At 38.2% G+C, this 60948-nt stretch overlaps 1 protein-coding gene and 2 pseudogenes across 1 annotated transcript; all 3 read left to right on the top strand.

The window, feature by feature from the left end:
• Nucleotides 1-272: 272 nt before the first annotated feature.
• On the top strand, nt 273-3558 carry LOC149829029 (glucan endo-1,3-beta-glucosidase 11 pseudogene; annotated as a pseudogene).
• A 59-nt stretch (nt 3559-3617) lies between these two features.
• On the top strand, nt 3618-4112 carry LOC149829028 (glucan endo-1,3-beta-glucosidase 14 pseudogene; annotated as a pseudogene).
• Nucleotides 4113-30909: 26797 nt separating this feature from the next.
• Nucleotides 30910-43520, top strand: LOC149829027 (AT-hook motif nuclear-localized protein 10-like). The gene is made up of 6 exons (XM_090017868.1): nt 30910-31032; nt 31164-32329; nt 33464-33516; nt 39052-39183; nt 42661-42822; nt 43009-43520. Exons 2-6 carry the CDS (start codon nt 31825-31827, stop codon nt 43234-43236), a joined length of 1080 nt encoding a protein of 359 aa, XP_089873994.1. The 5' UTR covers nt 30910-31032; nt 31164-31824; the 3' UTR covers nt 43237-43520.
• Nucleotides 43521-60948: the final 17428 nt, after the last annotated feature.

Genomic DNA, 60948 nt, shown 5'->3' with positions numbered 1-60948 from the left:
ACGTGTGTCTGTGTGTGCATGCACGTATCCTTTTGCGACCTTTACTCTTTCAAATGACCATGGTGCATATAGAGGCACGATTCAATTATAAATGGCTAGGCCTGCACAACCCAGAGATCAATAAATGATCCAATCAGCCCCAGATAAAGCGAGATGTTTTGGTCACTTGCTAGTGTCAAAAGAGCCACAGTCAAGTGCTTTCAAGTAGGTCACACTAGATAACCTCAGCCACGCAATCATTATTGCCCTAATCTTAGTAAGTGCAAGACAAGATGCCGAAGAAGGAAACAGAATTGGAAACTGATGCGGAAAGCAGCAGTGAGAAAGAAGGAGCTTATAAATACATGTAATGTGAGAAATGGAGGCAAGCAAACAAAATGTCAAAGTAGTTATAGTATATTATACTACTATTCATCTAAGATTTATTAACAATTTTTTTTTAAGCATAAAATATATGTTAACGTAATACCTATTGGACCTAAAAATAAGTTTCTTATTTTTTCATTATATGGTTATAAATAGGTTTGCTACATATATCAGATATGAAAAAAAAATCCGATTTGAACACATACAAGCAAAAAAAAATTTATTAACATTGGAAGTTTGTAACAACTGATAAGCAACAAACAATAGATGAAGATTAGGATAACACACTTGAAATATGTACAAGAGAGTACATAATATCATACATGTTCTTATAATGTAGAAGAAAGTTTTGAACATTTGTGCCTTGACCATTTTTTAAAAATAAATAACCTTAAAAAACTTTGAGCCTAATAAAAATAAAAAAATGTTTTTCATATTTTAAGAAACCATAGAAAATATTTTGACATTTATTGTTTATTAATCTACTTAAAATTGACCAACTATAGTGCTATTATTATAGGAATCACAATTTATTAATTATGCACAAATATTTTTCTGTATTCTCTCATGGTGAAACTTTAATGTCCTTGAAAGCACACCTCTCATGGTAAGGGAACCTAAATTAAGAAGCATTTAGCTTTCTAGGAAGCAAGCTTCCCAAGATGGGTAATGGATTTTGGTAGCCATGGTGGGAGCCACTCACATTGTCAAACAGTTCCCCTGCAGCGCCTATGCTGGTCTCATTGCTTCAGGATGTTCTGAAGTGCAAGAGTCCGCCAATATCTGCTCTGTCCAAATGGATATCGTCTAACTTTGGCTTAAAAGGATGCCATTATAACAAAGTTCTTTTGTTTAAGAATCTAGCGCCAGACTTGTTCAACACCCATGTCTAATTCCAATAGTGCATCCGAGAGAGAGAGAGAGAGTCATAACTCCCATATACCAATAAGAGCCAAAAGAATATACGAATAAGTTTCCCATGACAACATGCAGTTCCTCAACAATGCACCACCGGGGATACCACAAAACCAGAGACAATGTTCTAATAAAAATCCATATGATTTAACTCCCCGCAACTAAAATAGCACTCAGTTCTCATCTCTGAAGCAACAACGAAATCAATTTGCATCAAAACCAACACTACAGACCACATTCAGTTATGATAGGCACAAAATCCACCGCTTGATGCAAAAACTACTCAAAATTTCAGCATAAATGACCCCAGACAAGAGTTTGTTTACATACATTTCCGGCACCGGATTGTGGCATATCGCCCGCGATATCGGTTTATGATCCTTCCACAGCATCACACGTTGAGGGGTCGAAAGCACATCTAGCACCCAATTGTTCAAAACACAAATTCCTCCCCGTTATTACATTATGAAGATCAACCACCAACAATCCTCAACTTAGCCAACTAGAAACGCTAAAATATACAACTAGGAAACGACGAAAACAAGGCACCCAACAAAGCCAATATTGGAAAAAGCAATATACCTTCTTCTGGTGGCTCGTTTAGGTTTAAACTTCCCATTATGTTAACTGCAGAGAGCACCCAACATCAACTTCTAATACTGTCAACTTCACACATAAAAGCTGCACTAGAGAGACAGACAGACCCTCGCACCTACACACAGAGAGAGACCCTCGCACCGAGAGAGAGAGAGAGAGAGAGAGAGAGAGAGAGAGAGAGAGAGAGACCCTCGTACCTATAGAAGAAGCAGAGAGACTTGGGCTCCAAAAGAACCTACGAAGAAGAGGATGAGAGAAAGTAAGATACGGGTAAAAAACCGAAAAAACGTCCTATCTCTCCGTCGCTTTCCCCTTCGTGGGAACAAAAAAAAAAGAGAGAGAGACAACCCACGTCAAGGCTGAAAATGAGTGCGTATCAGGGCAGAGCAAGTACTGACGGGCTGATGCCGTCCATCCATGCGATGAACGGCGTCATTGAGGAACTATTTTCAATCGTTATTTTGAAACCCTTAAAAAAACGTGGGACCCATCTAGAAGGCATGGAATCCATCCATGGTATTTGGGATGCCGTTCATCGCATGGATGAACGGCATCAGAGCAAGACTGACCTGATACGCACTCTGTGAAAATAGTCCCTGCCTCTTGGTTTCCTATACGTTCGTTGAGTTATGCAAAATTGTATAAAAAGACAAAGGAGAAGAACTAAACAAGGAATCAAAGAACCTGATAGGGATGGTAGTGGACCGGGGCCCTGCCCCAGTACAAAAAAGGACAAAGGAGAAGAACTAAAAAAGGAAGCATAGGAACTCGTAGGGATGGACGGCAGTGGATCGGGGCTCCGCCCGCCTCACCCATTTGGACCGGAGATGGAGGACATGAAAGGGGGATGAAGGTTAAAATCAAAACCCGTGCCAGGATGGAGGTGGGGATGGACTTACTATTTTCTCTACCCTGCCCTGTTTCGATCCCTGCCTGCCTGTCCCATACCGTACCCAATCCTTCTTTAGGATATGTTTGATGGCTTGTCCAAGGTTGGATGAAATGAACAAAAAGAACGAAACATAGCATTGGTTATGTTCGTTCTGTAACAACTGTTTTAAGTCCAACGTTTGTTTGAACCGTACTCAAATGCTATGTTCCAATTATCCGTTGTTTGATGATGATGTACCCCCAGGTCGGATTGCTCAGTTTGGTTCTCTGCGTGCAGATGCCATTTTTCTAGCGAGCGCATCACCGACGGTGGGCATCGATTACAGGCAGGTGACGAACAACTTTCCATTGCCGGACCGAGTGGCGGGGCTGCTCCAATCCATCAACATTACGAAGGTGAAGCTCTACGACTCCGACCCGAGAGTCCTTTGTGCCTTCCACGGCACCGATGTCGAGTTCGTCGTCGCAATCCCGAACAAGTGCATCGGAAAGATGGCGGATCCGGCGACGGCCCTCGCCTGGGTCAAGGAGAACATCCAGCAGTACGTTTCGGTGAGCCGGATCAGTTACATAACCATCAGGAACGAGGTGCTCACCGAAAATGACTTGTCGTTGGCCGGGTGCCTCGTTCCGGCGATGCAGAACGTTTACGTCGCTCTGCAAACCCTAGGGTTGGGGGATAAGGTGGAGGTGACGACAGTGCACTCGCTCGCCGTCCTGGAATCGTCCTACCCGCGTCAAGCTGCCGATTCTGATGAGATCTCGCCGGACCGGTTAGGTCTCTGTTAGGGTTCCACGGATGGACAGGATCATCATTCCTGATCAACGCCTACCCGTTCTTTGCCTACATGTCGGACCCAAAGCACATCTCCCTCGACTACGTCCTTTCTGAGAGAACGCCGAAATCTTGGACTCCCGACATCGGGCTTCACTACGATAACATGTTGTTTACCCAAATCAACGTCGTATACGCCGCACTAGAGGCAGAGGGGAAGGGGAATCTAAGGGTAAAGGTGTCAGAGACGGGGTGGTCGTCGAAGGGGGACCCGCAGGACACCGGTGCTTCGTTGGAGAATGCCCGGACGTACAACGAGAACCTGATGAGGATCGTGGCAGAGCAAAGGGGGACGTCGAAGCGGCCGGACGTGGGACTGGAGGTGTATGTGTTCGCCTTGTTCAACGAGAACCTGAAGCCCAAGCCGACGTCAGAGAAGAACTACAGGCTCTTCACGTCCGACGGGACGCCGACGTATGCTGTCGGGTTTGACTCCGCCAGGCTCGGCCCGCCGTCGGGCGATGGAAGAGGAGGCGTAGATGGCGAAGGAGAACTTGGGATCCGATAGGAACCACAAGAGCTCGCGGGCGCGCCCATCGAGAAATTTTCATTCCTTTCGTTCCTATTATTTTGTAACAGGGGGGAGGGTGGAACGAAAATAACATACTTATAAGAACACGGTGGATGCGTGGAACGTCGTCTGCTGCGTCCAACGTTTATCGAAAATCGCCGTTCTTAGCATAATTTTCGTTCGAATCACGCTGAGAAGCGCATCAAACGTACCCTTAAGGATGACAGTGGACCGAGGGAAAAAAGGACCCCACCCCACCTCGCCCTGTGTGGAGCGGGGATGAAGGACATGATCAAAACTTGTGCGTGGATGGAGGCCAGGATTTTGAGAAGGAACAGCCGGTAGCGGTACTGACGAGTGAGAGAGAGGAGCGGTTACCGTAACCGATGCTCGAGTATGGTTTTTGAAATCTTATACCAGACTTGGGTCCGACTTGAATTTGCAAGATAAAAAATATTGATTTATCTGGTGTGAACCAGGGCATGGTTTTTCTTATGGTGTGTCAGATCAGACCTAGGTCAGAGCTGAGAACCGGTACCTCAAATCAAATCCAGGTTTGGACCCACTTGAGTCCAAACTAAGTCCGACGCATTGACACCCTTACACTTGATGGATGTCAATGCGTTGGGTTTGGGTCCAATATCCTACTGAACCCAAATTTAATCAGATCCGATAAAGCAGGTAGTGTCCGATTAGTAATCGGATTTGGATTCGATATGTGATTCTGCTTCGAATCTGAATATGAATTGGATGGATAATATGACTGGATTATCTATAACACATATCTAATTAGCTAATTGGATTCAAATTTGGTATTTGTCTTTATTCTTTGGGACTTATTGAGTCCGAACCTAGATCCGATTGGGCAAGATTTGATCGGGTTGGAAACTAGGGTTGGACATTAGGACAGGTTAATAAGCAAGTCGAGTGAGTTCCCAACGAACCGGCACATGATATCAATACAGCGCAACCCAACCCGTATCATTGACTAATCCCACCTAACGGCCATGACCTAGACCAAATCAACAAGTCCGAAGCTGAACTCAAACCCAAGAAGGTCAAGTCAGGATTTGGGCTGGTTAAGGCTTGGCTAGGTCATGTTGGTCCCTAACTGGCTCCTGGTCGGACCGAGCCTATCCGGCCTAAATGCCCACCCCTAATGAAATGTCTAGATCTTAATCAAGTTTGACCCATTTATACCCCTACTCACTCTTCGGGCAATCGCCATGTATAGTCCATTGGACCCAGACAAATATCCAAGTTCTTACCAGATCCGAACTTTGTTGGCTCTTGGATTTTTAATGAATTGAGCACTAGGTTCAATAAGGCAAACTCGAATTCGATGGAAGAAATGCATTTATTAATACCAGGATTCAACTACTGTTTCATGTTAATTTTATAATTATAGATGTTCACATTGATTTTGTGGGTATTGGGTTTGGATAAACCTATCTTGAACTTGATCCAGTTCACTTTCAATGGTTCATGATCCAACTTGTTTCTTATTTGGATAAAGCTTAGGGTTGTGCAAGGCTAGCCGATAGTGTGTTGGTGTTATGAAGATAAAGACGGTCCAATTGATAATTCATTTCGAGTCATGTAGCTGATGGCTGAGCAAAATTAAATTTACTGTGAAATAAATTTAGGTTTGCATTCACCAATAGAGCCTCATTTGGATGATGGGAGGCAAAACTTGGGATTTTGGGAAAACCAGTTTTTTCACAAACTTACTATTTCGATGACAAAAAAGCCTACAAAACTAGGTCTTTGGTTGCTAAAAACTCGATAAAATAAAGAAAAAAGTAAAGGCTGTTATTTCAACTTTCTAAAATCGCGATTCAATATCTTTATGAAGGTGTAGGGAATTCTTATTTTAGAAAAAATAGGTTTGTGATTCATAGTTTCTTGACCTTTAAGTAACCTTAGTTATTTTCTTTTTTTTTAGAAATAAGAAGAAGTTTTTGGTAAGAGAGTTTAAAGGTTTTGCTTAGAAGTTAAGAAATGACATCTATTAATATGAGATAAGAAAAGATGGGAGATATGCCTTTAGAGAGGCTTAAGCCACGTTTGATGCCCTACGAAAGTTTCCTCTCTCCTTGCGATTTTTTTTCCCTTGTATTTCAAGAGAAACTCCCATCAAAATTAGGGATGGCAATGGGTCGGGGTGGGAGGGGGCACAAGGTCTTCACCCTCGTCCCGTCTCAAAATCCTACCCTCAATCCTCGCACAGGTTTTGATTTTAACCTCCATCCATGTTTAATGTCTTTCATCTCCGATCCAAACGGGGCGAGGCGGGGCAGGGCCCCATTTCCTCTCAATCCACTGCCATTTCTAAAAAAGGGTCATGGATGAGGCGGGGCGGGGCAAGGCAGGGATCAAGGATGGGGACGGGAATCCCCGCACATGTTTTGATTTTAACCTCCATCCCCTTTTCTCTGGTCCAAAGGGGGCAAGGCAGGGCCCCAATTCCCCGTTCCAATGTCTTCCCTAACAAAAACAAACAGGGACTCTCGTGTTTCATGGGGAGTGTGGCCCCACTAAAAAAAAGAGGAAAAAGTACTTCAACGGAACTCCCCAGCCCCCTTCTTTTTTGTAAGCATATCAGGTCATGTTGAACATTTGCTGACATCGTGGCCATCCGATTTGCATTTTAAAAAGCTCAAAAGTCAACAAAACCACGTGGCATTCATCCAAAATGCAAGCAGAATCGTCATGAGCAAAAATGCTCATGTTCAGCGTTACCTGATCTGCTTCCCTCTTTTTCACACCCACCTTTAGAATATATATATATATATATATATATATATATATATATATATATATATATATATATATATATATATATAGAGAGAGAGAGAGAGAGTAATGGACAAGGTTGTTAAATGCGATGAGGCGAAGCGAGGCGTTGAGCCTGCGCTTCGCCTCTGAGGCGGGCGTACGCCTCTCACAACTGGACTGGAAGTGAAGCAGTGGGAGGGGAGGCAGTAGGAGAAGGACCACGCGCCCAGCTGGTACGGAAGCGAGGGGGGGGCGCGTCCGATGGTCGGAGAAGACTGAGCAGCCAACGGCGAAGTTCGCCACCGGGGAATTTGTAACCGGGGAACTGTGATGAGGGGCAATTTGCGCATCACAGCAACGTCTCAGTACCTTGAGCGTGTGCCTCGCCTCTGAGGCATACGCTTCATGTAATGAGGCGTACGCCTCTCACAACACTGGTAATGGATATGTGCAAAATAACAAGTGCTAAATGATATATATGTGTTAAATGAGCTTTTCGGGGTATTGTTCATTTCATTTTTAAATTTTGATCATATGTGAAATCAACCGTCCAAAATCTTTGTAAATTTTTTAAGCTCCAAATAACATTTTTTTCATAGAAAACGCACTATCCAAGCGTAGGTTTCTTGTAAATAGACCATGCCCATAACAAATAAATTTTTGAAAGGGCAGAAAAAACCCATTTAGCATTTATCAATTTTGCACATCTCTCTCTCTCTCTCTCTCTCTCTCTCTCTCTCTCTATATATATATATATATATATATATATATATATATATATATATATATATATTTTCTACGGGAGTACCTACTCCTGTATACTGGAAATCATGGTTATAGGTTGTATCTTCTCAACACAGTTTATTTGATATAAATCATGCTTTGGATCATGTTTTTTTATATAAAAATAAGATTTTTTAAGCCATGAAATTTTGATGATTTTTATGTGTTAAAAAACATGCATCCAAAACTTGTTTTCTATTAAATAATATTTATAGATTATATTTATAGGGTCTGGTCAACAAAAAATGATTTAAGAAATTTGAAAAACTAAAGCTTCTATTAGGTGAGAGTAAGTACTCTAAGAGCACCGTATCTCTATCAATATACTATCAATATATATATAGAATTAGGAGTAAAATCAGACATAATTTGTGTCCATGAATGGGCATGCATGTTTTTTTTTTAGCTTTGAGGCCTTTTAATCCAAACCATCGTTAAGAAGGGGTCCTAATTCATCAGGCTCGTGATGAGAAGGGATCCGACGATACCTTCTCATATATATATATATATATATATATATATATATATATATATATATATATATATATATATATATATAGAGAGAGAGAGAGAGAGAGAGAGAGAGAGAGAGAGAGAGAGAACTGCGTTCGATCGAACCCTCAGTTTGGATCGGTGTGAGCAGTCTACCGTGGACCACCCATCATATTGGATCGTCGGTGTACAGTCAACATTCGGCAAATAAAAAATCCCACCATTTCCTCCACTTACGAGGTACCCGGTACTCCACGGTTTATGAGGTCACTATCATCCTCTTCCCCCAGCCTGTTTCCCTTTTCTTGATCTTTCCCCAACCATTTTCGTCCGAAGCAGGTTATATGCCCCCCCCCCCAAGATGCACTGTAGCAAACATTCTGTGTTCGGGGTTCAAATGAGTGTCATGTATATAACGTGGGGCTCGTATCCTCATGTGTGTCGGCATCACTTAGCGTGAGAGTCCGATGCAGTTGCAAAGACTTAAGTACCCTTTCTCGCCATCTCAAAGTGGGACAACCAAACAAGGTGGTTGTCTCAAGGAATTCAGGGAAGTGCGAGGCAGAACAGGTATTGGGGTCATCCTGAGGTGGGGCAACCATGCACTGGGGCTGTTCCAAGTGACCTATTGTCTCAAGGAGAAGGGTCTACCTTGAAATGATAGGTTGGACAAGAGGAATGAGGTAGGATGGCCTGGACAGGTCCATCACAAGGTAGATAGGTGGGATGGGATGTGGCAGGCCCACCCTGGTCGTGGGGTCATCCCAAGATAGGATAGCCAAGACGGGGTGGGATGGCCAGGACAACTCTGTCCCAAGTTAGACAGGCTGGATGGGATGAGACAGGCTAAGGTGGGACAACCCAGCCTTGAGGTCATCCCAAGGTTGAACAGCCAGGACAACTAGCCGTCCCAAGGTGGACGGGCAAGACAGTTGGTCATCCCAAGATGGGATGACTAGAACAAGGTCATCCCAAGGTGGGATGGCCAAGACAGGGCCGTCCCAAGGTGGGACAAACATGGGGACATCTGGCAAAGGTGTTGTCCCAACTGGACCACCCTGGACGGGCAGGATAAAACCACAATGCGTCGTCCCAACCCGACCTAGGGAGAGACAGAGGTGTAAGGGAATGGATTGTGTCTTCGCAGTCCAAAACTAAGGACAAGAGCGGAACAGACGACAGCAACCCGTGCCATCCCATGGGCAGGATGAGTGGACTTCATCGGGTTTTTGGGCATTCTGCAAAATTTGAGTGTACAATAAAACGACATCCGTTCATTTTCTTTTGAAAATATGGCCGGACGTCCATGAAATAAAAAAACAATTCTTTTGGCCATTTCGGGACAGCCACCGGTTGGAAAATGGTTGTACAGGTCAGTCTAGTCATTTTCTGGCCGATAGCCTGGTGGGAGGGTTTGGAGGAGGTGGTGGAAGAGGGTGAAACCCCAGGCCAGGATAAGGTGTCATCATATGGCACACTTTGAAGCAGTGGCGGAGCCAGGGGTGGGCGGTCGCCCACCCCAGAATTAGAAACCGAGTCAAAATATGATACGACTCGGGTCTTATTTTTCATTCAGCACGATTTGGTGGTTGCATTCTTTCCTTGCGAATGCTTGTCGAAGAAGATCAGAACATGGTGGTGCAGGAGTGGAGATCAAGCCTCCCTGCGATACAGAGTATCCTATGGCACCCAGACGCAGGAGACGGTGGACATGGGATGGAGCCAGCCGAGGGAGTTGCTGCTGCTGGATCACCACCGAGAAGGAGGTGGCTCAACTACCGAAACAGGCTTTCGATCTCGATCTATGATCTTCACCACCACGGAGGCTTCGAGCCATTGCGCCACCGATAGAGGTCGATCATCACCACCCGAAGTCTGCCCACCCAACGAAAAACTTCTGGCTCCGCCACTGCACCTGATGCCCTCCATCTTTGGCTGATAGTATGTCAGTCAGCTGCCGAGGTGCATAGGCACACTCAAAGTGTGTCATGTGATGGCAATTGATCCTGTCTCGTGAAAACTTGAGAGGGAGGGTTTTTTTGTGTTTTGGTGTCATCAGAAGGGTACCATAGGTTTTTTTTATTTGCCAAATTTTGTGGCGGTTTGGCTTCAATTTTTTTTTTGAAATTTCATTCAAATACCAATCAAAACCTAGCTTTGTGGGTAAAGGCAGTTTTTTTTTATTTGCCAAATTTTGTGGTGGTTTGGCTTCAAAACATTTTTTTGAAATTTCATTCAAATACAAATCAAAACCTAGCTTTGTGGGTAAAGGCAGTTTTTTTTATTTGCCAAATTTTGTGGTGGTTTGGCTTCAAAACATTTTTTTGAAATTTCATTCAAATACCAATCAAAACCTAGCTTTGTGGGTAAAGGCAGTTTTTTTTATTTGCCAAATTTTGTGGTGGTTTGGCTTCAAAACATTTTTTTGAAATTTCATTCAAATACCAATCAAAACCTAGCTTTGTGGGTAAAGGCAATTTTTTTTATTTGCCAAAATTTGTGGTGGTTTGGCTTCAAAACATTTTTTTGAAATTTCATTCAAATACCAATCAAAACCTAGCTTTGTGGGTAAAGGCAGTTTTTTTTATTTGCCAAATTTTGTGGTGGTTTGGCTTCAAAACATTTTTTTGAAATTTCATTCAAATACCAATCAAAACCTAGCTTTGTGGGTAAAGGCAGTTTTTTTTATTTGCCAAATTTTGTGGTGGTTTGGCTTCAAAACATTTTTTTGAAATTTCATTCAAATACCAATCAAAACCTAGCTTTGTGGGTAAAGGCAGTTTTTTTTATTTGCCAAATTTTGTGGTGGTTTGGCTTCAAAACATTTTTTTGAAATTTCATTCAAATACCAATCAAAACCTAGCTTTGTGGGTAAAGGCAGTTTTTTTTATTTGCCAAATTTTGTGGTGGTTTGGCTTCAAAACATTTTTTTGAAATTTCATTCAAATACCAATCAAAACCTAGCTTTGTGGGTAAAGGCAGTTTTTTTTATTTGCCAAATTTTGTGGTGGTTTGGCTTCAAAACATTTTTTTGAAATTTCATTCAAATACCAATCAAAACCTAGCTTTGTGGGTAAAGGCATTTTTTTTTTATTTTCCAAATTTTGTGGTGGTTTGGCTTCAAAACATTTTTTTGAAATTTCATTCAAATACCAATCAAAACCTAGCTTTGTGGGTAAAGGCAGTTTTTTTTATTTGCCAAATTTTGTGGTGGTTTGGCTTCAAAACATTTTTTTGAAATTTCATTCAAATACAAATCAAAACCTAGCTTTGTGGGTAAAGGCAGTTTTTTTTATTTGCCAAATTTTGTGGTGGTTTGGCTTCAAAACATTTTTTTGAAATTTCATTCAAATACCAATCAAAACTTAGCTTTGTGGGTAAAGGCAAATTTTTTTATTTGCCAAATTTTGTGGTGGTTTGGCTTCAAAACATTTTTTTGAAATTTCATTCAAATACCAATCAAAACCTAGCTTTGTGGGTAAAGGCAGTTTTTTTTATTTGCCAAATTTTGTGGTGGTTTGGCTTCAAAACATTTTTTTGAAATTTCATTCAAATACCAATCAAAACCTAGCTTTGTGGGTAAAGGCAGTTTTTTTTATTTGCCAAATTTTGTGGTGGTTTGGCTTCAAAACATTTTTTTGAAATTTCATTCAAATACCAATCAAAACCTAGCTTTGTGGGTAAAGGCAGTTTTTTTTATTTGCCAAATTTTTTGGTGGTTTGGCTTCAAAACATTTTTTTGAAATTTCATTCAAATACCAATCAAAACCTAGCTTTGTGGGTAAAGGCAGTTTTTTTTATTTGCCAAATTTTGTGGTGGTTTGGCTTCAAAACATTTTTTTGAAATTTCATTCAAATACCAATCAAAACCTAGCTTTGTGGGTAAAGGCAGTTTTTTTTATTTGCCAAATTTTGTGGTGGTTTGGCTTCAAAACATTTTTTTGAAATTTCATTCAAATACAAATCAAAACCTAGCTTTGTGGGTAAAGGCAGTTTTTTTTATTTGCCAAATTTTGTGGTGGTTTGGCTTCAAAACATTTTTTTGAAATTTCATTCAAATACCAATCAAAACCTAGCTTTGTGGGAAAAGGCAAATTTTTTTATTTGCCAAATTTTGTGGTGGTTTGGCTTCAAAACATTTTTTTGAAATTTCATTCAAATACCAATCAAAACCTAGCTTTGTGGGTAAAGGCAGTTTTTTTTATTTGCCAAATTTTGTGGTGGTTTGGCTTCAAAACATTTTTTTGAAATTTCATTCAAATACCAATCAAAACCTAGCTTTGTGGGTAAAGGCAGTTTTTTTTATTTGCCAAATTTTGTGGTGGTTTGGCTTCAAAACATTTTTTTGAAATTTCATTCAAATACCAATCAAAACCTAGCTTTGTGGGTAAAGGCAGTTTTTTTTATTTGCCAAATTTTGTGGTGGTTTGGCTTCAAAACATTTTTTTGAAATTTCATTCAAATACCAATCAAAACCTAGCTTTGTGGGTAAAGGCAGTTTTTTTTATTTGCCAAATTTTGTGGTGGTTTGGCTTCAAAACATTTTTTTGAAATTTCATTCAAATACCAATCAAAACCTAGCTTTGTGGGTAAAGGCAGTTTTTTTTTATTTGCCAAATTTTGTGGTGGTTTGGCTTCAAAACATTTTTTTGAAATTTCATTCAAATACCAATCAAAACCTAGCTTTGTGGGTAAAGGCAGTTTTTTTTATTTGCCAAATTTTGTGGTGGTTTGGCTTCAAAACATTTTTTTGAAATTTCATTCAAATACAAATCAAAACCTAGCTTTGTGGGTAAAGGCAGTTTTTTTTATTTGCCAAATTTTGTGGTGGTTTGGCTTCAAAACATTTTTTTGAAATTTCATTCAAATACCAATCAAAACCTAGCTTTGTGGGTAAAGGCAATTTTTTTTATTTGCCAAATTTTGTGGTGGTTTGGCTTCAAAACATTTTTTTGAAATTTCATTCAAATACCAATCAAAACCTAGCTTTGTGGGTAAAGGCAGTTTTTTTTATTTGCCAAATTTTGTGGTGGTTTGGCTTCAAAACATTTTTTTGAAATTTCATTCAAATACCAATCAAAACCTAGCTTTGTGGGTAAAGGCAGTTTTTTTTATTTGCCAAATTTTGTGGTGGTTTGGCTTCAAAACATTTTTTTGAAATTTCATTCAAATACCAATCAAAACCTAGCTTTGTGGGTAAAGGCAGTTTTTTTTATTTGCCAAATTTTGTGGTATTTTGGCTTCAAAACATTTTTTTGAAATTTCATTCAAATACCAATCAAAACCTAGCTTTGTGGGTAAAGGCAGTTTTTTTTATTTGCCAAATTTTGTGGTGGTTTGGCTTCAAAACATTTTTTTGAAATTTCATTCAAATACCAATCAAAACCTAGCTTTGTGGGTAAAGGCAGTTTTTTTTATTTGCCAAATTTTGTGGTGGTTTGGCTTCAAAACATTTTTTTGAAATTTCATTCAAATACCAATCAAAACCTAGCTATGTGGGTAAATGCAGTTTTTTTTAAAGAAGAAAGCTGGGGTTGGTTAGACCCCACCAGTTATACAACGCATACCAATGTGTTTTGAACTTGCAATGTCCCAACACAAGGTGACGTGCACTGACTGCTCCTACCAAACAATTGGAACCCGCTTGGTGGGTAAAGCCAGTTTTACTCTGCTTTAATGTGAAAGGACTCAAGAAGCTTTTAAAAGGAAAGGCTGGGGTCCAAAGGAAAACAAAATGTGAAAAAAGACGAAGGATTTACACATTAAGATGTTGACGCCCATGTATTAGGACTGGAAAATTACTGGGCACCTTTACTCTTGAACTCAGAAGCGCTTTTAGGAGTGGGGAAGCGCGCTTTACAAAAAAAAATGCTTTCGAACTAGAAAGCTCCACACTTTCTCCAAAGAGAGGAACTAAGGGAAAACGTGGTTCTTGTGCAATGAGAGGCTAGGTAGCACCTTTAGGAGGGGGGAAGCGCGCTTTACCAAAAAATAAATGCTTTCGGGAAGCTCCACACTTCCCCCAAAGAGGGGCCTCTTCGTTACCCAATCGCTTCTCCCTCATTTCTCCCCTTAGTTTTTTGTGTTTTTTATGTTAATATTTTTTTCCCACTTTTTACTCGTTTTTCCCTTGATTCCCACTCGTTTATCCCTTATTTTCCCATCGTTTTTCTTCAAATTTTTTATTTCACATGCTTCCACAACTGCTTTCAAAACAAATCTTGCATTGTGCTTCATGCTACTTTTTAATATGCTTTCCCGCTTCACCCATCGCTTCCTGGTAAGTATGGTTTATATACCTAAATCGGATACAGTGTTTACGTATATTCTGATTCAGACTCAGTTGTGGTACTCTATACCAAATCTAGATCCAATTATTAATTGAACACTGGTTCTGCTACCTAATCCAGGATTCAGTTGGATACTCGACCTGAACCCAAACCATTGGCATTCCTATCCATGCCTTACCTCGGCTTGAGAGTGGGCCCAATTGCATGCAGAACTACTGCGGCCCATGAGGATCCGATGTTCTGTACCAAAATTCAAGAAGACCTGGCCCATTTTAGGTCCAGCTTGAGTCTCACGGCTACGAGATCATATCATGTAATATGCCGAATCACTAATCCTCAGTGCTGTGACTTTCTCATCGTCCATCCATATGATCAACGGCATCCAGCGGGGGCTAATGCTGATGACATCACATGGGCGATCAGTGTGGGCCCTACTATTTACATAATGCACTGTTGCCATGCATCTGGAGTGTAGGGAGAAAAGATCCTGTCATATGCAATGTCACCAAAAAAATAGTGATGCTAATTTTAAACCACACACGTGTCCATCATAGGAATCCCCTCACTCATGGATAGGATAGAGTACGAGACGTTTTACCCTTTAGTTAAGAGGGTGTTTGTTTTAACATCTTATGGAAGAGGCCCTCTTTGTCACATGTAATGATTACGAAAGCAAGGTCCCACCTAACCGTATACGGTCTCTGTCCATGTCAACCGTAAACTTCGAGGGCTTACTCCTCGACTCAAAGTCGCCGAGATTCGGCTTATGCAGGAGGGTGACGCCTATGGGATTTGAAACTAGACTGTCCGATTGGCCCACACTTATGTATGGTAGAATTCTGGTTGGGCACGGGATAGAGTTAGGGATGCAAATGAATCGGGTCTGGTTGGACCTTCAATCCGAATCCGACACATTATTTTCAGATCCAAAATATTAAAGAGATCAGAAAAGGTATTCCATTTAGGGTGGCAAAATCTGACACGACCCGCCAACCCGCTTCTTAGCCGGGTTCGGGTTTGGCCTAAACGGGTTCGTGTCGTAAACGGGTTGACCCACCTAACCCATTTATTAAACCGGTCGGGTTCGTGTTAGGGGTATGCCAACCCGGCTGACCCGTTTAATAAACTGGTTAGGCGGGCGGGTCAACCCGTTTACCTGAACCGACCCGTCAACCCGTTTACCCGACCCGACCCGTTTATTAAACGGGTTACTCGTGTCGTGTTGAGTTACCCGTTTAATAAACGGGTCAGGTTCATGTTGAGGTATGCTGACCCGCCAACCCAACCCGATTGCCACCCCTAATTCCATTTACACATTCGAATCATTTGGTATTAAGGGATTAATGTTTTATATATACTCCAATTGAATTCAATCTAATGTGATCAATTTGCACGTTTTACATGTAAAAACCTTAATTTCATTCTTTTACAATTGGATAAAGGGCGGAGGTGTGTTTATGGGACGGAGGGCACGTGCCCACCCTGACCCGTAAACTTTTCTTATGAGGGATACAAGTGCCCACTAAGGATGGCAGTGGACCGGGGCGAGGGTGGGGGACAAGGTCTCCACCCCGCCCCATTTCAAAATCCGAACCTCCATCCCCGTCTCCATCCCAGTTTCATGTCCTCCATCCCCGGTTCAAACGGGGGCGAGGCGGGGTGGGTTCCGTTTACCCTTAGTTTATAGTCATCCCTTAATGGATTGGGGATGGGACGGGGCGGGGCGGGGCTAGGCGGGGATTGGGATGGGGATGGGGCGGGAAAAGGCATAAGTCCATCCCCGCATGGGGATAGACTTTAACCTTCATCCCCGGTCCAAACAGGGCGAGGCGGAGCCCCATTGTCCCCCACTCCACCATCCCTAGTGCCCACACACCCTGACCGGCATTTCACAATGTGGATTGCCCACCCTGACTGGGTCAGGGTGGGCAGTGTAGGATACCATGTTAGCGTATGTATTTCGGATCTAGATCCAATCTTACATCATTGAATCTTGTTCGGATTCTAACTAGAATTTTGATTGTCTGCACAAAATTTGGATTCGGATCAGGCAGGCCAGATCTGACCTGTATCTGATCCTTTCAGCCCTAGTTGGGATCTGATCAGTTGATACCAACCCTATGTTTGGGTGTTTGATTCATCATAATGTCGTTTGTGTGTTTCTTGGAAATTGTATAATTTTATTTTGATAAATAAAAATATTTTTTGGGAACTTGTATAATTAAATATAGTGGTCGTTCAACATTTCATCTATTTTCTTTCCCTCTTTAAAACTTTAAAGTGATAACTACCTTTGTGATATAATTTTTTATGGAATTCAAAAATTATCAATAGAAAAAATATTCAATAAAAAATATCATTTTGATACTTGGCATCAATCTTAACATACTTGCACATGCTCGAAATTTTAAAGTAGGTAGGTTATTTTTTTTTTGAAAAATTAGCCTGCTTCGTTGTTGCCAGTCATTAGGGGAGCACTCATCACCTTTATTTTTTCCTTCTTTTGTCATGTAACTTTCAATTAATCAAAAACTATAAAATAAAATAAAATAAAGAAGAAAGTGGGAATCCTACCGTGCCTGCCCATGTGAAACCCTTGGATAAGAAAGCAGACACAACCCCTAGGATAAGATAGCTTGATTAAAAAAACATTAATTTTTTTTCTGGCAAGAAGATAAGCTTAAATGATTAAATAATGCAAAATTTATTCTACAAACTCCCTAGTCAAATTCAAGTTCAAGATATTATTAAAAAAAAATCATACTAAAAGGCGTAATATTTCAGAAAATGCCCCACCACAGATAGATCTTTTAGACAAGCTGGGGTTAGGTAGAGCCCTGCCAGTTATATAACTATACCATTGGGTTTTGAACCTGCAACGTTCCAACACAAGGTCACCTGCACTAGCTGCTCCTACCAGACAAGCGGAGCCCCGTTGGTGCATATAGATCTTAATAATGAAAGAGAGAATTTTGTTTTACCGAATTACGGGCCCCTTAGTCACAAGTTTCTGTTTTCTTTTAAATTGTTCACAAGTTTTTGTTACGGGGATTTTCTTGGCAAAGTGAATTATTGCAATAAATAAAAAAATGAAAAATCTAAAAAATATCGACATATATATAAATTCCTAAAATATATAAGAAAATATATATAAATATAGATGTCGGGGCTGCCAACTTCATTCTCAATCTAGTGTTTGGTTACCAGTTATACAACTACACCATTGGGTTTTGAACCTGCAACCTCCCAACACAAGGTGACGTGCACTACAAGCTGAGCCCCCTGTGGTACATATAGATCTTGTTTTACCAAATTATGGCTCCCGGCCTAGTCACAAATTTCATTTTTTATTAATTGGTCACAAGTTTCTGTTATGGGAATTTTCTTGGCAAAGTAAAATATTGAAATAAATAAAAAATTATTGATATATATATATATATATATATATATATTCTTAAAATATATAAGAATATATATATATATATATATATATATATATATATATATATAAGGAAAACATAATGGTGTTGGAATGTTATGTCGGGGCTGCCAACTTCATTCTTCTAGTGTTTGGCTACAAGTTGTGTTCTACTCATCTCTTATGTCATCCCTCATCCTCATACTTCTCTTAAATCATATTGATGAAATTGTTTTTATCAAACTCTAACTAACTTATCTAAAGTTTTTACCAAAAATGAGCTTTACAATTGGTATATATAACTTTAATCCTCTCAAAATTGTACAAGATGTCTAACAACTCTGTTCGAATATCCCTCTTGGATCTCCTTCCTTCCAAAAAATTCGCACATTAGTCGGATTTTTTATTTAAATATTGATATTCACTAAATGAATGATGTAGATTACATCTGTGGAATCTGACTTGATCAAAACAACTTGCATCAATGAAATCCCAATTAGGGGCATGAAGAAGATAGGGATGACTTTCGAGATGAGTGGAACCAATTTGTTTGGCATCGAGTTTTGTTCTATCCCTTATGCCACCCCCATCTTCATACACTGTTTAATTTTTATTGATAAGATTGTTTTTATCAAATCTGAATGATGTAGATTTTGTTCAAATTTAAATGCCTATCTTCACTAAATGAATGATGTAGATTTTATCTTATAGAGTCCGAGCATGAGAGTACTGTGGGAAACCACAACATATCTCTGATTCAGGGTGGAGTCCTACAGGTGGCTAATTTTTGAGCTTGGAGTATCAACAAAGAAAAGTAAAATTATAGTACATATAACAAATATTTTAGAATAGAAAACATAAAATCTCATCATCATAATCACCATCACCAAGGCTCTTAAGAATTATAAAGGACTATTTATTTATTCCCTTTTCTTTTTGATAAATTAATGTTCTCTAAAAACATTTACAAGTGGCATTATCGTATATATTATAATGGTTAGGAAACATTATTAACCTATGTCGAGAAGCCCATTTATTCTTGAGAAATATGATATTTCTTCATCCTAATGTTAATTAATAACATTTTTAACACTAAAATATTTTCTTTTCAATGATTTACTAATACTTGTTTTCTTTGTACATATTCCTATTTTGCTTTTTTTTTTTGAGGAAAAATGAAAACATGTTATTTTATTATGAAATTTTCCTTGAGGAGAAATCTCAGTGAATGAGATTAGTATGTAACAATGCTATTAATGAAGTTTTCGACAATTTCTTTCATTCTCAAAAAGAAAAGAAGTTTTTGATAATAATATGAAAATAAGCACAAATTATTATTTTTTAACCATTTTTTTTGTAATAATTTCTATGAATAACCAATAATAGAATTGTCATCCTTTACCATTCCCCTGCACAAAAGAGAACTTATTTAGATACAAAGTATTAACTATAAAAATCTTGTTAGGGCAAACCATAGCAATTTCAGTGATAGGCAGCTACCACCTATTCAGAAAAAGTGACCAAAAAGCAAGAGTGAGGACGGATGGTCAAGAGTGAAGATGGTGTCTGAGAGAGAAAACCTTTATCACAATCCCTTCCTCAAAGTATGATCACTCAAATGAATAGATTATCTTCACTTGAACAATCAATCCCAAGAGAACCACAATATTAGGGATGGTAGTGGACCAGGGCGGGGGCGAGGGACAAGGTCTTCACCTTCCCCCCATCTCAAAATCCTGCCCTCCACCCCTACGTCCATCACTGCACGGGTTTTGATTTTAACCTCCATCTCCGATTCATATCCTCCCTCCCCACACGGGTTTTGATTTTAACCTCGATCCTCGATTCATATCCTCCATCCCCGGTCCAAAAGGGGCGAGGCGGAGCATAACCCCATTTTCCCTTAGTCTATTGTCATCCCTAAAGAAGGATTGGGGATGAGGCAGGGCGGGGCAAGGCGAGGATCAGAACGGGGATGGGGTGGGGCGCGGGAAAGCGTAAGTCTGTCCCCGCCTCCATCCTCACATGGGTTTTGATTTTAACCTCCATGCCCGCCTCCATCCCCGTTTCATGTCCTCCATCCTCAGTTCAAACGGGGTGAGGCACGGCGGACCCTGTTTCCCCCTGTCCACTGCCTTCCTTACACAACATAACCTTATACAACTCTGAAAGTCCCCTCTCACCATCAAACTTCCTCCACAAAATCCTAGCTCCCCTGCATCAAGTGAACCTTTTCTCATACCAGTGTCCATGGTGGACATGAAGGTGATCTTTCCTTTTCCCCAGGATACGAGTTTGTTTGCAACTCATTCCCATAAAACCAACAATATGGAGAATGGGGATCTCAGAAGAGATATTTTAAAGAAAACCAAGGGCAGTGATCAAGGAGAAAGGGACTCTACGTTTAGAAGAGAGAAACTCTCATAGGAAAAGAAAGTTTCGCCCGTAAAATTGATTGTGAATTTATCAACATGTATTGGCTCAATAGATTCCCCATCTCAAAGTTGGTGTTCCTCCTTAAAACTATCTAGGATCATAATGCCTTGATGGTCACCACTCATTAATGAGGGAGTCTCAAGATTCCATTAAAGTTTTTAAATTTTGGTTGAGCTTACCAGGCTGCACAAATGTAGTTAAAGAGACGTGGAACATAGAGGTTGATGGATGACCAATCACCAGTAAACTTGACAATGTTAAAAGACTCCAAAAAGCTTGAAAGATAGCAAATATTAAGGACATGGGTCAACACATAAAGGCTATCACAACGGCCTTAGAGAGCATTCAAGTAGAGGTAGTGTAAAACCCACCCAAATTTCACTATTTTATTATTCAAAAACATAACATAAGACTATTATTTATTTAAAACTCTTTTTTGAAAGCGTGTTTTTAAACCATGATCTAAAATTCACAAGACAATTACAAATTTATATAAACCATAAAAGTCATTCATTTCACAAAATATAACTTATACAAAATGTTTATTAACATTTATAAAATGTATAAAGTTTCAAAAAACCATTGAAGCAGTTCCAAGCCCACACCCATAAATGTCCATGAACTGTCAATGTGTCTTCCACTGCCATATATGTCTACCACTAAATACCTGAAAAATAGTTATAATGTTCGAGTGAGACAACAACATGTCAAAGAGTGATCCAACTACTCAACATGAGCATCACAAGACTGTAGCACATGATCAAGTTAGTTTGAAAAGTCACTCAGCCTAAAAATTATTTTTCTCAAATAAGAAAAGTTGATCCATAACTCATCAAAAGTTGACCTTCAAGGAAACTCTCATTCGAAAGAAGAAATTCAAAGGAGTCGACTTGCCCCATATCAAGGTCAGTTCAAAGACTAAAAGCACGCACACAAGAAAGAACTCAAGAGGAGTCGAGGGTCGACCCTTATCTAAATTATTTGATTTTTAATAGCAAATAGGAGTCGAATAAAAAACAATTGGGAGTCAACTCTCAAAATCTGACATAATATACAACAAAAAAAGGAGTCAACTCTCCATTTCAAGGACTCGATTCTTAATGCTAAACATAAAACAAACATCAACTAAGATGAGTCAATCCACACAACTTAGGTGTCGACTCTTAGAGCAGAACATCAAATCCAAATGAAGATAAGTTGACTCACCTAACTCAGAAATTGACTCTTAGAGTAGAACATAATACCAAAACCTAAAAAAAGTCGACTCTTCCCATTCAAGGGTTGACCCTCAGATGCACCATACACCGAGCACACAATCTCATGCCATGTCTGCTTATATGCACAAATATTTTATTATATCTTTTATTTAATTATTATTACATTACATGTTATGCACTATAGACATTTATTAATTTAATCGTGCTTATCTAAAGGGGCATCACTCTCCTGACCACTTGGGTATCATAGTATTCATTCATTTATAAAACCCATATGGTTAACTTTATGCTTGCACCAGAGTTCAGAACCCTGCACCAAGGCATTTATATCATTGAAACCCAGAGATCAAAACTTTATCCCTCTTCCTATAGTCAACGGAGTACACATTATTGGGCATACTGCAGTAGCTCCACCTCCAGCTTGAGTATCAAAGTTTAGTGTTTCCTAAGTCCTGTGGGGGGGAAACGGATCTCTTAAACTCAATTGGCAATAATTCTTCCTACAAGGTTAGTGCAAGCTTGTTCACATCTGACAAGCTAGTTCATGCAATAAGAAAATCAGGCAAGCACATGTCACTCTTAATGATATTGCATCCTATTTTTAATTAAGTTCTTATTGCATTACACAACCTCACAATGTATTTTTTTGATATCTTATGTCAACTCTGACAAGCTAGCTCAAGTCGTAAGAATATCAAACGAACATACATTTTTCTTCAAATCAATCTTAATGACAAAATATTCTTGTAACAAGATATTGCTAGGGTTATTATCCTAGAATTCCAAAATTACTTAAACATACACTTTTGTTCAAATCAGTATTACCATTATTGTAATAATGAGATCTTACATTTCAATACATCATACAATATTTAATGTGCATCAATTCATAAAATGGGTTTCTCTTGGACCATCCAAACTCACATTCATACCTTATTGTACAAAGGTTACTCAAAAAACAAACGAGTGAAGAAATGAGAGAGAGTGAGAAGAGAGATGGACATACGCAAAATGGAGAAAAATATGTTAGGTTATGTTTAAATGAAAACACCGAATATATATTAAAACACATTCAATCAGTGTGAGTTGAGTTGTCCCTTTTAAATGACAGTTGACCTTGCCAAAGTTATTGAAATGTGTTTCATAACCTTCTTCTACCTATTTTGCTCCTTTTTGCAAACTTATTTATCATACTGCCATTCTCTATAAAACCAAAATCTTTCAAATAAATACATTTTGTATTATTTAACAATTTAATCATCCTTGTGATTATGTCCCTTTGTCTATAAATTATAATTCTGCCCTTGAATCAAATTGGATTTGATCCAAACCCAATTCCAATGATTTTAGGATTTATCTTTTTAAAATCAAATACTCGATAATATTAACCATAAATTTCAAGATGTTATAGGTAGATGCGTGAAACATAGAGGCACTCAATCGTCACATTCACTTGAGAGAGAAATTATAATCTTTATGGTCCATGGAGGAGTCATGTTGGTGAAAGAAATCTAGATGTAGATGGATCAAAGAAGGAGACAGTAACTCTTTCTACTTCTATACTATGGTCAACTATTACATCTAGATGAAACATATGACCCACCTCTCCCTTGACGATGAGTCGATGGTCAGTCACATACTTGAGAATGCAGAAAGCAACTGGAAAAACACACCTGTATCTCTCTACAAATGAAATTCAGTTGCTTATGGACTTGGTAGAAAATAATGCAATGAAACATATGGTGTTTATTATGAATGGAGGCATTGCGCCAGAGCCTGGTGGATTTTTTGGGTGATTCCATCAAGCTTTTTGGAATGCTATTGAATATGATATTTGTAGAGTAGTGAAGATCTTCAATAAGCAACACATTCTCCAAAGGATCAATTGTACCCACATTGCTAACAAAGATCGGGGACAAGGTGAGGTAAGGCGGGGTGGGAGAAAGAGTAAGTTCATCCCTGCCTCCATTTATGCACAAGTTTTTATTTTCACCTCCATCCACGGTTCATTGCTCATTTCATTTTCTTCATCCCCGCCCCAAACGGGATAGGAATGCCACTTTTCCTGGGTAAATTAAAAAATGGCATGTGTCAGCAGTTGCTTGATAAATTCAGATCGTGACTTCATGGTTGGGTGGGTACATTGACATCAATGGCAAGTCATATAGTTATTATCAACTAAGTTCTAAGTTCATTCCCCATCTATTGGATGTCAGCATTCATGTTGTCTAGGCTGCCATCCAATCTATAGAGAAGATTATGAACAAATTCTAATGGGATGTGACTCAAGATGGCCACCAACCATTTGCTCTCATCAGATAAAGCATGTCTGCCTCATAGTGAGGGTGGATTTGGTTTAAAATCAATGAGAGACACTAACATAGCTATGCAAGCCAAGATTAGTTAGAAGATAATGAATGAGAAAGATAACCTGAGGGTGAAGTGTCCATATGGTGTGAACCAACAAATTTCAAGGGCACCCATGGATGGTGCAATATCAGGGTAGTAGCACATGTCTTATTACAGAATACCCAGTGGTCAGTTGGAAATAGAGAGAAGGCTGAAGCATGGTTCGATCCATGGACAAACAATAAGCTTATAATCAACTACCTTCCGAATGTCACAAACTTACTTCTTCAATAGGCCAGTGCTGCGCGACGATCCTTTCTTACCGTTGCAAGCCTTTCAATTGCTTGCTTGCCACTGCAGAAGCTTTGATAACTGAGAGTGCAATAAAGCGAGAGAATAGAGGGGGAGAAAAATCGCAAACACTCAAAAGTAATCACAATGAAGGTGAACAAAAGCAAGCTCTTTGCATTTGCATTCATAATTCACATTTTTGACCGAGAGCTCATTACAGTTCAGATCTATGAGTTGACCTTTCAGGGTATTTATCAATCTGAACCAAAGTGTAAAGGTGGCCCGAAAAAAGTTACAAGTGACTCGACACTTTACATCAAGACTCAATCAAAGCAAAATAGACTCTAAACACAACTGTACAAAATAAGTCGCAGGTGAACAATGTAAATGAATGCAAATGCAAAAAGCTTTCTTTTATTCACCCTCATTGTGATTGCTTTCGAGTGATTGCAATTTCTCTCTCCCTCTGTTCTCTTGTTCTCTTGCACGCTCAGTTATCAAAGCTTTCGCAGCAACAAGCGAGTGATCGAAAGGCTTGCGGCGATAAGAAAGGACCGTCGCACCGCACTGGCCTATTAAAGAAGTAGGCCCGTGACACTTGGTTCCACACTTAATATTCTATACCCTAATTTGAGGCATATTAAAGTGGAGGCAATTGATCAGGAAGTATATCCAATGTGCAGATGAAAATGTTCTCAAGTTGCAGTGTCTGAGGAAGTTCAAGCTTTGGTGGGAAGATAGAAATGGAATCGACAGAACCAGGATCAAGTGAAATGGATTGGCTGAGGAGAGATTAGTAGCAGAGGGATAAGGAACTCAATCCGGCCTAGGCAACCTTCTTAGCATCTATCACAACTGATTTGGCACAAGGGCCACAATCCAAGAGTAACCCTTACTATGTTTTTCACTGCTAGGAACAGACTCCTCACACATGACAAGATGCACTGTCTGAGAATGCAATTTTCAAGCCAATGTAGCCTATGTAAAAGAGGGGCTGAATCCAATAAACATCTTTTTTTTTTTTTGTCACTAGAAGCAGTTGGGAAAACTCTCTCTCTCTCTCTAAGGTCAAAGAAACATGCCTATTCAGGACCTTCAAGATGTGTTAATCAAATAGTCATCATAAACTCAAAAACAATGGAAAGGTTTTGATAGAGCTTTATTAGAATAACTCACCAGCTCACCAAATTGACAACTTTATCGCTAGAACGTTGCAGGTAAGATCGCCCCCCGGATTGGGAACCAACAATAAAAAGGTTTTGATACATACTGTACAATTTCACTAACAGTAATATGCAGGTAGGGACACAATTACTGGAAGCTTCTTAGGTAGGTGGAAAACATGCTTCTCGAAAACTAGCTTCGAAAGCGCGATACTCTTTGCTTCCAAAATTTCATGGGAATCTTGATTCCCCCACGCTTCTCTATACTTCCTACAGACATGGTCTATGTTTCTTATATACTTTTCTCATGTTTCTTTTTATGTTTTTTATGTATTTTCTCTCATGCTTTCACTCACTTTACATGTACTTTCTTTAAATTGGTAACCATTATTGTTAGATTTTAACAAAAAATTAACTCTTTTACTGAAAATGCATGAAATATAAGAATAATTAATTTTATTTGCTTCTTGTTCTATTCCTAGCATTGCTTTATTTTTTATTTATATTTCACTCTTAAATTAATACTTCACTTCCCGCTTCATATAAATTTTAAAATCCCATGCTTCTCGCTTCCGCTTTTCGTATTGTTTTCCGCTTTCGCTTCTTAGTTTAGCGACCTTGGGTGGGGGTACGCCTAACCCAACTTGCCTTTCAAAAAGAAAAAACCATAGCACTTTGAGGATACCATACACCATTTGGCCTTTTATCCTTTTATCAGTACGTCAAGGGTCAAAAAGTATGGGCCTCACCTGCCTTTGCCTAATAGCAAGGACTTTCATCATTTTTCTATACAGATATAAAAAACAAAAAAATAAAAAGTGAAAACTAGGGGCTGTGTCATCTATATTTCCTCACTAGGAATGCCGTGTGACTATGAATTATTGAATTTCCCTTTGTTGTCTACCTAAATAAAGAAGAAGGGCATCAATATCTATTTTTCCAGCTGTAAAAAATAAAATACAAAGGAAAAGGAAAAGTGGGGAGTTAAAAAAAAGGGTCATCCATTATTGTCCTCTTTTTCTTCCCTTGTGATAAAAGATTCCCTCACCATTTCACACGTCTTTGAAAAAAATGCTTTCAATTGAGAGAGAGAGAGAGAGGTGGTTCTAAATTTCAAATTTGATGAGGGATTATTTACTATTTAAATATTTATATTGATAACTTTTAGTTGGAATACACATGGAGAAGTCATCACGAATTTGATCAGTATGATCAAAATAATAAGAATTGACTTTTAAATTATATTTTTCGACGTAAAATTATAGCTTTTTAATATTGTAATTTTCAAACAATTTAGACTGTTGATTTTTAAATCTAGTAAATTCGACATACTCATCAGAAGAACATGATCAAAGGCTGGTTTCTATTAAACCAAATATATAGATCGGATGTTGAGGCTCAAATATGTAAAAAGAATTTTTTTTTCAGTGAAGGTTTGGAACCCACGAATGTAGCAAAAAATTCACCTACTAGCTATTTATATAGAAGTATTTAATTGTAACATTAAATAAGTATTCAGTTAACTTATTAGTTATTAATTTATTATCGCATTCAATAATGCTTATTTTTCCCCACAAAGATGGGGCTATTGGTCAAAGTCTTCCTACCAACAAGAAACCAAAATTATTTGGCCATGGACAAAATGTACCCTACTATTTCAAGATCTAAACTTTTATTTACTCTTTTGATGACACACACACACACATATATATATATATATATATATATATATATATATATATATATATATATATATATATATATATGAGAACTGAACATATTAGGCCTTCTTTTCGCATTCTGTCACGTTAGACTCCTATAGTTTGAAGTGTTTATGATATATCTGAATCTTTAGATGTGTTTAGCATGCTGGATTTAGTAGGAATCATCTCTTAGATCATGTTTTTTTGTCAAAAGAAATATATTTTTATGAGCCAAGAAAAATCCATGCCTTCATGGCCATTGGTTTTGGACCAAAAGCCGGTTTCCACTGAACAAAACCTAGTGCATTACTCACACACACACACACATATATATATATATATATATATATATATATATATATATAGAGAGAGAGAGAGAGAGAGAGAGAGAGAGAGAGAGAGAGGTGCGTGATGCTTTTTGTGCCTATCGAGCTTGGATAGGGGTTTACGGGTTGTTTTTAAAAAAATCTGACCCTACAGATGTTTTCTGTATAATTGATTTACTAGGAAATCATACTTGGATCATGTTTTTTGAGGAAAAAAAAGTTTTTTTAAGCATTGAATATATTTTAAAATTACAGGCCATTGATTTTTTAATATTATAAAAACCTAACTTGGTGCAGGAATCAGATGATCCAAAAGTCGATTAAAATAGAAACAATCTTTCCAAAGCTTGGTAAGCACATGATAGGCACAAAAATGCGTCCCCCTCTCTCTTTCTCTCTCTCTCTCTCTCTCTCTCTATATATATATATATATATATTCCTGTCTTTCAAAGTAGAAGTGGTTAGGATAAAAAAAAGAAAATTCAGGTGTGGCCTTTCAGGACTGACCCATAGCACAACTCCATATATAATAATAATGTCAAGGTCCCAGGACCATTAGGGTCTAAACGGAAATGGTAAACGGGCAATATTTCTGAAAAAAAGAGAGCCATTTTTATGACTTTGTAGATCAAGCTAATAACAAAACTTTCCTATTTTTTTTTCTTTTTAATGTAGGCAAGTTGGGGATGACCCTCACGATTCGAACTGGAGACCCCTCAATCATATTAGTGTTTATGTCAGAAAGACATGGTGTCGAGGACGTGATGCAGGTTCAACTTGCAAGTTCAATTTTTTTAGAAAAATATGACACAGGGCCACAGTTTTTTATTTTATTTTTGTAATCAATAAACTTTGTTTTATAATATTAAATAGTATACTTTTTAAAATAATATTAGTAAATATTAAATATGGTTAAAATATGGTAAAATAATATCCATACATGTCCGTGTCCGAATCAACGTGTCCCCATGTCATCAAAGACACGGTTAAAATGGTGTATTCCTTAAACATAAGCATCTAGCTATCTCATTGGACTCCAAAACTCATGTTGTGAGTGAGGTATTCATTTTTCATTTTTCATTTTTGAGTATCACTTTAGGGTGTGTTTGAAGTTTGAATACACCTTGGCATCTCCAATCCTTTTATTGGATTTGGCATGGGGGCCTTTTTTTTTTTTTTGAATTTATGACCCAAAGAAACCGCACCCGGCACGAAGACCTGGTCCCGTTCCGGCTAGGGCACGACACGAAAAAACCGATCTGCACGCTGTATGTGTGGTTACCATCCTGGTAGCATAAAACTCTGAGGATGCACCCCTCCTCTCCAGGGAGTTGCACTGCTTCAGCTAATGCAAGAAGGGGGACGTTCATGTGTAGAGGTGTCAACGGGTCAGGTTTGGTTCGGACCCAGGTGAAACCAGACTTGAACAACATTTTTGGGTATGATATCAGGTCCGAACTCGAGTCTAATCAGGTTTACTATAAGAGAAACCATACCCCAATCTGATAAGAACTACATGAACCAGACCCAATCTATACCCGATAAAATAATATTTTTTATCAATTTTACATTGAAAAATTTCAGGTCTTAATTGGAACTCAGGTTGGGTCAGAGTCTAGTATAAAATTTTACAAACTATACCCAAGTTCACCTATTAATGGGACTTTCGGGTCTGGACCCAGGTCTTAACTGGGTCTTCTTATTTGTCACCATGCCTGGGTCCAGGTAAACCAGACCTGTTGACACCCCTACTCATGACTGAAACCCCAACCACTTACCTAGCTGCCTAGGACTCTTCACACTGCACCAAACCGCTTTAGGACTAAAAAAAAGCAAGCTTGACTACTAAGTTTTCAAAACAAAGGTACACTTTCACACATATTGAAATCTTGTTTAGATGTTTGCATTAGTTGGATTGGATCAAATTATTAGCTTTCTTGGGCCGATTCAGATTTCGAATCTGAATCCTATTAGGCAGCATCCTAATTAAGTCAGGTTTAGTAATGCTTATATCCAAACTGAATCAGATCCGTATACATCCTATGGTCTCACAATTCATGAAAACTTCAGTGGTCAATTTTCTAAGGGAGTTGCCAGGACTTTGACCTTAAGATGGTCTTGGTGTAGGTCAAATGCACCTGATGACTTGTAAAGACTGCTGCTAACATTTTTTTACTCTTTTGTGATGGCTTGAACCATGGATTTCGGAGCATCTTTTCATGTCAAACTTGAATTCATTATTGTTGGATTTAGAGAGAGGAAGGTCTTCTTTCTTCTTTTTCTTTTTGGATAGTCCAAAACAACTCCTTAACATTGACCGCAAGTTGGCGGCCTTCTAGTGGACCCAAGGGGTTTGATGAGCAATCTAGGTTCAATTTTCATGGGTGTCACCCCCATGCATAAGCCAAAGCTTGATGACTCCCTGAGGTCAAATCGTTAGCCCTCAGAGTTTTACGCTGACATGGACAGAGACCGTAAGTATAGGCAGGCTGAGCCAACGCGGCAAGGTCTCTCCACCTGAAACTAGGGATGGCAGTGGGGCGGGGGACAAGGTCTCCACCCCTGCCTCGCCTCAAGATTTTAACCTCCATCCCGGACGGGGATGGATTTTAACCTCCACCCTTGCCTTTATCCCCATTTCATGTCCTTCATCCCCGGTTCAAACGAGGATGAGGCGGGGCGGGGCGGGGAAAAGTGGCAGGGCGTGGTGGGGATGAGGCGGGGATCGTGGTAGGGCGGGGAAAAGGGTATGTCCATTCCCGCCTCCATCCCCAAACGGGGATGGATTTTAACCTTCGTCCCCGCCTCCATCCCCGCTTCATACCTTTCATCCCCGATCCAAATGGGGCGAGGCGGGGCCCTGCTTTCCCCCGATCCACTGCCATCCCTACCTGGAACGGTTTCTCCTGGTGAAAAAAAAAACACAAACTTCCGCCTTCCGCCAGGGATGCCACCCTTTTCTTTAGTGCCGAACAAAAACAAGAAAAAAAAAAGTGGATTTCATGATCTTGGTCACACTTTCAAATTATGCCACATGTAGTTTGAGATCTTGATTTTCAAATTATCGTTAATAAAATAAAATAACGATAATTTCTGTAAGACCAACAGAATCGCCGTCCGGAGATGACGTCAGCGGATGATCCGATCCAAATTCCCGCTTGGCGATCCGAAAAGACTGACCCGCTCAGTAGCTTGTCTTCTCATCCATCTTTTTCCCCCTAACTAATAAATGAATAAATTAATTCGAAAAACGACGTCCCAAAAAATAATAAATTAAGAGAAATAAATAAAAAAAAGAAAAGAGGTGAGAAGGAAGGAAAGCCATTTTCGGGAAGGAAAAAAACAATTAAATAAAGAAAGTTCCAGGGAAGGCGCCGGGTTAACGCATTTATTTAATTATATTATTTATTTTTATTAAATTTTTTCGTACGAAAGCAATTTCGGCCTGCTTTTGCCCGCTTTTTAAAATAAAGAGAGAGAGAGAAAGAGCTAAAAAGACAGGAAAATAAAAAATTAAAAAAATTAAAAAATTTAAAAATTAAAAAAAGGGAAATACGGGAAAACTCCTTATTTTTTGTTGGTGCCTCTCTTCTCCTTACGCCTCTGCAAACTCTAAATTTGCTCTTTCCTCTCTCGCTGGGACGAATTTGGAATTTTGGTGTTTTTCTCAGGTAAGATCTTGAAGATTTTCTTCCCCCTTTTTTTTTGTTATTTTGTGTATTTTCCTGGAATTTAGTCTCGGTTTCCTGATTTTTTGTTTGGGAATTTAATCTGGAAATCGGTTTTTTTTCTCTTGGTGCAGGTGTGGAAATCAGGGTTCGAGTTTCTGGTTTTTGGGGTTTATTTAGGGTTAGGGTTTTTTCTGTGCTTTCCTTTTTGTTTCAGTTTTTTCTCTTTTTTTTTGGTACTCTTCGGAAATTCTGCGAAAGAAAAATCGCTCTTTTCTTCTTTATAACGCGGAATTTCGTAATTTTCTGTTTAGTATCGGTGGCTTTTCCCTCGATTTTTCTTGCTTCCGGAGCAAAATTTCCTCTTTTTTAGTGTTTTTGTGAGCAAAATTTCTGTTTTTTTAGGGGTTTAGCTCATTTCCCGTCTCCCTTTTTCTCTCTCAGTTTGCTTGGTGACACTGTTTTCTTCTTCTTACGCCCCTTCTTCTTCCTCATTTTCCTCACTAAGTTTTTTGAACCAAAAAGAGGAGAGAAAAATCTCATCTTAGGGTTTTCAAACCGGTCCAGAAATTTATTCTCCTTGTGAAGAAAAAGCATAAAAAAAGTCTGGGGTTTAGGGTTTTCTTCCCCTGAACAAGTTCAGCTTGGAACTTCGCTTTCTCTCTCTCTCTCTGGTCCAGAGCTCAACGAAGACGACCATTTTCTCTTCTTCATTCGTTCTTCGCCTGTTCTTTGTAGCGGAGGAAGAGGAGGGGGCTAGGGATTTAGGGTTTCAAGGAGGACTGAGAAGGATGAATGGAAGCGAGGGAACAGTCTCGATTGTCCGCGTCTGAGCACGGGATAATGGCTGGGAGGGAGTCGTCGCTCAACGTGAGCCTCCAGAAGGGTGGCGGCCCGGTATCGGCGCAGCCGATGGCGGCGGCGGTGCAGAACATGCGCCTGGCGTTCAGCTCGGACGGCACGGCCGTCTACAAGCCAGTGATCGCTGCGTCTCCGCCCTACCAGGCGGACGGCTCTGCGGCCATGATGCAGCAGCAGCAGCAGCAGCAGCAACAGCAGCAGCAGCAACAGCAACATCAGGGACTCGGGATGGTCATGGGGGGAGTGGGGCCGATCAAGAGGAAGCGGGGCCGGCCGAGGAAGTACGGGCCGGACGGCGCCGTGGCGCTTGCACTCACCCCCGTATCCGCCTCCTTGCCCGGCGGGTACTCTTCCTCCGCCACCCCGACGTCGCCCTCCGTCAAGAAGCCGAGGGGCCGCCCGCCTGGTTCGGGCAAGAAGCAGCAGCTCGCAGCTCTCGGTCCGTACTCTCTCTCTCTCTCTCAGTGTGTGCGTTGGTGGGTTCGTCTGGTTGTGGTTGGGTTTGGGGGTGTGGGTGGGCTCGGGCGTGGTGGTCACAGTGTGTTTTGTGGGGGATCGCCGTTGGGTTGTGCGTGTTGGTACTGTGGAAGCTTTTTGTGAGATAGTGTACTGGTACAGTAAAAGTTTCTAGGGGACAAGTATGGTGACTTGATAATGTTTTTTTTTTTTTTGAGAATATGGTGACTTGATAATGTTACATATATATTTTGAAATATTAATATAATAATCAATAATAATAAAATCTGGATTTTCTAGAATTTCTGATCAAATTGAAAAATGAGTTGAAATATATTTATCAGTGGATAAATAGGAAAAATGGTTTTTGTTTATAACAATTTTTGCTTCATCCTTCCACCCCTTTTCCCATGGAAAAGGTTTTATCTTTTGGTGTTCAATTGATTTTTCTATGTTAATTTATTTTGTTTTATTGTTCCTTTTTGTTTTGAAGAGTCTTTGTTGGTTTGTGAGAAGTTTTCATGAAAGGATTTTTGCCCAAATAAAACCTTTTGATTTATTTATTCTTTCTTTTTTTAGGGTAGTGGTTCTCTTTCTTGTTTATTTTTATATGATGTAGGGATTAGTCTGAGATTGCATAAATTTTCTGCTTTGACCTTGTCAATAGCGATACTGATCAGTAGCTATTTTTTGCTACAACATTTGAACAGAGGTTCTCGCAGAAGAGTTGTTCCACAGTAAGACATGGTAGAGCCATATAAAGATGTGTTGTGCTCTAAATGGTTGTCATTGTAGGTGGAACCATTCTGTGTAGCTTGATCACTTGTTTAATTTGTTGGTAAAAGTAGTGTTTTAAGTTTCAATTTTAAACGCCTTGGAATACTACTAAAGACACCATGAGATTTCAAAATTGCGCGATCCATGCGTAAGCATCTATCTTCGAGTGAATGACTTGACAGTTTTTTGAAGCCCAGTGGATGCTGTGTTAGAAGATTTCCTTTGTTCCTGTATCTTGTGAAGTTTGAGACACTGTTTGATCCTCTTTTTCTCAATACTTTTAGGTAATTAATTGCTGTGCAGTTCTTAGAGTTTAATTTTCTTCTTGAATGGACGACAGGATCTCCTGGAATCGGTTTTATGCCCCATGTCATTACGGTTAAAGCAGGAGAGGTTTGCACTCTCTGCCTCAAGTGACGAGTTATCTTTTGCATTGTTCCTGTATTGATAAGCCTTGGTTTCACTCTTATATTCATTTGTTAATCCTATGATATACTTGCACAAGAGTTTGTGAGTGGGCGCAACTGAGTATTTGTCTATTTGATGCGTCTTTTTAGGCTCAACTCGTCAAAAACACCCGTTGTCTGTGTGTGCTCTTTGTCAGTAATAAGTGAATTTTTTTTTGTTAAATGCAACAATCAACTTGTTTCTTGAGTCTGTATTTCAGATTTATCCAGTTCTCTTAATGACTTGTTTCTTTGGGGAGTACCGCTACGGCCTATGTTGCCTGGGTGCGGGTACGGAGGGTACGACACAGCAATTCCAAAAAATATAGGTACGGGGACACAGCTAAATATATATTGAAAAATATATATTATATATCTAAAATATACTGAAAATATCTATTATATATTTAAAATATATTATATATTGAAAATATAATACATAATATAATATAATATAGGACATGGCAAATGCCGTGTCCAGGTACCAGTACCCATGTCAACACGGGTACGGCATCCAAGGTGCTGTGTCGTGGTAACATACGCTATGGTACTGCCAATTTCCGGAGGTGCAAGTATGTAGGGATTCTGATGCAGGTTTGAACTGGATCCCATCCATATTGTTGGAAATGGCCAAACGTGATTCATATCTGAATCCGGTTCAGATCCACAAATTATGTAGTTTTTTTCTAATTTGATCCAGATTCTGAATGAGGTGATTATTTAGCTCTGGGTGCGTTAGAATCGGGTCTACACTCTACACTACCCATTTTAGTTTTTTCTATATAAAAACTGTTTCATTATATTTGGTGCTATAGAACTTCAGATGGGATCTGGATATGGAACACAATATGCGAATTGGTCAGGAACTGCATTCAGAATGGATCCAATTTGGTAAAAGCAATAGTGACAGCTCAAGCATGATGTGACCTGTATCCAATCCTACCAATTTCTACATTTTTGTGTGTTCTGATCATTTATTGAGCTTTCAAAATATGTGGATGTTCAAAAAAAGTTGTAAAATGCTTCAGTGGTAGCATACTGTTTCATAAAGTTCAAGTCCTAAAAATATAAAAGTTTCAAGTCTTTCCATGACTTCACACCTGATCAATTCTTTCTATTCAATCCTGCCAGTCGCATATCTTTCTGATGGATTATCATGGATCAAATGTTTTATTAACTGGAAAGCCTTTTCCCTCTCTCTCTCTCTCGGCAAGATGGAAATGAGAAAGCTTTCTCTTTTTCAACAATCATCTAAGTTTTTTTTAGGAATTAAGTAAATGCTGTGATCCATGTACTTATTGTATCTTTATTCTTGACTTATTTGTTGATTTGAAATATAGCAGCCACTATTCAATGCCCAGTTCTCTACAATTTTCTGTTGGCTGGTGATTCCCTGGAGCTTGGGAATTATGCGGTTCATGGAATTTTTAAGACATTTTAGTGTATGTTTGCATGCTGTTTTCTGGTGAAACATTGCAAAATGTTGTGGGGGACTTGACTGACTTTCTCACCAATAACAGATATTCGTGGTATCTTGATTTGTCACGATGAGTTCATAAAATGTGAACAATCTAAATAATATTACTGTAAATTCATTTGTTGTCTATGATCAATATATTGTGATGTTAACTTTATTTTTTGGTGTTTATTTGTTGTATATTTTAAATATTTTGTTCGTTTTTAGATATTTCATTTCTTTATATATATTAAATTTGTTGGGATTTTTTTAATGTTTCTCTGAAAGACAGTTAAAATCTCATGAGAATTGTGTTGCCAATAAAACTTGATAGTGATTTGTGACTGTGTTCGCACTTATCAGGATGTTACCATTGTGTGATTTATAGTATATTAGTTTGAATTAATATTTGATATATCCAATAAAAATCATTCCCTAGCTGCCTTTTTATAAGTTGCTTTGTATTACTGATGCACTTGATTCACTTTTAATGTCAAATTGATTTCTCTATTAATTTCATCTGTTTGCATATAATTGTGCATTTTGCATGTAATTTCTTGTTGTACTCTCTCCCAAAGTGATGTCTTATTATTTTGCTGAGAAAGCAGAGCCTAAACCAGGCGTGCAGTACACAGTGGCCCATCAACTTGCATTGTCCATCCATGCCACATAAACATGCACATGGGTATGGGACACGACATGAACAAACTTGTGTGTATTTCCACAACAGTAAAGCACTAGTGCCATCATAATCCATTATGATTAATAACTGGATTAGCTTGATTGAGCATTGATTGAAGAATTTTGAGAGGCAAATTTTCAAAATTTCAAAGTATAAAGCAACATTTTACTTGTTAAAAGTGATCTTTGGTTTGTTTCACCTGGTATGGGACTAATACCTAGAGATGGGTCTGAGTGAGGCTAGTTGGTCAAAGTATTAAAACCATCCTGAAAAAGGACATAGGTGTGAATGACTGTGCCCAACACACTAACAGTCCCTATCATGAGTTGCAAGGTGTATTGTGTTTGTGGTTGTCTGTGTCCAATGTGTTGAACATGTTTGTCATAGTCATTTATGGAGTCAACCTGCAAGTAAAATAAAAATGCAACAAATTCTGCATAGATATTGACATTCATATTTCACTTTCGCACCCACAACAAATATTCTTCTAGTGTATTTCACAAAATTTTCTTTTGTTAGCCATATAGTTCAAATCATAGTCACCTATATCGTTCAAGGTAATATCTCGGCGATGGTTTTTCTTGGAGAGATTTTCAAAAACTGGGTTTTTTTTGGGAAAATCTTGTGAGTTTTAAAAATTAAAAATATAAAAAATAGGTTTTGTGTCAATTTTTCTTGCAAAATATAAAGAAATAAGTTAGGAAAGTATTTAAAATACAAAAGAAACAAAAGAATGTCTTAAAATATATAACATAAGATTTTTTTTCATAAATATCGTGATAATATCGTGATATTTTCAAAATATCTCCGATATTGGTGACTATGGTTCAAATAAAATACATGCAAGTGAGCTCGAGCAAACTTGCACTTGCAAAAGAGGTTGTGGGTGCAGGAGCGGGCAGGTGCATGTATTCGTTTGTCGTGCATGCATGTGCACACATTGCTTTGTGGTCTTCTTTTGAATGCAAGGAAATTCTAAAGTAATTGATTTTAATTTTTGGTTGGCGATCTCATCATGTGATTACATATAAGCTGAAAATCTTTTTGTAATTTGAACTCCTGTGCCTATGAGAAGGTTCTCTTTCCAGATGCAAGTGGATGATTGAAAACAGAACCCTAAGCCTGCAAGAAGAATAGATGGATCTCTTTCTAGATATAAATGGATCATTGACCTGAACATGTGGACATTCATCCATTAAAGACCACATATTGTATGTGCCATCAAACATTTTCAAATGATAGACGTTGCTATTGCTTTGCAGTTATTTTTTGCCTGAAGGTGTTTTGATTTGGTTGCATAACTTGCAGGCTTTGCATGTTATATGAAGTTCTATGCTTCTATGTTTTGGATAGGTTCAAATTTTCCTTGAAGCGTTTACCAGACTTACTTTTGTTCACCATCGTCAGGTGCATGGTTGTCATGAGCGTATCTGAACCCTCCTGAATCTGAATTTCAAGATGTTGACAGAAAAATAGAGACCAGATATTATTCAGATTGATTATTGTTGGTTGGGTTTGGGCTTTGATTTTTGTCTTATATGTGGCCCAATCCAAGTATTTAAGTATGTAATTGTAAGGCAAGAACAGCACATTTTAGACCTTCTTGAATTACATGGGTTGGATATGGGGTCCCATTTTCTCGATCTGACCTGACCCGAAACCGTCTTGCTATTTGGTTGGATAAGAATGCACCCTAATGGTTCCAATGTCCAACCTATTGACAGTCCTAGCCAGGTTTCTTGTGGTTGGATGGTGAAAGTCTGGCCAGAACAGCTAGAAAGGCATATAGCATACAATTTCAAGTTTATGTGCTCTTGTCTTTAGTTAAAACTTTTCAGGTACCTTTCAATTGCTTATTCTGTTTGTCCCAAACCGAAGCCCTTTACATGCTATTTGGGTTGATAAGGGTGCGCTCTAATGGGTCTAATATCTGATCTGTTGACAGCCTCAGCCAGGTTTCTTGTGGTTGGACAGTGAAAGTCTGGCCAGAACTGGCAGGAGGGTGTATAGCATACAATTTCAAGTTTATTTGTACTGGTCCTTGGTTAAACTTTTCAGGTACTGTTCAATATCTTTCTTTGTAGTAGTCAGTGATGTCCATCATTCGAAGACATAATGGACCTAATAGCATTTGTAGCGTATACCTACTAAATGTATTGTAGTGTCTAAGTGATTCATGCATCATAATGCCTTTGGCTAAGCATATACCCTTTTTGCTAAACTCTTCAGGTATCATGTCTCTCTCTCTCTCTCTCTCTCTGTATCCTGTGCAAATGCATTGGTTTATACATATTTATGCATGTATGTATATTCTTCCATAATTGAACCTGAAGAGTTGACCATGATTTATCTGATGCATGCATAATATCATTAAAAACAGGGATATGTGACTTTTACTTGTTATTGGCATTGAATCTGAAAAGGTATCTAGAAGTATGAATTTTATATATTTGCACGCTGTGAGGTAATGAACCATGGCATATATCCTATATTTTAAGCACAAATTCCATGGGGGATTTGAAAAACCACTATCTACTTGAAAGTCTCTATAATTTACCCTTTTTCAACACGTTTCTTTATATAAAGTTTGTATTTTATTTTTATTTTTCACGGATGTTTAATATTTCTCATGACATGGAGTGTGAATCAAACCCTAAGAATATTATGGCATAAACTTTTTTTGTTACTGTATTTCCTTTTTAATCTTAAAATTTAGCAAGTTTGGTTACTGGTGTTCTTAATTTTCTTGAGCCACATCTAGGACACAAAAGATAAGTCTTGATAGTTCAATGCTGCCCAATGGGCATTGGCAAAAAAAAGTTTTCCCCCATGAGCTATTTACAGGTTTAACCCTGAAGATTGTGCAAATGGCAGCATGAAATGATGGATAATTTTGCATTTGGTTCAATCTGTTCAACACAAACTCTGTGAAATACATCTATGATAGCTTTCTAGTCGTTGGAATTAATTGAATATGCTATTCTGAGTCTGACATGTTTATTGCTTGTTATGAGGATTCATATAGTACATGGTTAGTTTATCCTTTGCTGCTCAGAATATGCCATTAATATCAGAAGGCAGACATGCAAAACTGAAAAACAAGAGTTTCATAGCAACAAAGTGGTGAAAAATCTGATGCTTTTTTACCACAGACGTGATTTTGTTCTGTAGCATATGCTTTTACCATGCTTCTTCTAGGTCTTCTGTATTTTGCATTTAATTGTAGTGTCCATATATCAGATATTGTCTTAGTCGTATTACAAACTAATTCCATTAGATGCTTTGTAATCCAGAATTTGATAACCTCTTGACTTGCTACCATATTGTGAATCTTGTTTGTTTAGGATGTTGCTTCGAAGATAATGTCATTTTCGCAACAAGGACCAAGGGCTGTATGCATTCTTTCAGCAAATGGAGCTATTTCTAATGTGACCCTTCGTCAAGCAGCCACATCTGGTGGTACTGTTACATATGAGGTTTGTGAAAATATAGTATAGCTTACCAAACACTACTCTCTCTCTCTCTGTTTTATCTATAGTACAGAACCTATGTCACCTGGGTACGGGTACAGGTATGGTGGGTACCACATGGCAATTCCAAAAAAATGTGGGTACGGGGACATGGCTATATATATATATTAAATATCACATAAATACAAAATAAACTGAATATAATCTAAATATACATGCTATATCTAAAATATATATTATATACTGAAAATATAATTATAAATTTATAAATTATAAATTATAAATTAAATACAAACTTGTTTGTATGGAGGGTAAAATGGCATGTCCGGGTGTCGATGCGTGTCAACACGGGGATATGCATGTCGACACGGGTATAGAGGAAAAAATGGAGTGTCCGGGTACCATAGTAACAGAACCCATGCAATGCACATGAATGCAAGTTATAAACACATGCATACATAGATATCTTAGGCTAATTTTCTTCCTTTAAATTTAGCTGTTTGGGTCTACTGCTAGGTTGGATTTGCAACTAGATCCACCATGATCTAGTCCATACTCCACGTGTTTCACCACTCTTACTTTGATAGGCATGCAAACAGATCAGATTTGGGCTGGATGTGTAGCGTAATTGGATCCAAGTTGTAGTTGGAAAGAGATGATCATGTGATGGAAGTGTTGACTGCAAGTGAATAATAAGAGTGTGTGCAGGAAACGGAAGGTCCTCAGGTTGTAGTTGGAAGCGGATGATCAAGTGATGGAAGGGTTTAAGCTTGCTATGTTTGTGGGAGAAATTGGTGTGATTGAGCTGGATCAGTTTTAGTTTGTGATACGGTTCAATTTTATTATTCTAAAATGGTAGCATAATTCAAAACTGATTAAATTGTGAATCATCAAGTGTTCCAAAGCTTACGGTGTTTTTGCTGTTTGTTGAAAGACTAAGGAGTTCCTGTGAAAGATTAATTCTCACTCGCTTTCTCTTTATGTTGCTCTTATATTTTTTTTATGGTACATGGAAAGATTTTTTAACTGAATGACCTCACAGTGGAAAGATTTTTTAACTGAATGACCTCACAGTGTTTTCCTCTTAATTTCCTAAAGATTGAAGTTTTTAAATTCTAGGTTGGTTTTATTTATACATGACTAATACTTCAAATGAACAAGCATGACAATAAAATTCAAAATAATCAGCAGTTTTATAACTTGAAGTGGGTAAGTTCCTGATCTTCCACTCTAACCCCTTGTGAGTGTAGAGCAGTTTTCCGCCTCAGTGACCCTTGAGATCTTGCAGAACTGATACATTCTACCAACTCTATCCTGCTTGTGTTGCAAGAAAACTGTAGTTGAGTGCATCTTTTCAAATCGTGAAGATTTAAAAAAATCAGTTGTGACATTCTGATTCCACTTTTATATATGCTTTTCTTTCTCACCATCTTTTTTATTCGTATTCCTGGCAATGTTAATTTTCTTTCTTTTCATCAAAAGATGTAGGCCTCGTGCATGTATCTTCAACTTTTTAAACCCATTTCATCACTTGCTCATTTGTATTCCAAATAGCCAAGTGCTGAATTTTATCTACTTTTATCTGTTTTATTCACTATCCATGTTTCTGTTTTGTTCTCGAAAGGAAATATGGGCTCTTTTAGTAAAGTTCTAGAAATTGTGTTGAGACCTCATGAATGGGTGAACTGTTAATTGAACTTGTAAATTAGGAATTAGAGAGTTTCACAAGTATGGGCCAATGCCAGTGGATGTCCCACCTGAGATCTTGAGTTTCCTGTTGGTGAATGCCATTGCTCCTATAATCTGAGCGTTTTTTATCATTGCCATGGTGAGATTCAGTGAAACATGTTGGAAATTGCAAACTGCCTACTTGTTCAGGAATTAAAATGAGAAATGGGAAGTGGGGCATCTGGTCAATGTCTGCCTAGTTATAGTAACTGGAAGTGGAAGTTGGAATGATGTGCATCTGAAAGTAACACCATTAAAGATTCCAAGGGATTTAAGTATGGGAAGCAATCTAAAAGTGGCGAGAAATCATAACTTAGAGAGCTTCCATCTGCGGAAGCAAGTGTTAGAAAATATGTTGTAACAGGTGAAAGCATAACCATAAGTTATGTTGCTACATCAGTTTATTATTAAAAAAAAACTTTTATGATATCAAAGCAAGCTGCAAGTTGCTTTTCTCAACTAGGGGCAATCTAGCTGCTTCCTTTATGCAAAACATGAATCCAGTTATTGAAATTCACGATCCCAGTTACTGATCAAACATTCTTTCCCTCATATGTATGCTTCCCAGATGCATCCCTGATGCTTCCAAAAGAGTTTCCTAAGCATAATTCCCACTAAGATCTAGAGCTCCGAGGGACCATGGTTCGCCCAGTTCTCTGGTTTCAACTTGGAGTGGATGTGGAACACCCCAATTTCCTTTGATGCTTTGGTCTGAAATCCAGCCCAACCTATTGCCAAGGGACTCGTAGTGGTGTTGAAGTATTTCCAAGGTCTCTTCTATTCCTAATATGAACCTGATGGTGAAGATATGCTTTTTTTGGGTCTTGCATTGATGTTTATTTAAATATATTTTGATAGAAATTTGTTCATTAAAAAAAATATTCTCATCCATCCAAAACTATTATTTTGATAAAATGTTGTGGTATTCCTTAGAGATCACATTATCCTGTTCATAGTGGAAATATTGTGGGGTGGATAACTAATATATCAGAAGCATTCGGGTAAAGCTGCATTTGGCTTTTCAAAATTCAAGGGATTTTGCGACTTAATCTAAGGCATTTTAAGACAAAGTTTACTGAGACGCTTCCATTCAAATAAAATGAAAAGGTGATTTATCCTTCATTCTTGGTGTTCTTGCCTATTTTTTTCTGTCTTATAATCTTTTATTCAAGGGATAAACTTGAATATTCTACTTGACAATGGGAAGGGGGAATATGCCACCAATTTTATACAAATCATTTATAAAATCATCTAGACCGTTGGATGAGATTCAATTTGACGGTTTAGTTTAACATTTTAAATTCGAACTCTCATAAATGGTGGCTATAAATTGCCATGAATGGGGGTATCTCATAAATGATATTAAATTAGATAGTTTTTTCATAAGGGTTTGAATTTTAAATTATATCTGAACTGTCTGGATGATGTCATAGATGTTCAAATGGATGTGATTGCATACACACACATAAACGTGTTAATTGTATTTTAAAAAGCTTTAACATTTTCCCATGAAAAACCTCTTGTTTTTTATTCCTCTCAAGAAAAATCTTGCTCATATTGTCATGGGAGTGGTATCTCTCTCTCTCTCTGTGGTGTGTGTGTGTGTGTGTGAGAGAGAGAGAGAGAGAGAGAGAGAGAGAGCACGTGCTCTCATGCACAAAGGTTCATTTTCTTATGTTGCCGACTTTGGAGGGCCAATAATGCTTAGTTTTAGAAAAAATTTCTTAGCTCGACTGGTAATCAATGTTTATGCAGGGAAGGTTTGAGATTCTCTCTCTTTCTGGTTCCTTTCTATTTTCTGAGATTGGTGGACAACGCAGCCGAACTGGTGGATTAAGCGTATCTCTTGCTGGACCTGATGGTCGAGTACTAGGGGGAGGAGTGGCTGGGCTATTAATGGCGGCATCCCCTGTGCAGGTTTTCCTCGTGACCTCTCTCTCTCTCTTTCTCACTCACTCTCACTCTTTCACACACGTTGGAAAAGCTTATTTGGGAGGAGTTTTTTGGATGTTTCTGTGTGTGGCATCATATAAATCGGCAATTCTACAGCATCTCAAAATAGTTGAGATTAAAATGCTTGAAGCATTTAGGTGTTTTCCACAGGTGGTCGTTGGCAGCTTCATTGCAGAAGGAAGGAAGTCTGAACCCAAAGCATCAGATCTTTCTGGCCCCACAAAAATATCCTCAGGTGGTGCCACAGCTGCTGGTAGTCCACCTTCAAGAGGAACATTGAGTGAGTCGTCTGGTGGTGGCCCAGGTAGCCCACTGAATCAAAGCACTGGTGCCTGCAATAACTCTCAACAAGGAATGCCCAACATGCCGTGGAAGTAGTCATGTGGTGCTAGTCATGTCATCTTTCTCTTTGTTCGTGTATTTTATAAGCAGGGTTAGAATTAGGATCCGCTTTATCCTTGGTGCTTCTATATCTCTGCCTAAAAGACATATCTCTATAACTTATGTACAAATTTGTCTGAGCCTAAGGTGCAGAGCCTTTTTCAGTCATCTTCCTACTTGCTCAGGCAGTTCAAAGACTAGGTTTCTTTTTTGTTTTACTTCAATCTGAATCAGAGGTTCAACCATATCTTTTTACGATAGCTATGTCTGTGCATCCTCCCTCTCTCTCTCTCTATATATATGTCACATTTATCATCATAGATGTGATCTATATGTTTTATTTAGAAATTTGGCTTTTGAATTGATGCAATCCAATCTGTATACAGTTATTTTTGGCAATCCAAAAGTTGATGGCTATGAACTCAAATTTTCTCGGTTATAAAAAGTCATGTTTTTTTATCCAAAAAAACATGTCCGAAGAGCCGCTAAATGGACCATGTTGAGCACATTTATGAAGTTACATTGAATTAAAACTTGCATTGTGATAGTCCAAATAGATTGCAAGTACAATCAATTGTAGCATATATATATATATATATATATATATATATATATCGAGTGCATGAAGGCCGAACGTGCACCACACACAAAAAAGCTTTTTTAGCAGCTGAAGACCTTTTTTGCTACTCAGGTTTTTAGCGGCAGTCAAGGCTGCAAAAAATCTTTTACAGTGGCAAACAAATTTGTACCACTGTGCAATCAGTGATGCAAAATCGTCCAATTATGTCAAACAAAATGTTATGTTGATACGGGTTTCTCTCTCTCTCTCTCTATATATATATATATATATATACACACACGTGTGTGAACTGAAAATATGTAAACTAAACTGTGAACTGAGATTTTTATGAGTTTTGTTTTTGTTTTTTTAAATTTCACTGCAGGGATGAGATCTACATGCTTGGTTTTATGGAAACTGACTCTTGGATCATCGGATTGCAATTCATTAGCAAGAATTTTTAAGGATTGAATATCAGTAGCTTATAATTTTCATAAATATTCAAGCTTCCAAAGATTAGGTTTTCTTGAAAACACACTACCAATAGTTGATTCCCAATAAATGGAACATGCTAAACACATTTGCAAGGTCTGATTTACAAAAAGTGTCGTGAATGCCCAGTTCACTCTAGTTGGCATATTTTCAGTTAACATATTATAGTGGTTAACTCTCTCTCTCTCTCTCTCTCTCTCTCTCTCTCTCTATATATATATATATATATATATATATATATATATATATATATATATATATATATATATATATATATGAGTGTGTTAAATGAGTTTTTCAGGTTTATTTTATTTTATTTTTAAATTCTGACCATCCAGATGTGACCTGTGTACTTGATTTTATAGGTATCAACTCTTGAAGTGTTAGATTCCAACACATGGGTGGACTTTTATAAAATTAGAAATATCAATGGTCCAAAATCTTTATAAAATTTTGAAGCTCCAAATATCATTTTTTTCATCCAAAACACATGATCCAGGTGTGAATTTCTCATAAATCGAACATTCCCAACACATTTATGGGGGTAGAATCTGCGAAAAAATACCTAACAGATCAGTTTTGTACCTACCCATTTCTCTCTCTCTCTCTCTATATATATATATATATTTGTGCATGTAAAGTTTTTTTGCTTAATCCAAACCTATAGATGTGTTTATCATTACTTATTTATTAAAATCCATACTTTGAATCAAATCAATTTAATAATGATTTTTATTTTTTAGTTAAAGTTTTTGTGCAATATATACAGTTGATTCTTTCATTGAGCTAAAAACACATCTAAATATAAAAAATGATTAAACTAAGACATGTTTCTACTAAATAAAGCGGTAGGGATCACATCTATCAGTTGATATTAAAAAAAACACATGCAAATATATTTTTAAAAAAGGTTTAATACGGCCAGAAAGGTACACATCTCTATACATATAGTTAATAGTTGGTGTTGTTGAAGGCACCAAATTTTTGTAGAACTATTCAACTGAAAATCATAAATTCAAGCTTTATAAACTCAATCACACCATAGAGATTATAGATATGATCAGGAAGGTTTGTTGGCTAATGATCAAACCTTGGATGGCTAATTTTTGAAGCCCTTAAAAAACCTACTTATGTATCACAATCATATGATTCAAAACTCATTTCTCACTAAATATTGTAGATTACATTGATAAGATTTAATTTCTAAAAAAAAAATAGAACCTATGATTTTCAATTCAATAGTTCGTGCCTTCAGTAGCACCAAATATTAAACCATATTTTTTCATGGTCTGACATACCATGCATCGAGTTACAAATCAAGGGTGTGAGCGTTGTTTAATGAATCCGGTCCAATAGATGCACTTAGCATGGTTTGTTAGAGATTTCATCTTGGATTGTGTCGTTTGGACACAAACATTTGCTCAGTGGATCTGGGCGAGTTCAGACCAGAATATGACTGAAGCTACCATAAAAAAAAACCATACTCAGGTCCGATAAGGATTATATAAATGAGACCAGGTCCGTACCTGGTAAATAAATTTTAATTTTTTCTACATTGAAAATTTGCAGATCTTAATCAGAACTTGGGTTGGAGTTGCGTCTGGTATGTATTTTCACAAGTTAAACCCAGCTCCATATACCAATTGAACACCTGAATTTTTAAACAGACCTCTTTCATTACCAAACCTAGATGGTATCCAATCGCTACATGTTGAGATTGGTTGGCAATTTCCTTAAGGGCATGTTTGAAAGCGAGAAAGATGTACGAAAAGTGATGCAAAATGAAAAACCCGTACGGATTTTTTGACCCTTCCAAATGAGAGAGACTTTTTCACCGAGAGAGTATTTATAAAAAGTACACATTTTGATAGAAAGCTTTCCTCCGTGGAAGAGGTCCAAGAATGTTTCCTACCAAGAAAAAAATTATTTTTACACCTCCACCACCTACACTACAAGAAAAACTTTAATTAGCGACAGACGTTTACGACAAAAATAGCCCGTCTCCAATTTGTGACGGATTAGCTAGAGAAAACTATCCGTTGCTAACATTTGCGTAATTAGCGACGAAAAACTTTCGTCGCTACTTGGCGACAAATTAGCGATGGAAAAATTCTGTCTCAAATTCCTTCACACTTTAGTGACGGATCATCGACAAAAATTTTTCATTGCTACTCCATCACCAAGTAGCGACGAAATTGTTCCATCGCTAATTTCCTCCGTAAAACCCTAATGGGAGTCCCTTTTCCCTTTCTGTTTCATCTGTCGCCCACCCACCGCCCGTCGCCCGACGACCTCCTCTCTCATTTCCTCTCCCGTTCTCTCTCTCATTGCTCCCCCTCTGTGTTTTCCGATGAACCCCGTCTGTCGACCTCCTCTCTCGTTTCCTCTCTCGTTGCTCCTCCTCTGCATTTTCCGACGAGCCAACCACCCCAGCTCGTGACGACCCTACCGGCGACCTCTCATCAGAGTCTTCTGCATGTAACCCTCCCCTTTTCCCCCTTGCTTTTCCCTCTTGAAATAAGGGTTGTCGGCGGTCTGAAAGAGGGCCGCCAACCTCTGTTGGAGCCTCCCCCTTCCCCCTATGGTTGTCAGAGGACCAACAGAGGCCCGACAGCCTCTGTTGGGCCCTCCCCACCCCTCTATAGTCGGCGGGGGCTCATACAGGCCCCGATCGCCTCTGTCAGACCCTCCCTTTGCTTCGATCTCCAGCAGGACAAAGGGCTTCGCCCGTGTTCTTTTGAATGATGATGCCCCCTATCCTCTTGACTTCTCCGGCAGTGGGGCTTCGCCTCTGTCCTCGTTATGATCGGCATGGGGAGAAGCCTTCTGCTCTTTTGTTTTCTCTGGCAGGGGGTGACTTCACCCCCCTGTCCACGATAATTTTGACAGGGAGAGAATCCCCCTGCCCTTTTGTTTTCCCTAGCAGGGGGTGGCTTCATCCTCTGTCCTCGATAATTTCGACAGGGGGCAAATCCCTCTACCCCTTGTCTGTTTTTCCAGCAAGGGGCAGAACCCTTTGTCGAGAAATTTTGCCTCGGCAGGGGGCGAGACCCTCTGCCTCATGATTGATTCTCGATAGGGGGCTCAGTTTTTGCCTCCCGATGCTTCCCTTCTAGGGGTCCAACCCCCTGCCTCCTGTGAATGTTCTGGCAGAGGGTTTCGCTCCCTGCCTGTCTTGCTTTCAGCACAGGGTTGCGTCTCTCTGTTCGGGCTGGGTTCTGACAGGGGGCATCACCCCCCCTTGTCATCGAGTAATAAACTTTATTTTAGCACAGTGTCACATGCAAATTTCGCAATGGATCCTGCTTGTGCCTCGTGACCCGTGGTGAGTAAGTGACAAAAGCAATGCAAATTGGGTAAATACTCATGGTGAGTAAGTGATGCATGCGCATCACAGGTTATTTAATTTCTTGGATGCAACACTTTTCTGTTCACACACTCACTTAGTTGTGGATATCTAGGACTACTTTGATGGAGTTCGGAGATCATGCTGAGCATGATTTTAATGTATAAAAATAAAAGTGTTCTTATTTTTGGAGTTCACATTCCATGCTAGTCAAGGTAGTAGTTAGCGGGATATTGGAGTGTGTTTGCTGCATGTACATGTTTGACATTGTTTTGATATGAATGATTTGAATGTATTACAATGTTTGATATGATTGTATCCATGCTTGTATGAAGTTACTTTCAATTTGATTATGACTGCCATATGAAATTGTATAATGAAAACATGCTTCAAATGAATGTATCATGTTATGAATGAGTTTGCACATGAAAATGAATGATAAGTTATCAATGCTTCAAATGAATGGTTTTGCACATGAAAATATTAAGTTATCAATGCATGCATCATAGTTCTTGTGATTGAATGGCATTATATATATATAGATGTATATGTGTGTGTGTGTGTGTGATATATATATATATATATATCAAATTATTACATCTACTACAAATGCATGATAAATTTGATATTTTCTTCATCATAGCATTCTTATGATTCTCTTTTGATTGATTAAGATAATATCCGTAACATCATAATACAAAATGACTGCAAAATGTGAATGAATGTACCGTATGATAGTTGACAATAAGGTATCGCTTAAATATATGGATGATGTTGACAATTTTATTGAATTTGCAACAGAAGTGTCAGTATAGTGAATCTCACAGCTAGGATTAGGTGCCTCTGCACGGTGTGTAAGAACAATCAATTTGTAGAACCTCATGGCGTTAGACATCACCAATACAAGAAGGGCTTTGTGAGTGATTATCAGAATTTGATGCTTCAAGGTGAAGAATTTAGGAATAATTTTGACGCACGGGTGGATGTGGTACACGATAATCTATATGTAGATTTGGTATTTCATGCTGCAAGATCAGAACTGAGTTCTGCTATGGATCCTATTGATGTAGCAACTGGGGTAGAGGAAGAATCAACAAATGATATAGCTAGTAGATTTTATAATTTACTTAGAGATGCTGATGAACCACTTTGGAATGGTTGCGAGAGTCACACTATCTTGTCTGCAGTTCTTTAACTACTGAATCTGAAGTTTGAGTTTAATTTGGGTCAATCATGTTTTGACCGCCTGTGCTCTATTGTGAAGAGTATGTTGCCCAAAGATGAGAAATTGACATAAAATTTCTATCGTGCGAAGGTTATGATCAATGCACTAGGTATGAGGTATCAAAAGATAGATGCTTGTCCAAATTACTGCATGTTGTATTTCAAAGATTAGAAAAATATCAGATCATGCCCGTCATGTCAGCATCCTTTGTTCAAGCCAAAGATAAGAGACAATGGTAGCACGAGGTCAAAAGAAGTGTCATACAAGTCACTCCGCTACTTCTCTCTCACCCCTAGATTACAACAATTGTATATGTCTTCAAAGACAACTAAACACATGAGATGGTATGCAAATAAAGTTTGACATGATGAAGACAAGATCATACATCCTATTGACGCGGAAGAACTTTGATTGTACTGATTAGACCTTCACAATGGAAGTGAGAAATATTAGACTCAGTTTATGTACAGACGAATTTAATCCATTTGGGGGTAGATCAACTCCATACTCGTATTGGCCAATATTTGTCACCCCATACAACCTTCCTTTAAGCTTATGTATAAAGCATCAAAATTTTTTCATGTCTCTATTGATCTCTGGTCCTACCTCTCGAGGCCAAAATCTTGATGTATGTTTTCGTCCATTGATTGATGAACTGAAAATACTGTGGGATGACGGTGCTCTTACGTACGATGCCCACAAAAATAAAACTTCAATATAAAGGTTGTTGTTCTATGGACAATCAGTGACTTCCCTGCATGTGGTATGTTATCTGCTTGAAGCACATATGAGAGGTTGACATGTCCGTACTACATGGAGGATACAAAATCTTTTAGATTGAAGTATGGAAGAAAGCCATCCTAGTTTGATTATCACTGTTGATTTCTACACAACGACTATCCATTCCGACGATATAGGAATGTGTTTCGAACAGGCACAACTGAAATGGAAGGTCCACCTACAAGGTTGTCTGGTATAGAGATTTTAAGAAGATTGCGATACTTTTCATATGAACTGACAGATGCCCGTAGCCCGACGCCCTTCCTTAGATTTGAGAAGGATCATAATTGGACAAAGAAACCTATATTTTGGGAACTACCATATTGACCCACCTTATTGATACGACATAATTTGGATGTGATGCATGTAGAGAAAAATGTGTTTGATAATGTGTTCAATACGGTAATGAATGTCAAAGGAAAAACGAAGGATAATCCAAATGCCCGTATGGATTTAAAAATAATATGTAAAAGACCAGAATTGGAACTCAAAGAGTACAATGACAAAGTACTGAAACCAAATACAAGGTATGTGCTTGGACCAGATCAAGTAAAACAAGTATATCAATGGTTGAGACAATTGAGATTTCCAGATGTTTACGTCTCTAACATTGCTCGGGCTGTGAAGATAGACGAGAGACAATTATATGGGCTGAAGAGCCATGATTGTCATGTCATTATGCAATGGTTGATACCCCTAGTATTCCATGATATGTTAGACAAACCTATAGGTATTGTTCGAGTTGAGTAGATTTTTTAGAACATTATGCACATCAGAAGTCGTATTATCTGAGGTAAAGAATCTCGAGGATTCTGTCGTCACTACTATTTGTCAGCTAGAGAAGATATTTTCGCCAGCATTTTTCGATGTTATGAAACATGTGATCATACATTTTCCATATGAACTAAGGGTCGGTGGTCCTGTGCAATATCGGTGGATGTACCTACTTGAAAGGTATATGTCTTTTTATATTTTTTTCTTCAATGCTATTGAGAAATTTATTATAATCCAAGATGTATATTGTTGATAGATGCATGTTTGACCTCAAAAAAAAGGTTCAAAATAAAGCAAGAGTAGAGGTCTCTATTTGTGAGGCGTACACTTTAGAAGAGATTTCAAATTTCTCATCTATGTACTTTGAACCTCACATTCCAACACATTACATATGCCCACCTTGTAATGATGATGAAGAATAATTTACTATAGCTGACACACTATCGATATTTCAACCACTTGGGCATGCCTTTGACAGTTACCGGTCAAGACTCTTGGAAGATCGAGAACAATACACAACACAAATGTATATCCTTTTTAATTGCTCAACAATCGACCCATACATCGAGTAAGTATACTTAATATGTAACACTAAGTTCTATACGTGCGTACATGGTTCGATAATATAAGTATTTGTTAAGTGTAGACGATTTGATCTGCAGTTGCAAAGAGAACTTCTACATCTCACTGATGCAAAAGTACAAAAAGAACGTGAAAATAACATTGTGGCATGATTGAAAGAGTTGGTAAGGACGATGACATACATTCTTTCCATGTAAACAACAATAAGTTACTTAATTAGTCATGATCACAGTCATTGTTTATGCTTGTAGGTCCGCCATGGTGATGTTAAAGATCAAGGAATATGTGATTTTCAAAATGGTCCAACCAAAGTTGTGCAATGTTACAATGGGTACATCGTAAGTGGTTATCGATTCCATACAAAAGGCTACGGTATAAACAAGTCAGCAATGAATAGTGGTGTGTGTGTCAAGGGTAACAGCTACAACAAAAATGAACATGACTACTACAGTGTTATAGAAGAAATAATGAAGTTGACTTACTTTGGCATAAATAATAGGGTAACTTTATTCAAGTGTCATTGGTTTGATCCCACAACAACAAGAGTCGACAAAGCCTAAGGCATTCTGGAGGTGAAACATAAATCAAGGTTTGAATGTATTGCATGAAGTTATTTTCGATTTGATTATGTATTTTTGATAGGTATAACATTATGATTTAAATGCATTACAATATTTGAATGTCTTGCATGAAGTTATTTTCGATTTGATTATGTATCCATGAAGATATAGAGTTGTGTAACTGATCCAATTGTATTGCAAGTTAAGAATAAGTTATCCATGATTAGCAAGTGATGCAATATCTTATATTTTAATGTATTGCAATATTTGATGTAAATGATTTAAATGTATTGAAATGTATTGCAATGATTTGAATAATTTGAAGGTATTGCAATGTTTGAATGTATTGCATGAAGTTATTTTTGATTTGATTATGTATCTTCGATAGGTATAAAGTTATGATTTAAATGTATTGTAACGTGTTTGACTGATTTGAATGTCTTGCATAGAGTTATTTTCGATTTGATTATGTATCCATGAAGATATAGAGTTGTGTAACTGATCCAATTGTATTGCAAGTTAAGGATAAGTTATATATGATTAGCAAGTGATGTTATATCTTATGTTTTAATGTATTGCAATATTTGATGTGAATGATTTGAATGTATTGAAAAATATTGCAATGATTTAAATAATTTGAAAGTATTGTAATGTTTGAATATATTGCATGAAGTTATTTTCGATTTGATTATATATCATCGATAGGTATAGAGTTATGATTTGAATGTATTGAAATGATTTGAATGGTTTGAATGCATTGCAATATTTAAATGTCTTGCATGAAGTTATTTTCGATTTAATTATGTATCCATGAAGATATAGAGTTGTGTAACTAATCCAATTGTATTGCAAGTTAATAATAAGTTATCCATGATTAGCAAGTGATGTCATATCTTATATTTTAATGTATTGCAATATTTGATGTGAATGATTTGAATGTATTAAAATCATTTGAATTAATTGAAGGTATTGCAATGTTTGAATGTATTGCATGACATTTTTTATTTGTTAGAATATGGTTCATGGAGGTCAAAGTGGTAGAGCACCCACTGGTATCTAGTCTCAGCCTTCATCTTCACGGGCTGCTTCAATAGTATATTATTTAACTAATTGTATACTTGATTAGTTTAAATGCGCATTGTGTGAATTTTGAACTCATTTTTCTATAAATGATGTTTCACCTGCACATGACCCACCTACACCAGCTATTCATACACGTCTCAAGACAACGCCAGATGCAGGGTCTTCTCAATCTGACATACAATGACTCATTCAAATAGTGTATATCGATAATGGATCGTAAGTATTTTATTTTCACTTATCCTATACTTATCTTATAAATATTGTATATTGATAGTTAATGTGTACTAATTCATGTGCAGTGCGAGGTTCGAGCCACAAGAAGTAATATGAGAGACTAGGCAGTCACTAGTTCAACATCTACCAAGACCGGTCACTCAATAGAAAGAGTACTCGAAGGAGGTGTTGAGCAGATTGTAGTCCTCATTCATGGTATATAATCGTTTCTCATAGTTAGTGTGTTTCATATTTAATTTTTTGTTATAGTCATGTCTACTAACTTTCTGAAATTATTTGTAGGCTTCAAATCGCTTCGCGACTATGATGAAGGAGCTGGACGCGAGGAAGGTGTGGCAGAAGATGACTGTCAGTCGATTTGCAGACATGCTGCACAATATGAAGACTCCAACAAGAAAAGCATCTGGCGGGATAGATGATCAACTGCAGTGGAAGGGCCATGACCATCTTACAATCAGGTCAGATTTTTGGGATGCAATGTGCAACAATTGGGTAGAGCATGAATTTCGAAACCGCTCAGCGAAGGCTGCACAAAACCGAGCGAAAATGCCCGACACCCATCTACACACAGGTGAATCTAGAACTTTTGAGAGCCACTTGGAGAAAATGGTAACTCATTAATATATATATTATCAAATTTATAAGTATTGTTGCATATCTGTTAAATAAATTTTTTATCATTTAACTTCGCAGGAAGCAAAAAAAAGAGGCATTGTGCCATACAAGGATGTGTTTGTTGAAACACATAAACGTAAGACCATGAAAGAGTTTGTATCAGAGAAGTTGAGAACGACAACTGTATGTATTTATTGTATTAATAAATATTGTAATATACAAGTTAACATAAACATTGTAATTCTTTATTATTAATCCACATTGTAATCTTTACTTTGTAGGAGTCATACGAGCAACAGATGGTAGAGCAATATGGCGATGACTCTACTAAGCATCCGCCTTTTGATTCTGCAGCATGGGCGACTGCAACAGGTGAACCCAAAAAGGGTCGTGTGTTCAAGTTTGGGAGTACTATGAACACCTCACTAGTCATTGAGTCCTCCAGTCATGACTCTCAAAGTTCTTCCGCCAGCATCAGCTCCAAGCATCCGACTGACCCGCCTAATTCTTGGGATGGTGTCTGCCAGCTTGTTAAGGACATAATGCGTGACTATTTAAATGAAGCAATTTCTGACGTTGTCTGTAATGAGTTGTGCAACTTTTTTTGGGACAGAGGAACTTTGTCTGCAGGTGCCTGTCAGGTATGAAAGTTTCATGTCATTAGATTTCAAGCTAGTATATGCATGATTTCATCACATATGAGCATGATTTCATCACTATGAAATTTTTTGACTGCCTTATAACAATATATGCATGATTTCATCACTATTAAAGTTTTTTTACTACATTATAACCCATATAAGCATGATTCCATCAATATGAAAGTTTTTTCACTACCTTAGAACACATATATGCATGATTAAATCACTATGAGAGTTTTTTGACAACCTTAGAACACATATTTGCATGATTGAATCATTATGATTTTTTTTTGTCAGCTTTAGAATACATCTGAATTCTGTTAATATCCTTTACTTTATTGCTATGTAGACTATGTGTAATTCACTCATGTTACTTTGATTGCCTTAGCTTAGGTGCATTGCATATAATTTATTTCATTATATTTTCTTTATCAATATTAACCTTTCTTTTCTCTTGTAGGATGCTGGAGATAATCAGTGTAGAGGAGCTAAAGGGGCAGATCAAGACAATGAAGAAGATGACGTACAAAATCTTGGTGATGATTAGATTCATGTCTTAAATTTATTGTACCTTCTTGTTGTTTAAAAAAAAACTCTTTGTAAATGTTCACTTGTAAATAATTAGAACTTGGCGAGGATTATAGTGGATAGATAAATTGTTTTAGTTGCTTTGTATATGTATTTTTTATGTGTACTTTATTTTTTATACACAAGATATATAAATTGTATCACGAGATTTTTTTCTCGATATTTATATTTTAAACAATTATTTATTTATTTTTTATTTTTTACGATGGATTAGTGACGGATAAACGCTAATTAGTATCGACCTCCAATTTAGCGATGGATCAGGGACAAATATTTAACCGTTCATAAAACTGAATCGGCTTATGTTGTGCGATGGATTTTAATTCATCGCAATTTTGCCACTATAATAGCAACATAATTAGCGATGGATTCATATCTGTCACAAATGCAAATCTCTGTAGGTTAACGACGACCTTGCAACGAATCATGGCATTCGCTAATTCTTCACAATTTAGTGATGAAAGTAGAGACAAATATGTTCCATCGCTAATTAGCGACTAGAAATTTGTGATGAAAGTTAGCAATCGCTAAACTCTACAACGACGGATTGACGATGAATTGTGACCGTCGCTAATCCACAAATTTCTTGTAGTGCTATCTCACCACCACTACCATCCATCTCACCACCACTCTCCTCCTCCTTGCTCTCATTTTTTTCACATTTCTCACTCTATTTTTGTCATGCTACACAAACGAGCCAAAAACTTTCATTTGAAAAACTTCTCAAAAACTCTCATAGGCTTTTCTTATGAGAGTTTCTCTCTTCGAAAAGTGCCCTAAGAGTTTCCTTAAAAAAAATGGCAGAATGCCTTTTTTCCTGCCTGAACCTTACCAACTCAATCAACTATCCCAAGCATAAGAGAAATCTCTCTACAAATTGGGTCTTACCCAACTAGACCCTGGTTGCTGCATAGTATTAGGGTCCGGACTTAGGGATACAAATGGGTCAGATCCAGTGTTGAGCTTTGGTAATTTTTGGCTGTTCTAGATCCGATTCCAATTCAAATCTTCATGTATTTAGCCTGTTTCTAATCCAAACCGTTTGAATTTAGATTCAAGAATCATTTTGATTGAAACCCAATATCCGATCTAATTACATCCATAATTAAGTTTTTGTTGAAAAGTATTTTTTAAATATAATTTTTTGTGTTCTAAATGTTTCTATCAAAAGGATGCATTTTTTTTCAATATTTTATTTAAAAAGACATTTTTTTAATGATGAGGAACCCTTGTCAAGAACCAGGTGATTTAATGGGCCCTCCCAATTGTGAGATAAATCCTGAGTGGGGGTCATCAACACCCAATTTCCTATGGAGTTCACCAGTTAAAGGCACCCACATACCCGTGGGAGTCAAACCTAGGACAAACAGGCCAGCACCTTAAAAAACGAGACTAGTCTTAAACAAAGTTCATAAAAAAAAAGTCCTCTGGAGTCGAGTTGGAGAAACTATGAAGCATAAATCCTAGGAAATGCTTTAATATGGGATTAAGAGATACAATGATGGATTATAGAAGTTATGAACAACTAATGATGTATTATTTATACCAACGGGCTGCTTGTTTGGTAGGAGCTATTAGTGCATGTCACCTTGTTTTAGGACGTTGCATGTTCAAAACCCAATGCTACCTTGTATAATCGGTGGATGTTTGCTTAACAAGTTTATGGTGATGCCATTCGAATTGACCAATGCACCAGCCACCTTCCAAAGATTTATGAATGATGTGTTCTCTAGCTTGGCTATAAAAAAAAGAGAAAAGAACGTATTTGTTAAGGCTTGAAAAATGAAGTTTGGCAAGATGAATGAGGATAAGACCCAAGGCCATCCTTTTCCACAAGATCAAAGCTGGGTGTACTTTTAGGCTGGGAAAGGAGAGTATTAGTTTTGCAAACAGGTCTGCCAATGTGCGGTCGATGATGGAGAGTTTTTCCCATGGCTTGACTAAGAAAAGATAACCACCTATGATTTGTCATCTGACTTGAGATGTCCAAATTGTTTGGCAACAGTTGGGACTTTAAGGGTGAGTTTGATACATGGTGGCATTTTTCCAGGACCGAATCACTGGTTCCATCCACCTCATTGAAATACAAACGGGAGGGAGGCGAGTGATCACTGCTGGGACTGCTTGGTTCCTGCATATCAAACGCGGGATACCACCCAGGCAATACCTGTGTGGGTGCGCCCCAAGTATCAAACACTCCCTAATAGTAAGACATGGTCAACTTCTAATGGCCATATCTTTCCACTTTGATATTAATATCGAGTAATTTTGGAAGCAATAAATAACTAATACACCAATATAGCTTGCTAATAGGATACCCATGCTAAGGGTAATTTTAGTTTGCATCCTGGAGAATATCATGTTCATGAACAATGTCATGATATATCTGCTGAAGCGAAGGAAACAGGCAAGCTGGGTTTAGGCAGACCTCTACTAAGGATGACAGTGGACCGGGCCGAGGCAGGGGACAAGGTCTCCACCCCTGCCTCATCTAAAAATCCTGCCCTCCATCCTCGCACGAGTTTTGATTTTAACCTTCATATCTGTTTCATGTCCTTCATCTCCGCTTCAAACGGGGCAGAGCCTCGTTTCTCTTCGGTCCACTGCCATCCCTAAAGAAGGATCGAGGATGGGGCGGGGCGGGTCATGGTGAGGAATGGAGACGATGATAGGGTGAAAAAAAGCATAAGTTCATCCCCACCTCCATCCTGCACAGATTTTGATTTTAACCTCCATTCCCGCCTCCATCCCTGTTTCATGTTCTCCTTTCTGAGTCCAAACAGGGCAAGGCGGGGCAGGGTCTCATTTTCCCTCGATCCACTACCATTTGTAACTTCTATCAGTTATACAACAATACAATTGGAATCAAACTTGCAACGTCACAACACAAGGTGACATGAACTAGCTGCACCTATCAGACAAGGGAAGCCCTTCGGATGGTGAAGGAAACATGAGTTCACAATATGTTAGGCACATGTTATTCATGCAATCACATTGCACCTGATCCTTGCTCTCTTAAATGTCATATCATGGGTAATTTACATATGGGTGCCTAACTCATAGTAAACTCATGGTTAGCCATTTATTTTTTCAAAATATTTAAGCAAATAGATACCTTATTGAGAAGTTGCTAAGTTGACTGCTTGAGTTACTCTTTTATATCACTCAACTCTAGTTAGCTCTTAAAAATGCACTTTTTAACCTTTCCCTTTCATTAAATGGTTCAATGTCACTTTTGCAGCTCGCTCTGGCTGCAACTAAGAGCAAATAAGTAATTTCAATGGGTGAAAGTATTTGAGCATTTTTTTTAAATAGGTGTGTCTCTAATATTTGAAAGTATTTCCCTGGCTGCTGCCCCCTCACGCCAGTGTGCTCAACCGGCCCCCTTCATGCGGGTTCTTGGCTTGTCTAGGGCACCCAGTGAATCACACGGCCAACCTAGTTCTCAGAACTGGGTCATCTCAAGAATTGGGTTCCTGACTGATTCCCATGTGTTGGAACTGGTTCTGGGTGTTTGGACTCCTGATTCGGGCCAGTTTCCACTGGTTCAAACACTCCGGTTCCAAGAAATGCGGTTCCAGTCCAAGGGTTCAGCCATTGGACTGGGCTCAACTCCTTATTTTTGGTTTGAATTTTCAGATCTAAACCCAAACTAAACCTAATTGGATCTGAACAAAACTCCAGCTTCAATCCGAACTGGGTTAAGACCAAACCTATACATATTTTGGATCTTGATCAGGGTTAAACCAGACCTATCACCATCAAACTCTGATCTAGTATCCGACCCAACCTATTATGGGTCTGATGAATCAATATATTCTTGATCCGGGCACAATCTAACTGGATCTTCACCAACCCTATTATATTGACCACTCAAACCCAGTTCCAACCTATGAACTAAACCAAACCCGCTCTCAAACCCATCTACATCAGCCCTTAACCTACTCATAGCTACCCATTAGTCCCACAAATCCTCCACATAGGCCTCCCCAAATCAACCCAAACCTCACTTTTGGACCCAACTAGAACCAGGTTTTGTTTCACGATGCTCGTCTGCAACTTATTTTAGAAGGGGGTCATTTGGACCGTCATACTTATGTCCCAGCAGGTGCACATCGAGATCAGAGGTAGACACATATTCCCCATAGCCATGAACTTGAGAGGCTGCCCAAAGACACGCATATCAAAGAGATTCACTTGAGTAGTTTGTAGAGTTTCACGATGATGAAGATTTTTGGTACGAACACCCTCCAGGACCAGTTATGCGGCAACAGAGGTACGGGACCAGGTTGAACCTCCCTGAATTTGCAAGACAACTTGAACCCAATGCTTTTCTTGAGTAGAGGTTGTCTGTGGATGTGTCCTTTTTTGCTCCCTATGTTCTAGATCATCAACGGGTAGAGCTTGCAGTGACTTGTCTATGAGGACTAGCTTTACAGTGGTGGACAAATCTACAACATGTTCGAGAGGGATAAGGTCTTGGATCCATACATACGTGAGAAGAGACATGGCGAGCTATGGAAGCTAAATTTGTCCCCTCGGCTACTCCCAGTAGGCATATTGCTAATGCTTCTTGCTTAGGCAGGGTTTGAAGTCCATACTTGAATATACCTCAGAATTTCATCATCTAAATATGCAGAGTGGACATCAAGAGAATGAGAAATAATAAGTTACCAAGTACGTCATGGGTCATCTAAATATGCAGAGTGGACATCAAGAGAATGCGAAATAATAAGTTACCAAGTACGTCATGGGCCTTCGTTCTACTACTTATGATGAAATGATTTTCCTTGTAGTGACAAATGTGCAACCCAATATGCCATGTCTATTTTGGAGAAGCTCAACTCAAGGAATGATTTGAGAGCATCGTCTTCACTACCCAAGGATGCTTTCTCAACCCGAGGAGTGAGTTCAGACCGACATGATACTAAGACCATCAACTAGAAGGACTCCATGCAGCCAATGCAACGTGAAGAATTAGGGTTTACACACAATACTAGGTCGCATGCTCAGGCCTCTGAGAGCGAACCAAGGTGTTTCCGATGTGATAGAGTTGGGCATCTAGCAGCCCAATGCCCTACGGTCTGCAAGCAGGTGCAATTGGCTGAGCATAAAGAAAGTGATGATGAGGATGCAAAGTAGGAGATGGAGACAATTGAGTTTCATGGATATGATCTCTTATGTGACCTTATGCTTGGTAACGATGATACCATCCCCTGCAATTCATCAGAATCAATTTTTTTCCAACCCGGGGAGGAAGATGGAGTTGTGTGTCAGGATCTAAGTCCAACAAACAAGAAGAAGAAAAAGAAGAATAAGATCAAGTGATGAGAGTGAGATCCTGGATCTAATTGGATCAATAGTTAGTATTTAGGATTTAGATTTCTGTTTTGGGTTTGCTTTTGTATTTGGATTTTATCCGAGATCCATTATAGAGTTAGGGTTTTAGTTTTTATAAATATGAGAGAAACATTCCAGTTATTGATGAAACCTATTGATTTCTTTTCCTTTAACTTTTTTGAGTATTTTTTCTAAATTTTTTATGTTATTGAATTTTTAGTTGCTTTCTTATTATTTTATTCGCAAGTAGCCTAGACAATTTGTAGTTGAGTAATTTTATCATAAATCGAGCCCTTTCCATTTACATCACTTTCTTTTAATTATTGCAATGTATTTTGTAAAGTTTTTTTTTTATTCTTTGTCTTTTTCCTTGATATTGTAATCTTACTTTATTCTTTCCATTTCCTGATGCCACAAATAGTGGATCTGAATGTTGTACTTAGAATATTTATCTTAGAGGTTTTAAAATAATGAGATACAGAAAATTGGATTCCTCTTCCATTGTTTTTTCTCAAACCAAGTACCCATCGTAGATCTCCACACTAAAAATTGAAGATAGGAAAGAGAGAATAGGTTCTTCCATCGTTAAGCAAGGTGGCCTTGTTTTCTTCTTTTAATTTTGAGATTTGGATGAAAGGAATGTACAATACAAAGCAGAAGTGCTCAATTGGCAAGGTGTTTCCAATGCCACCTTTGAGCTTTTGAACGCTCAAATAGCCCACCGCAACTAAGGTTGGATCTTTTCCCGGTACCATAAGTCTTTATTCTATTGATCATATAAAGTCAGTGGCGTAGCTAAGATTCATGTGAGGGGGGGGGGGGGCAAACAGGGGTGTAGTAAAAAAAAATGGTGTGATAGTCGGGGGTTTGGGGGCAGCTCCCCAGATTTT

Source organism: Nuphar pumila, chromosome 9 (genome assembly GCF_984573655.1).
Source record: "Nuphar pumila chromosome 9, dmNupPumi1.hap1.1, whole genome shotgun sequence".
Lineage (NCBI taxonomy): Eukaryota > Viridiplantae > Streptophyta > Magnoliopsida > Nymphaeales > Nymphaeaceae > Nuphar > Nuphar pumila.
Note: the sequence above shows the minus strand (reverse complement) of the source record. Positions and strands in the feature narration are given on the sequence as shown.

Coding starts and splice junctions, on each gene's coding strand:
- LOC149829027 (XM_090017868.1), top strand. CDS start 31,825: ATGGAAGCGAGGGAACAGTCTCGATTGTCCGCGTCTGAGCACGGGATA. Junction 32,330..33,463: donor GCAGCAGCTCGCAGCTCTCG/GTCCGTACTCTC, acceptor AATGGACGACAG/GATCTCCTGGAATCGGTTTT. Junction 39,184..42,660: donor GTGGTACTGTTACATATGAG/GTTTGTGAAAAT, acceptor ATGTTTATGCAG/GGAAGGTTTGAGATTCTCTC.